Source organism: Melitaea cinxia, chromosome 18, assembly GCF_905220565.1.
Source record: "Melitaea cinxia chromosome 18, ilMelCinx1.1, whole genome shotgun sequence".
Taxonomy (NCBI): Eukaryota; Metazoa; Arthropoda; class Insecta; order Lepidoptera; family Nymphalidae; genus Melitaea; species Melitaea cinxia.
In genome coordinates this window covers 13,889,820-13,959,783 of record NC_059411.1, presented here as the reverse complement: position 1 = coordinate 13,959,783, position 69,964 = coordinate 13,889,820, and the positions used below count along the sequence as shown (strand labels likewise).

At 42.4% G+C, this 69,964-nt stretch overlaps 4 protein-coding genes across 4 annotated transcripts; 1 reads left to right on the top strand and 3 right to left on the bottom strand.

The window, feature by feature from the left end:
- Positions 1-4,922: 4,922 nt before the first annotated feature.
- LOC123662256 (uridine diphosphate glucose pyrophosphatase NUDT14-like) lies at positions 4,923-6,631 on the top strand. The gene is made up of 4 exons (XM_045597123.1): positions 4,923-5,270; positions 5,521-5,731; positions 6,041-6,117; positions 6,430-6,631. The coding sequence occupies exons 1-4, from the start codon at positions 5,081-5,083 to the stop codon at positions 6,585-6,587; spliced, it is 636 nt and encodes a 211-aa protein (XP_045453079.1). The 5' UTR covers positions 4,923-5,080; the 3' UTR covers positions 6,588-6,631.
- A 2,617-nt stretch (positions 6,632-9,248) lies between these two features.
- Positions 9,249-43,358, bottom strand: LOC123662284 (DNA damage-binding protein 1). Its single transcript, XM_045597145.1, has 23 exons — positions 43,188-43,358; positions 42,628-42,776; positions 41,983-42,248; positions 40,908-41,007; positions 40,647-40,752; positions 40,028-40,110; positions 39,574-39,727; positions 39,032-39,256; positions 38,450-38,612; positions 38,142-38,250; positions 37,401-37,594; positions 36,379-36,527; positions 34,948-35,119; positions 34,520-34,663; positions 33,873-33,996; positions 32,475-32,682; positions 23,447-23,580; positions 22,890-23,015; positions 21,211-21,360; positions 20,587-20,717; positions 17,239-17,405; positions 10,332-10,558; positions 9,249-9,377 (listed from the first exon to the last, which is right to left on the bottom strand). The coding sequence occupies exons 1-23, from the start codon at positions 43,246-43,248 to the stop codon at positions 9,294-9,296; spliced, it is 3,426 nt and encodes a 1,141-aa protein (XP_045453101.1). The 5' UTR covers positions 43,249-43,358; the 3' UTR covers positions 9,249-9,293.
- Positions 43,359-46,633: 3,275 nt separating this feature from the next.
- On the bottom strand, positions 46,634-53,852 carry LOC123662087 (b(0,+)-type amino acid transporter 1-like). The gene is made up of 8 exons (XM_045596976.1): positions 53,598-53,852; positions 53,211-53,480; positions 50,011-50,136; positions 49,171-49,315; positions 48,099-48,326; positions 47,925-48,021; positions 47,354-47,675; positions 46,634-46,771 (listed from the first exon to the last, which is right to left on the bottom strand). Exons 1-8 carry the CDS (start codon positions 53,842-53,844, stop codon positions 46,707-46,709), a joined length of 1,500 nt encoding a protein of 499 aa, XP_045452932.1. The 5' UTR covers positions 53,845-53,852; the 3' UTR covers positions 46,634-46,706.
- Positions 50,826-53,241, bottom strand: LOC123662088. The gene is made up of 3 exons (XM_045596977.1): positions 52,508-53,241; positions 52,024-52,207; positions 50,826-51,051 (listed from the first exon to the last, which is right to left on the bottom strand). The coding sequence occupies exons 1-3, from the start codon at positions 52,831-52,833 to the stop codon at positions 50,905-50,907; spliced, it is 657 nt and encodes a 218-aa protein (XP_045452933.1). The 5' UTR covers positions 52,834-53,241; the 3' UTR covers positions 50,826-50,904.
- Positions 53,853-69,964: the final 16,112 nt, after the last annotated feature.

Genomic DNA, 69,964 nt, shown 5'->3' with positions numbered 1-69,964 from the left:
GACATACAACATCACTAGAATAGGCTTGGTTAAAGGCGTACCAGTAGACTGGTCTATGCAGGAACTAGTTGAGTCCTTAGAGCTTCCCTCCGGTTGTGGACAGGTCATGAAGGCCCGACGTCTAAATAGAAAAACAATAAGCGAAGGTACTGTTACTTGGGTTCCTACTCAATCTGTTGTCCTGACTTTCAGGGGGCAAATGCTCCCAGAAAAAATATATTCCTACCATACATCCCTTCCCGTGGAAATTTATAAGTTCCCGACAATCCAATGTCTCAGCTGCTGTCGTTATGGTCACATAAAAACTCAGTGTAGGTCAAAGCCTAGATGCTATAAATGTGCGCAGCCTCATACTGGTGAGTCATGTGAGGTTTCTGAAGATAATGCGACATGTTTACACTGTTCAGGCAAACATTTTACTATCAATAAGTCCTGTCCAGAGTTTTCTCGTCAGCAATCCATCAAGGTCATCATGGCACAGGAGAGCATTTCATACTTGGAAGCATCCTCCCGTATCCCCCCTTCCACTAGATCCTATGCAGAAGTAGCCAAAGAAATGTTTTCTCAAATCAAATACTCCCCCTCTATCCCCCAAAGGACCAGTCCTACTCCACCTATTGTACCTACCTCTTCACCTTACCATTCATATAGAAAAACAGATTCCCGAACTCCTCGTCCCCGACCTGCTTTGGGAAAAGGGTTCAACAAACAGGCTCATGATTCTATTATTTCTAATTGCCCCACTTCCCAACCCAACGGCTGCGCCCTTATCTCAAATAAGGATCCCTCCTCTCCTACTCTTAATCTCAATCTTTTACAAAGTCTCACCCAAATTTTCATTTCTATTGCCACTAAGTATACTGACTCGACAATACCGACCAACGTTGCCTCTCATTTATCCTATATTTTAGATTGCCTTACCAATGGCTCAAATCAACTTTCTTCAATGGAATAGCCAAAGCCTACGTCCTAAACTACATGAACTCCTTTTATTAATTAATCTTCATAAACCCATCATTATTGCCATCGCTGAAACATGGTTGGTTCCAGGTTCCCGGTTCCGGGTTCCAGGTTTCACCTGTTTGAGGGATGACAGGAATGATGGGTATGCGGGTAGTGCCATTCTTGTCCGGCACTCCACTCCCTTCTTCCAAATTCCTCTTCCCTCCCTCAGCCCTAATTTAAATGCCGTTGCCATTAGAGCCTTCAACATTTCTTTCCTATCTCTGTATATCCCTCATCCTCGCTCTTCTCTTGGCCCGGAATTACGATCCATATTCTCTTCCCTCCCTAGTCCTATCATTATCATGGGAGATTTCAACACTCACCACACTTTGTGGGGTTGCCATTCTTGTGATGGGTTTGCCCAAGTGTTGCTGGACATTGTTGACGATGTAAACCTTTGCATACTCAATGATGGATCGCCGACGCGCAGGGTTTGCCCTAATCAGAATACCATGTCTGCTGTTGATCTGTCCCTATCCTCTACTGCTCTTTCTTCCCGAATTTCCTGGAAGACTCTATCATCTACCTACGGCAGCGATCATTATCCTATCCTTCTCTCTCTCATTCTAAGCTCCCCACCACTTTCCACTACAGTCCCTTCCCTTAAAAAGTATAAACTCCACAATCCAGACTGGCATTCTTATGCCGCATCTGTTGATAGCATGTTAGATTGTCTTCCGGATTTTGTAGATGATAAAAATATCTTTTTTTATTACAACCATTTCTATAATGCTCTCATTTCTTCAGCTGACAAATATTTTTACAAAATTAATTTTAATAAAAAAATTTACTACCCTTCCACTCCCTGGTGGGATGAGGAATGTAGCTTTTTGATAAGGGAAAGAACAGAAGCAGAACAAGCGTACACACTATCTATGACTGTTGAAAATTTCATCAAATATCGTCATATCGAGGCAAAGTGTAAAAAGCTTTTCCGTAAGAAGAAAAAAAGTAGCTGGATTAAGTTCTGTGAGTCCCTTTCCCCCAGATCTCCCGCACATATAGTTTGGTTGAATCTTAAGAAATTTCGTCGATCCATTAATTGCGCTAATCCCACATCCAATGATCCAGTGGCATGGCTTAACGATTTCACAGACAAACTCGCCCCTCCTTATGTTCCTTTCAAGGACAGCTTTCCAACTCCCATAATTCCGTCTGTTTCTAATACTATGGACGCACCATTTTCTTTCGCTGAATTAGAATGCGCATTGAACGGCCTTAAAGATTCTACTCCCGGGGAAGATGGTGTTCCCTATTCATTCGTATTAAATTTAAATGATAAAGCTAAACAAAATTTTCTGAATATCATTAATGCTTGTTTCATGACAGGAATCGTCCCGCAACCTTGGAAGTCACAAATAATTATTCCAATTCTGAAACCAGGCAAAGACCCGCTAAATTCTAATTCATATAGACCCATTGCTTTATCATCCACTTTGTGCAAAATTACTGAACATCTTATCAAAAATCGACTGGAATGGATAGTGGAAAGCAGAAAAATTCTCTCGCCCTTTCAATTTGGCTTTAGAAAGGGTTTGAGCACCATAGATAGTTTGAGTATTCTATCAACAGACATTCGAACTGCTTTTGCAAAAGGTGAGTTCCTGGTAGGTATTTTTCTTGACATCACTTCTGCATATGACAATGTACTGCTTCCGGTGCTCAGGCAGAAAATGCTACAACTGAGTATTCCTCCGAGGATAGTGCATTTCATTTACAACCTGTTGTCTTGCAGAACCATAGTGGTTAAACACCAAAACCACTCTTTTCTCCCCAGACTTGTCTGGAAAGGTCTACCCCAGGGCTCAGTCCTTAGTCCTCTGCTGTACAGCATTTACACTTACGATCTTGAACTGTCTGTTAATAGCTTTTGTAATATCCTTCAATACGCGGACGATATTGTCCTGTATCGTAGATCAAATTCCCAGGATGATACTACTTTTCGGCTAAATTCTGCTTTGCACTATCTTGACCAGTGGCTTTCAAACCATGGCTTATCCCTTTCCGTCCCTAAAAGCCACGGAGTTGTGTTCACAAAAAAGAGGAATATCCCGTCCTTTGATTTGTATATTAGGGGTCAAAGCATTCACTTCACGGATAAGGTCAAATTCTTAGGCATTGTTCTCGATTTCAGACTGAGCGGATTTTCTCATATAGACTACATTATTAAAAAATGCGAAAGAAACATTAATTCCCTTAGAGCAGTATCAGGTGTTTGGTGGGGTGCCCACCCTTACACTTTAAAATTAATTTACAATGCAATAGTACGAAGTCATCTAGATTATGGAACATTTATCTTAGACCCCTTTAACAAGAGTGACTCAGAAAAGTTAAATAGAATTCAATATAAATGTCTAAGAATTATTGTTGGTGCAATGAAATCTACACCAACAAATGCCTTACAAGTAGAGTGCGTTGACCCTCCTTTACATCTCAGAAGGAAATATCTGTGCGATCGTTATGTCATTAAAACTCTCCAAATTTCTTCCCATCCCTTATGGTCTCGACTAAACGAGCTTTCCCTTCTTTGCTCCAATAGTATGAGAACCCTCCCATCCTGCCTATTAGACAGCTTTCTTAAATTCACCAGATTACCCCATCCTCTAGCATCATATCCCTCTAACCCTATTTTTAATACTTCCTATCAAGCTTTAGTATATCCCCCTCCCGTCATCACAGATCTTGGTCTAGTTAAAGGTGCATCTGATACAAAAACAAAGTTTCAAGAAAAGACTTATCAAAATTGGTCAGACTATCTTCACATCTATACAGATGCATCAAAGCTCTCCCCAGATAGTTGTGTTGGTGCTGCCTGCTGGATTCCTAAATATAAAATTGTCCTACAATTCAAATGTCCTCCTCATTCGTCAGTATTCACAGGAGAAGCTGTGGCACTGTTGGAGGCAATTTTATTTACACTTTCTCATAATATTCCAAAATCTGTAATTTTTAGTGACTCACTAAGTTGCCTGTTAGCGATTAAAGCTAACCCGTTTCGTAGTAAATTAAGAATTTCTATCGTTTTAAAGATAAGGGAGGCTTTACTCTCATGCTATCATAAAGGCTTAGGAGTTTTACTGGTATGGATCCCTGGCCATTCTGGTATTCCAGGTAATGAGACTGCAGACTCTTGTGCCAAGTCAGCGGTTCAACTTGGCTCATTAGAACATTTTTTTAACTCAAGTCAAGACCTGCGATCGTTGGCGAAAACTCATCTGGACAAATCCTGGACTTCATCATGGGTTGAGTCAACATCGGTTAAGGGAAAACACTACTCTGTCATTCAGCCTAATATTAGCCAAGGCGCCCTTGGTTTTTTCTTCATAGACATGCCGACCGCTGGGTAACATCAACAATTTGTCGCTTGCGCCTTGGTCACTCATGTACTCCAGTGCATTTAGCAAAAATTAGGGTGCGTGATCACTCACTGTGCGAATGTGGCCTCGACGAAGGTTCAGCATCCCATATCCTTTTCAACTGTCCCAAACTCCTTTACCCTATTTATGATGTCCTTCCCCCTGAAATCCCCCGTCCTGTAAATATTGTTTGCTTATTGATGCTTGTATTTAGTCCTCATTGTACATTCTTGTGTAGATATATCAAACGTAATAGAATTAAATTGTAAATAAATTAGGTGATTGTTCTATTATTTAATTGTTTATAGTGTAGATGTAAATAAATTATTAATAATATTCTTGTTTATGTATATAGTATATTTAGTGCTTGTGTTGTTTTAGGTTCATAGTTTGATATATAATACCTACTATTTTGGCAGTCTTCAAAATTCTACTGAGGTTGCTACCTCTAATTCACCGACCAATCTCCGTCGTGTCTTCTCCATCTTACGTGACATTGGCGAAATCATCTGTGCTATTCGGCACTAGTGAAAGCCATTAATTCTAAATTCATTCAAGAACTTTGCTAGATTTCAGCTTTAGTACAATACAATTAGTCAATTACAATTACGTTGTTTTAATTGTGTGTGAAACGTAATAAGTATATCGTTATCAACTACTTATATAATAGTTTATTTCATTTACAACAGACGGAACTAATCGGCAAAGTTCCTTGAATTATGGAGGATCTAAAAAACGTTTTTATTTCGCCGCTTCCGGATTCGCCTTACGTGAAGCCTTTTAGATTCAATTATACGCAAAATGGTAAAGAGAAAACTTGGGATCTATTGGAGGTTCACGACAGCGTCGCCATCGTAGTCTTTAATGTGTCTAGAAAGGTTATGATTTTTGTGAAGCAATTTCGTCCAGGTTCGTAATTTAGTATATAATACAGCTTTTAAATTCTGTGGTAGCTTAAATTCATACATATTATTATTAAATTAAAAAAAAAGAACTAAATAGTACATAAATAATTTTTTAAAGCATTTTTTAACTAATTTAGTTGTTATTTTATTAATTCGCGTTAACATTCGCGTATTTTTATTGTATGTGAGCACATATGTTTTTATTGAATTTCATTTAATAAAAATATAGTGATTTAATACCATTTTTTTTCCAGCAATTTACTACAATTGCATTCACCCTGACGACAGGGAATCAAAGGTTATAGATACAGAGAAGTATCCAGCATCATTAGGTATTGCCTTAGAGATGTGTGCAGGTATCGTTGATAAAAACAAGCCGGTGGAACAGATCGCTCAAGAAGAGGTTTTAGAGGAGTGTGGCTACAACGTCTCTCTTGATCAATTGCACAAAATTACTTCTTACAGGTAATAAAATAAAGGTATTCCATAAATGAAGTCAAAACATGAGCAGTATAAAAATACTAAACGTACTTCAAGAAGAAAATATGTTATATAATTGTTATAAAGAATGTAAATAATACTCATGTATAAATAGTTATTTAAGTATTTAATGTTTATTTATGTATAAATATGCACATTTCTTATTATACACTGAAATTAACTTGTTCAAATTTTAATGTGCTATTGTTTGTAAGACTTTGGAACATTTGTTGGGTACATATTGTAATGTAACATTTTATGCAAAAAAAAAAAAAAAAAAAAAAAAATTTTTAGGTCCGGTGTGGGTGTTCAAGGATCCCTGCAAACATTCTTTTATTGTGAAGTAACTGATGATATGAAGACTGAACAAGGTAGAGCATCATTTTTATTAGAACATTATTGACAAAATTTATATTGAATACAAACAAATAAAAAAAAAAAATCAATAAAACGATGACATTTCTTTCTTTATTGGTTATTTGCGGGTATATAGAAACTCTTTCATGCGTTCTGAAAAACTTTCTGTGTGTATGTAAAACTCTTGAGTTTATATTTACATTTTTCGATATAAAACAGATATGTAAAATATTTTTGTGATTAATAAATAAATAAATAAATGAATACCATAATTGAGACGTAAGTATCTTATCACAAATATTTTGACATAATAATTTTGTTTTCAGGTGGCGGCGTGGACGATGAAATAATAGACGTTGTTGAAAAAACAATTCCAGAAATAGAGGAAATGGTAAATTCTCCAGGGCCTATACCCAGTCCGCCGAGTTGCCTCTTTGCCCTGATGTGGTTCTTACATTACAAAGCAGATAAATTCAGAAAGTAGGTGCAAGTAACTTGCTCATAGATAAAATTATTTATCACAATAAACCTTTTAATTTATTTCAATTTAATTAATTTATGTTTTGAAATAATTTTGATGTGGGGCAGAAAGGCTATTGCATATAATGGTTTTAACATGTTTGTCGCCTAGTGCAATTTATTTGTGTTTCTTACGTGACTTAAATTAGGCTCAATTCAAAGCAGTATATAGGAACATAAACAAAGTAACTCAAGTATTATGATATCCTCTAAAGATTGTTTTCTATTGTTTTTTTTTTTTTTTGTTAAAAAATGGTTATCCATGGAGAATGCACAGTTATTTAAATAAAAAGCAGAGGAACACCATATAGAGATTTGTAAGAAACAGGAGAGCAACCCCATAAGAAGAATGCTCGTCCTATGTTACAAAAAAGGAGAATAAATTAGTGCTAGTTATAGATAAAGGGACCCGTAGATCATACCCTCCCAAATATATGTGATGTGGTGACAAAAATGTTAAGTGTATATATTATATATTATAATTTGATATTTTTTTTATTATAAGGTGATAAGCCATTTAATATCCGTAGTGCCCCAATTACTCCAGTTTTTATAAAGCTTACAAATTGTAATTAAAAATTCTTAAAGATATTTGTATCTAGAGCTACAATTATTGAAATCCCTTTATGCCCCGGCCCATATCCAATTGTCATAAAATTTAAAATATGAAATTCTTTGAATAATTCAGTTTTTTATAAATTAAATTGAAGTAAATTATGTGTAGATCATTTTATTGCTCATTTTTGCTCATTAATGCACTTAATATGCAGTTATCTTCCATACACATTTTAAACGTTGATATAAAATTTTCCGGCTATTTTTATTTATAATTGGTTAATGGTATATATAATATGTAATCAATTTCATGTCTAGTTGTCTATAATTGTTGGATTTTGATAAGAAATATAGACTGAACAGTTTGTTTCATATTTTCCTCACTTTTTTCTACATTATTTTCCTTATTCCATGACTTTAGTCATAGTTTTTAAACATAAATTAGTTAACCTTGAATATTTTATGATACCTACATAGATAATATAAATTTATATTATTATTATTCGTTAGAACGTGTAAAAGGAGTCATAACAATAAAGCTTATTACTTTCCTTTTTTTGTATGTGATAAAAAGAATATTGTAATATTTTTATACTTTTTCATTTATTGTTTTTATATATTAAGTAGACAAAAGTTGTATAGCCAAGAAATATTTTGTTTAAAACTAACGATACATGCGCAGGTCGTACGGGCGTTACTGTGTGGAATGTAAAACGAAAAATAACAATATGTTCAATTGATACAAAGTATGTGAAACTTTTATTTACATTGACCTATTGAACTTATTATCAGTAATATTATTTTAATAATTAGAATTTAAATTAGCATTAGTATTCATTGTTGTGTCAGCTATTAACTTTATCATTGTTTTGGCAATGATGATATTTTTATAATTTCAAACAGGCAATATTAGGTAATTGTTTAACTTTATTATTATTTTTTAAACTTGTATCCATTTTAATCATTATACATTTGTGCATGTTTCCTCAGCAGTTCCAGATAGATCCAAATATAAAACGATGATTGGTGGGAAGTTATTGTAAACTATTGTGTTTCAAACAGGGAGTCCAAATACTTTATTCAAATTTGATACGTTAAAATACAATTTTTATCTGGGCATTTGTCGATCAAGATAAATAAATCTATCAGGATACCCAGTAGAACTTAACATTTTATATCTGAGTTTTTCCACAGGGTCAAAGGGAAAAATTATGAAATTTTCACGATAAAACGTGGGTGTAAATTATCTTAACTAATGAGGGTTAAGTAATATTCTTTATTCACCTTATTTTACGTATTTTATTGGTATTGACTTTTGATTGTTCAACTACGTACTTTTGAACTACGTATTATGGGTACATGCTTATATCGATTTAAGCTAAATTTGTATTATTTAATGAAAATGCAATATTTTTTTGTTATGGTTAATTTAAAGCGGATATTAAATTTTTTATTGTAAAACAAAACTGTGATTATGTGATTATATATGGCCTTGATTATTAAATCAACATTTAAATACGTCTTTAGTGTTTTATTTCTAAATTTGTGTTTTTATTTAAACATACACTTCACAATGTACAGTTCTGCTATTTACACATTTATATATATTTATGTAAATTTTGTTGACATAGGTTAATATTGGTGATATAGGTGCAATGCAAAATCCAAAACAATATAAAAATAAAAGGAAACCGAATTTGATTGATAAATTACAGCTTAAAAACTGGAAACGTGGTCACGTGTTTTCAATAAGAAAGAAAATATTAAAAAAAAAATTTATACAACTAGGTTGGCAAACAAGCATACGGCTCAATTGTTGGTAAGCGACTACCGTAGCTTATAGACTTGCAACACCAGAAGTATCGCAAGCACGTTGCTATCTTCAATAGGTATCCCCCAGGAGCTCTTTCGGTAATCATCATTTTTAAATTAAGAATAATAGTTTTTTTTACAAAGTACTTGAAAATTTGTTATAGCATAACTTATGTCATTAACTTAATAAAATATGGGCAAAATATGATCAACTTTAGTTTTTGTTACAATTCGAGGAGATTCAATAAAATAGCCGATGGACTGACGTAACGTATTTATTTATCTTAAATATAAACTCAAACTGCTAGTGTATCCTTGTGAGGTCCTCCACGATCTTTATAAGGTCGTCGACTGTCGCGTCCCGCATCATACCGCCACCGTCGTCAATCTGTACGAACAATTATTTATTTATTTTTATTTCCAATCACAGCACATTTACAACCAATCACAGATTAACACAGGAAATAAATAACGCCTCACACTCAACGGCTGCCACTACGATGTTTTCCTTTGTCGGGGGTCCGAAAACAGACAAAATACACTAGCGCAAACGCCCAAACCATGGCAAATATCTGTATGACCAATACAAACGTATGCTATGTGTTGGGATCGAACCCGCACCCGCTAGTGCAATAGCCACGAGTCAGGACTGTGACTTGCGCTAACGCGTTAACTTATTACTAGACAACGAATGCTCTGCAACTCTGCTGCAACTGTAGCTTATAGGTTAGGTGATATAAGACCTACATGTTCATTTTGGTGGGTTTCTGGCCTTTAGATTGTAAGGAGAGTGTTGAAATTAGAACTAATCGATTATTACTATCGAAAATCGATTATGAGTAACAATTTAACAAATATCAACCTCCTCTTACTCTTCCCGTTGACATTAATGGCTGCTTTAGGAGTTCTTGTGTAACGTTTTGTGACTTCTGGATGGTATACGTTTTTAAAGGTAAAAGAATTATTAAAATTAGTTACAGCACTTTTAGAGTTTATTGATTACAAACGAGGCATTTGAGGTCTGACGTATAAGTAGAAAATTAATTGACTCATAACTGGCAGATATAAATTTAAATCTAACTTCTTTAGGCACACTTGACTTGGGGAGTAAGCTGGTGAATGCGTGACGAGAGTTACGAAAATAGTGATCGGGCGAGGCGAACGGAGCAAGAGAAAGAGGTGGGAGCGCACATTTTGTGTCTCTCTTTCTCGCATAGCCAGTTACGTTTCGTATATCTAACAATAAGACACAGTGCAGGCCTATTGCTAAAGAAGTACTTCAGTCGTGTGGTCCAAAAGCCCACTCGTTTTTTTAAAGTTATAATAAATTAATGTAAATTACCTGTAAGCCCTGTACCGTTTCTTGCTGCATATCCCTCGAGAGATCGAGGAAGCTCTCTATTAAGTCACCGTCAATGAAACCCTCCGCCGGCTCGGTTTTAATGTCCGTATTAAACGACCGCCAGAACGAGTGCGGTATCTTGCCCACCGACTTAATCGTGTGAGTCAGCCTTTCTTCTAGTTGATGAAGGAATTCAAATAGTTCTTGAGGTAACTGGACGACTAGACCTGGAATTACAAATTATAGGTGTATAAAAAACTATTTAGCTGGTGTAACATACAACGCAGTATTAAGAAGCAAGTGACCAATTAGACCTAAGTCCGCCCTTTATGTAACTGTCTTTAAGCTTTGTTTGTAATGTATTTTTAGTGCACAATAAAAGATAAAATATGGAAGTGTTACAATTATTGTAGGTAAACAAAAAAGTGAATAAAAACTGCAATAAATGTGAGCGCATAGCTTCATACCGAATACGTATGCCGTGTAATGGTGTGATGAGTTTTAGAAGTGTTCGCGCTTGTGCGCGTATGTGTGTGAGAGAGAAATTAATTAATTTATTTATTTCATCTTAGATATAGTCTATGATTATATGTCAGTTGTCATTATATATGTACTAGCTGTAACCCGCGATTCCACCCGGGTTAATTTATGAAAAAAAAAGGTACTAAATATTACATAATAGCCTTTCTCGGGAAATGTACAATCTAACATGAAAATAATTTTTCAATTCGAACCAATAGTTCCAGAGATTAGCGCGTTTAAACAAACTATTCACCTTTATAATATTAGGATAGAATAAAATAAAAACAAATCCGTCAGAGTCGGACCACGTCCTAGCTTTACTAGGCAGTCACAAAACTGTCGATTTGTAGTTCGAATAATAAATAGCTCGTGGTATTATAATGTATGTTCAACGAAAGGCCATTAGAGACCCTGGACGTTAATTTTAAAAAGAAAGAAAGAAACACGTTTATTCAGAGCATCACTTAAAAACGTAGAGTTTTTACACAAAAAAGTCACAGTTAAATACACATAATAATTAATAAATAACTACATATAGAAAAAAGAAATTTACAAGACCAGTAATATAGACTACAAAAAACTATAACATCAAAAAAAGTAAAAAAAAAAAATGTAAATAAAAAATTCCAAAGAAGTTATGAAATATATATATATAGATATTTATATATATATTTTATATGTGTAAGTGTTATGTATGTTTATTATTATTATATATTTGTCTATTAGTACTTTGTTCGAGTATTCTAATTCGCACACCAATCGTTTGTTTACTTCCTAACTGCAGTTTCTATTTCGTGTCCAATACCCAAAGGTTGTCTGGAAGAGATCGCTCTTTCAGCGATAAGACCGCCTTTGGACATCTTTCATTTTATATTTTTTTTTCTCTGTTGTTTCTTTTAATGGTGTACAATAAAGAGTATTATTATTATTATTCATCATTACAGCTTATACAGTCCACAGCTGGACATAGGCCTCCACAAGTTTACGTCAAAAATAACGTGAACTTATGTGTTTTGCCCATAGTCACCACGCTGGGCAGGCGGGTTGGTGACCGCAGGGCTGGCTTTGTCGCACCGAAGACGCTGCTGCCCGTCTTCGGCCTGTGTATTTCAAAGCCAGCAGTTGAATAGTTATCCCGCCACCGGTCGGCTTTTTAAGTTCCGAGGTGGTAGCGGAACTGTGTTATCCCTCAGTCGCCCCTTACGACACCCACGACAAGAGAGGGGGTGGCTATATTCTTTAGTACCGTAGCCACACAGTACATTATTATTATATTTAAATAGTAAGAGGCCAGTAGGCGCGTGCGCACCGATGGCGCCGCTGACGGTGGCCAGCAGCACGGGCCGCGCCACGGGCGCCGCGCTGTCCGCCAGCTGCGCCACGAGCGCGCCGCGCCGCATGACGTTGACTGTGATAGGTTATTATAGGTTATAGGTAGGCGAGTACGCACCGATGGCGCCGCTGACGGTGGCCAGCAGCACGGGCCGCGCCACGGGCGCCGCGCTGTCCGCCAGCTGCGCCACGAGCGCGCCGCGCCGCATCACGTTGACTGTGATAGGTTATTATAGGTTATAGGTAGGCGAGTACGCACCGATGGCGCCGCTGACGGTGGCCAGCAGCACGGGCCGCGCCACGGGCGCCGCGCTGTCCGCCAGCTGCGCCACGAGCGCGCCGCGCCGCATCACGTTGACTGTGATAGGTTATTATAGGTTATAGGTAGGCGAGTACGCACCGATGGCGCCGCTGACGGTGGCCAGCAGCACGGGCCGCGCCACGGGCGCCGCGCTGTCCGCCAGCTGCGCCACGAGCGCGCCGCGCCGCATCACGTTGACTGTGATAGGTTATTATAGGTTATAGGTAGGCGAGTACGCACCGATGGCGCCGCTGACGGTGGCCAGCAGCACGGGCCGCGCCACGGGCGCCGCGCTGTCCGCCAGCTGCGCCACGAGCGCGCCGCGCCGCATGACGTTGACTGTGATAGGTTATTATAGGTTATAGGTAGGCGAGTACGCACCGATGGCGCCGCTGACGGTGGCCAGCAGCACGGGCCGCGCCACGGGCGCCGCGCTGTCCGCCAGCTGCGCCACGAGCGCGCCGCGCCGCATGACGTTGACTGTGATAGGTTATTATAGGTTATAGGTAGGCGAGTACGCACCGATGGCGCCGCTGACGGTGGCCAGCAGCACGGGCCGCGCCACGGGCGCCGCGCTGTCCGCCAGCTGCGCCACGAGCGCGCCGCGCCGCATGACGTTGACTGTGATAGGTTATTATAGGTTATAGGTAGGCGAGTACGCACCGATGGCGCCGCTGACGGTGGCCAGCAGCACGGGCCGCGCCACGGGCGCCGCGCTGTCCGCCAGCTGCGCCACGAGCGCGCCGCGCCGCATGACGTTGACTGTGATAGGTTATTATAGGTTATAGGTAGGCGAGTACGCACCGATGGCGCCGCTGACGGTGGCCAGCAGCACGGGCCGCGCCACGGGCGCCGCGCTGTCCGCCAGCTGCGCCACGAGCGCGCCGCGCCGCATGACGTTGACTGTGATAGGTTATTATAGGTTATAGGTAGGCGAGTACGCACCGATGGCGCCGCTGACGGTGGCCAGCAGCACGGGCCGCGCCACGGGCGCCGCGCTGTCCGCCAGCTGCGCCACGAGCGCGCCGCGCCGCATCACGTTGACTGTGATAGGTTATTATAGGTTATAGGTAGGCGAGTACGCACCGATGGCGCCGCTGACGGTGGCCAGCAGCACGGGCCGCGCCACGGGCGCCGCGCTGTCCGCCAGCTGCGCCACGAGCGCGCCGCGCCGCATGACGTTGACTGTGATAGGTTATTATAGGTTATAGGTAGGCGAGTACGCACCGATGGCGCCGCTGACGGTGGCCAGCAGCACGGGCCGCGCCACGGGCGCCGCGCTGTCCGCCAGCTGCGCCACGAGCGCGCCGCGCCGCATGACGTTGACTGTGATAGGTTATTATAGGTTATAGGTAGGCGAGTACGCACCGATGGCGCCGCTGACGGTGGCCAGCAGCACGGGCCGCGCCACGGGCGCCGCGCTGTCCGCCAGCTGCGCCACGAGCGCGCCGCGCCGCATGACGTTGACTGTGATAGGTTATTATAGGTTATAGGTAGGCGAGTACGCACCGATGGCGCCGCTGACGGTGGCCAGCAGCACGGGCCGCGCCACGGGCGCCGCGCTGTCCGCCAGCTGCGCCACGAGCGCGCCGCGCCGCATCACGTTGACTGTGATAGGTTATTATAGGTTATAGGTAGGCGAGTACGCACCGATGGCGCCGCTGACGGTGGCCAGCAGCACGGGCCGCGCCACGGGCGCCGCGCTGTCCGCCAGCTGCGCCACGAGCGCGCCGCGCCGCATCACGTTGACTGTGATAGGTTATTATAGGTTATAGGTAGGCGAGTACGCACCGATGGCGCCGCTGACGGTGGCCAGCAGCACGGGCCGCGCCACGGGCGCCGCGCTGTCCGCCAGCTGCGCCACGAGCGCGCCGCGCCGCATGACGTTGACTGTGATAGGTTATTATAGGTTATAGGTAGGCGAGTACGCACCGATGGCGCCGCTGACGGTGGCCAGCAGCACGGGCCGCGCCACGGGCGCCGCGCTGTCCGCCAGCTGCGCCACGAGCGCGCCGCGCCGCATGACGTTGACTGTGATAGGTTATTATAGGTTATAGGTAGGCGAGTACGCACCGATGGCGCCGCTGACGGTGGCCAGCAGCACGGGCCGCGCCACGGGCGCCGCGCTGTCCGCCAGCTGCGCCACGAGCGCGCCGCGCCGCATCACGTTGACTGTGATAGGTTATTATAGGTTATAGGTAGGCGAGTACGCACCGATGGCGCCGCTGACGGTGGCCAGCAGCACGGGCCGCGCCACGGGCGCCGCGCTGTCCGCCAGCTGCGCCACGAGCGCGCCGCGCCGCATGACGTTGACTGTGATAGGTTATTATAGGTTATAGGTAGGCGAGTACGCACCGATGGCGCCGCTGACGGTGGCCAGCAGCACGGGCCGCGCCACGGGCGCCGCGCTGTCCGCCAGCTGCGCCACGAGCGCGCCGCGCCGCATGACGTTGACTGTGATAGGTTATTATAGGTTATAGGTAGGCGAGTACGCACCGATGGCGCCGCTGACGGTGGCCAGCAGCACGGGCCGCGCCACGGGCGCCGCGCTGTCCGCCAGCTGCGCCACGAGCGCGCCGCGCCGCATCACGTTGACTGTGATAGGTTATTATAGGTTATAGGTAGGCGAGTACGCACCGATGGCGCCGCTGACGGTGGCCAGCAGCACGGGCCGCGCCACGGGCGCCGCGCTGTCCGCCAGCTGCGCCACGAGCGCGCCGCGCCGCATGACGTTGACTGTGATAGGTTATTATAGGTTATAGGTAGGCGAGTACGCACCGATGGCGCCGCTGACGGTGGCCAGCAGCACGGGCCGCGCCACGGGCGCCGCGCTGTCCGCCAGCTGCGCCACGAGCGCGCCGCGCCGCATCACGTTGACTGTGATAGGTTATTATAGGTTATAGGTAGGCGAGTACGCACCGATGGCGCCGCTGACGGTGGCCAGCAGCACGGGCCGCGCCACGGGCGCCGCGCTGTCCGCCAGCTGCGCCACGAGCGCGCCGCGCCGCATCACGTTGACTGTGATAGGTTATTATAGGTTATAGGTAGGCGAGTACGCACCGATGGCGCCGCTGACGGTGGCCAGCAGCACGGGCCGCGCCACGGGCGCCGCGCTGTCCGCCAGCTGCGCCACGAGCGCGCCGCGCCGCATCACGTTGACTGTGATAGGTTATTATAGGTTATAGGTAGGCGAGTACGCACCGATGGCGCCGCTGACGGTGGCCAGCAGCACGGGCCGCGCCACGGGCGCCGCGCTGTCCGCCAGCTGCGCCACGAGCGCGCCGCGCCGCATCACGTTGACTGTGATAGGTTATTATAGGTTATAGGTAGGCGAGTACGCACCGATGGCGCCGCTGACGGTGGCCAGCAGCACGGGCCGCGCCACGGGCGCCGCGCTGTCCGCCAGCTGCGCCACGAGCGCGCCGCGCCGCATGACGTTGACTGTGATAGGTTATTATAGGTTATAGGTAGGCGAGTACGCACCGATGGCGCCGCTGACGGTGGCCAGCAGCACGGGCCGCGCCACGGGCGCCGCGCTGTCCGCCAGCTGCGCCACGAGCGCGCCGCGCCGCATGACGTTGACTGTGATAGGTTATTATAGGTTATAGGTAGGCGAGTACGCACCGATGGCGCCGCTGACGGTGGCCAGCAGCACGGGCCGCGCCACGGGCGCCGCGCTGTCCGCCAGCTGCGCCACGAGCGCGCCGCGCCGCATGACGTTGACTGTGATAGGTTATTATAGGTTATAGGTAGGCGAGTACGCACCGATGGCGCCGCTGACGGTGGCCAGCAGCACGGGCCGCGCCACGGGCGCCGCGCTGTCCGCCAGCTGCGCCACGAGCGCGCCGCGCCGCATGACGTTGACTGTGATAGGTTATTATAGGTTATAGGTAGGCGAGTACGCACCGATGGCGCCGCTGACGGTGGCCAGCAGCACGGGCCGCGCCACGGGCGCCGCGCTGTCCGCCAGCTGCGCCACGAGCGCGCCGCGCCGCATCACGTTGACTGTGATAGGTTATTATAGGTTATAGGTAGGCGAGTACGCACCGATGGCGCCGCTGACGGTGGCCAGCAGCACGGGCCGCGCCACGGGCGCCGCGCTGTCCGCCAGCTGCGCCACGAGCGCGCCGCGCCGCATCACGTTGACTGTGATAGGTTATTATAGGTTATAGGTAGGCGAGTACGCACCGATGGCGCCGCTGACGGTGGCCAGCAGCACGGGCCGCGCCACGGGCGCCGCGCTGTCCGCCAGCTGCGCCACGAGCGCGCCGCGCCGCATCACGTTGACTGTGATAGGTTATTATAGGTTATAGGTAGGCGAGTACGCACCGATGGCGCCGCTGACGGTGGCCAGCAGCACGGGCCGCGCCACGGGCGCCGCGCTGTCCGCCAGCTGCGCCACGAGCGCGCCGCGCCGCATGACGTTGACTGTGATAGGTTATTATAGGTTATAGGTAGGCGAGTACGCACCGATGGCGCCGCTGACGGTGGCCAGCAGCACGGGCCGCGCCACGGGCGCCGCGCTGTCCGCCAGCTGCGCCACGAGCGCGCCGCGCCGCATCACGTTGACTGTGATAGGTTATTATAGGTTATAGGTAGGCGAGTACGCACCGATGGCGCCGCTGACGGTGGCCAGCAGCACGGGCCGCGCCACGGGCGCCGCGCTGTCCGCCAGCTGCGCCACGAGCGCGCCGCGCCGCATCACGTTGACTGTGATAGGTTATTATAGGTTATAGGTAGGCGAGTACGCACCGATGGCGCCGCTGACGGTGGCCAGCAGCACGGGCCGCGCCACGGGCGCCGCGCTGTCCGCCAGCTGCGCCACGAGCGCGCCGCGCCGCATGACGTTGACCATGTCCCCGAGGTGGAACTGCCCCGTGTAGCCCATCTGCTGGCGCTCCTCGTCCGTCGTCGCCGCGCTGCACGGTACAACTATTATTATTGTTACACGGAAATTATCGTTGGACGTATTCTACGAACTGCTCCAGTGGTTTATAGAGGTTGTAATGAGTGATGGAAATCAAACCATGTCGAATGCTTTAGTGTTCGTAATTCAGATTGCTTGTATTGTATGCGATTTCAAGATCAATCGGTATTAAAACTATTAACGTTTACTTTTGCTTTAAAATAAAAGACGACTCGTATGATAAGAATTTCGTGTATTGTCTGACCAAATAACGTTACAAATTTAAATATTTTGAATGAAGAAAAAAAAAAACGTATGAAGTTAGGCGAGGTCCCCCCGCCCGTCGCCCTCTCATTGGCTGATAAGCGGCAACTTCATATCATTAGAAGCGCCACTACCCACTAGATGTCGCTTGAACACTTTAGTAAGACTACTTTATTAATATGTTACTCACGTAATTTATACTTACATTTAGGATATATGTATATACGCTAATATAATATAATACGCTATAGTGAGCTAATACACTACAGGTTGAAATTCGACCATAAGTCATTTAAATTATAAGTTTCAACATTACTAAGGTTCTGTTGTCAAAGACTATACTTCTACAATAATAAACAAGAGTAGGTAGGGTAGGTATATATGTCTGTGTGTGTGTCAAATACATGATAGTATAATGTTTTTTTTTTTTATCGATTTAATGTATTTTTCATGCATTATTTTGAATAATATTAGCATTCTACACTCCTTCTCTATATAAACTATCTATCTATCTATCTTCTATCTATCTAACTATAAGTGTGGAAAATTTCATAGTCCTCCGTCCACCTAATTTTCGTAAAAAGGGGTACACAGTTTTTGTTTCACGTATATATACCGGGTGATTTTGAAAGCGTTTTGGAAACGAAAATTTTGAATTATTTATCAATAACAGAAGCTATATATAACGTTAATTTAAAAATATATGTAATTTTTTTTTCATCAAAGTCGATATTCATATCGTTTACAGACAAAAAGTGAGAACCAGTAGTAGCGCTACACGGTAATTAAATTCTAAAAATAGAAATACTATACGTTTTAATATTGCGTCACAAAATCGTATTAGCCAATAAAAACAAAGCTACCGAGTTGCGCCGGAGTCGACCAATGACGGCTCACCTGTAATCGTCGGCGTCCCGCGTCCCCCTGGCTTTCAGTCGGTCAGTAATACCATAGCGGTAGTCGGTACATGTGTAAACAAGGTCAAGGACGTTTAAATTATTATTCGCCGGAGTTTGAAGATGTTCTTGAGTACTTCGAGCGCGATCCCCGGCGGAGGACAAGGATGGCAGCAAGAGAATTCGATGTTAGCCAAAACTTCGTATGGAAGATATTACGTACACAAGGATTACACCCGTATCATTTTCGTAAGGCTCACGTAATAAACAACGCACCGGCAAGAATCGCCTTTTGCCAGTGGTTGTTAAATAATACAAACGACAACATACTCTGGACGGACGAATCACTGTTTACTCAAGTGGGACTATACAATGTGCACAATGAGCATTACTCGGCTCTAATTAACCCCTACTTGATACGAGAAAACCATCACCAGGTTCGTTTCAGTGTGAACGTGTAGGCCGGTATTATTAACGACCAATTAATAGGGCCTATTTTTATTGAAGGTCATCTAACCGGCAACTCGTACTTAGAGATGTTAAGGAGAATAATATCTGAGTTAGTAGACGATGTGCCGTTAGCTTACTCGAGAGGTATGTACTACCAAGACGACGGCTGTCCCGCTCATTACGCGAGTGTAGTGCGTGCGTACCTGGACAATGAGTTTAGTGATAGGTGGATAGGTCGAGGAGGGCCTGTGTCTTGGCCACCTGGAAGTCTGGACTTAACGCCCTTGGATTTTTTCTTGTGGTCGGAAATAAAAAATTATACACGTCAATATGAAAGCTGTGATGATTTACGCATTGCGATAGTGGACGCTTTTGATGAAGTGAAAAGTGATGATGAAAAGACACATTAAGAAAATTAAAAGAATTGTATTAAACGTGTACGATTGTGTATTGAACGCAGCGGACTCCATTTTGAGCAGTTGTTTCGATACAGAGAAGTGTAAATAGTGTAAATAAACTGTTAATACGTATGTAAGTTAATTATTCTGTAGATAGCTCCGATTTTTTAAATACGCCAGAAATTTATACCTACAGTCCGTTTATAAATTTATTTGTTCTGAAAAGAACAATCGTCGTTAATAATCGAAAAGAAGTTTAAATAAAATAGGTATTTCTGACGGTCCTAAGCCCGTGTAAAGTATGAAGGACAAACGAGTCTATCTACGTAAGTACTCGCTAGCTCGCGCCTATAGGTATACTTTTATCAACCGAAACGCGCACGGACGTGTTTCATTCATATAAAATAATGAATGAATGATCAGTGCCTTACTACTTTCCAAGTCGATCGAGTAAAAATGAATATTAAAATTGAAACTTTTTTTTAATCAACATTACAATTGATTTATCAATTTTTATAGGTACTATAGATGATTCCAAAGTAAAATATTTCGTTTCCAAAACGGTTATAAAATCACCGTGTATATATATATATATATATAATTTCAATTTAATATATTTCAGGTCGGTATACGAATCGATTAGACGCCGCGTTGGCGCAACGGTCACAGCCATGGATTGTGCCGGTTGCGCTCGCGGTTGCGGGTTCGATCCCCACACATGACAAACATTTGTATTGGCCAAACAGGTGTTTGCCGTGGTCTGGGTGTTTGTGCAGTCCTTGTGGATCTCCCTACCATGCCTCGGAGAGCACGTTAAGCCGTCGGTCCCGGTTGTTATCATGTACACCTGATAGCGATCGTTACGCATAGTATGGAATATATCCGCCAACCTGCATTGGAACAGCGTGGTGGATTAAGCTCTGATCCTTCTCCTACACGGGGAAAGAGGCCTATGCCCAGTAGTAGGATATTACAGGCTGAAGCGATACGAATCCATTATACGATCTATTGTACTGTTCAATTTTTAATCTATGTGCCCCAATTTGAATGGAGCATAATATTATTTTAGCCGCACCGAAAATTCAAATGACATTCATGTAAAAATAATGTTCCAATATTTTATTACATATGATCAAAATACTATAAATAAGTCTGGGGCAGATGAAACTAAAGAATCTTAACTTACCTATCCTTCTGACAAACAAATAAGTTAAAACTGTTTTCTGCTCCTAGGAATGTGTCGTCGTCGAGTATTTCCACCGCCGTCATCCAGTTGGGGCTATAGTCCCGAGCTATTTCTTCGAAACTACCCTCCATCTAGATGAAATATTAGATTTCATTGTTATACAATATTTAAAAAGAAATTGTTTAGAAAAATGAATTTTTTTTTCTCCAAATATATCTCTTAAAAGTAATGTGAAAATATTAAATATTACAATACAAAATAATCTATATGATATTACTTGAATTATTAATGTGGCCAAAAATCTTACATAACCTTTAAAATGTATATGGTTTATTAAGTAGTGTAGTTCATATTTATTCAACTGTATGTTTTTAAAATGTACATTGAACCATTACGTTTTTGTGTGTCAAATACAAAAAAATTACTACATATATGTTTTACTAGTTGTGTTGCGCGTTTCCACACGCAACTTATTTAGGGAAAAAATAGCCTATAGACTTCCTCGGTAATTAGGCAATCCAACACAAAAATAATCTTTAAATTTGAACCAGTAGTGGCTAATATTAGCGCGTTTAAACAAACAAACTTTTCAGCTTTATATATTAGTAGGTGATTGTAACAAACCTGTTTGTACTGCAATAGAGACATGGATCTCATGAGATCGCCAACGAGGATGAAATCTCCTTTTACTTTTAGATACAGAGCGACAATATTGTTGAAGTGACTGCATTCCAGACGCAGTTCTTTCTCTGACGTCCACTCAAATAGTCGTACCTGAAACATGCATATAACATGCATTTTTTTATACATTTAATTCAGCAAACTGTGTGGTTACGGTACTAAAGAATATAGCCACCCCCTCTCTTCCCGTGGGTGTCGTAAGAGGCGACTAAGGGATAACACAGTTCCGCTACCACCTTGGAACTTAAAAAGCCGACCGATGGCGGGATAACCATCCAACTGCTGGCTTTGAAATACACAGGCCGAAGATGGGCAGCAGCGTCTTCGGTGCGACAAAGCCAGCCCTGCGGTCACCAACCCGCCTGCCCAGCGTGCTGACTATGGGCAACACACATGAGTTCATGTTATTTTTGGCGTGAACTTGTGGAGGCCTATGTCCAGCAGTGGACTGTATAGGCTGTAATGATGATGAATTCAGCAAACAAGCGTACGACTCATCTGATGGTAAGCGATTAGCTTAAAGTAACACCAGAAGCATCGCAAACGAGTTACCGACCCTCTCATATGGTATTGTTAGGTAAAATTACTTTAAATCTTTTTCTTAAGCGTTTAAAAGAAATGTAAATACACAAGTCTGCAATAAAAAGTTATTTAGTACTGTTCGATTGCTAACTGCGGTCTTTCAAATAGGAGGTTCAACATGGAAAAAAGAACCTAGACTTTTTTAAACTTTTAATTTGTCTTTAAATACAAGCTACTCTGGAAAGGTAGTTCTGCATAAACCATCTTTTCATTGTAAATTATAGCAGTACTCATTGGGTCATTGGGTTTGCGTTGGACTCAACTTTCAAGAGTTGTAAAACTACTTTTGTCTTATCTATAAAAATTAAATTTAAAAATTTAAGACAATATCGAAAGCCAGACTATAATTAAAATAAAATTTACAGCAATATTAATGTACATAATTATTCTAACGGTCAAAAATTATAATCACTTTTTCTAAATTACAAAAATTATGCTGGATAAGGCTGGGTACATTACATAAGTTTGTAATGTACCACTTGTTAAGATATAGCAATTTTTAAATTGATAGCTATTTAAAGGTAACCCTTCAATTTTCGTTAACATTTTGAATCTTTTCACACGCTTGACTTGAAGAGTAAGCTAGGGAATGCGTGACGATATCGTTACGAAAAATATGATCGGCCGAACGGAACAAGAGAGAGAGAGATGCGAGCACATTTTGTTTCTCTCTTTCTCTCATAGCCAGTTACGTTTCGTATATCTAAGACACAGTGCAGGGCTATAACAAAAGAAGTTTTAAACATTTTTGAATATCATACCAAAAATTGACCGCTCCAGCGGGATTCGAACCCGTGTCTCCGACTGACCGTGTCAATTTTTGATATGATATTCAAAAATGTTTAGAATTCCTAATGTGTGGGTAACAAAAATAAAATCGTACATATTAAAAGAAGTTTTACTTCAGTCGTGTGGTCAAAATCACACTCGTCTAAAATAATAAAAAAATATTATTTTTGACATTCGTTCGGTACATATAATCGCACGCGATCGCACACGTTTTTGTTTCATTTCAGTTAGTATATAAAAATGTAACTCACAGTACTATTAATAGAAGCCAATAGTTTTCCATTGAACTCGACGAGTGTGTAGCAGCCGCCCTTTATTTCCTTCTCCGCGACCTGCGTGAGTTTCCCCTCGCACCAATGGAACAGCAGGATTCTACCCTGTCGACAGAACGTGTGGGAGGCAAACTTTAACTAATAATTTCATTTATAAAACATTCACAGGTAAGAAGCACCAACAATTACATATTTAACTTACAAAAAAAAAAAACAATATCGATGTAACAAAAATAAAAATTTCAATTAAATCGATTTCCCGTATTTTCATCTGATCTTTTACATTATTTAAAACACATCTTACAAACTTAGTTTGGGAGTAGAAAAAACAAAAAGTATAAAATAAAAATAAAAAACTTTTTTATTAAACAATATTAGGCATATCGAAGATTGTTCTATGTTACACCACTTAAATTACATTTCGATTCGAGACGATAAAACTGTTAAGATATATTATTTTTAAATTGACTTCGATTAAATCAAAATAAATCATATTTAACGCGATCAATCTTATATTATCTCTCTCTCTTTCTTACCTGCTTCGGCTCAGATTCCTCGGGGTTGAGAATAGCGGTACCAACAGCGTAGTAGTGGTTGGGGTCATCAGCGAGTCGGCACGACACTAGCGACATCGCGAACTCCGTTGATAGCAGTTGGTGCGCGTGAAGTACTGTGGGGGTAATCGCTGAATTATCTACCCCAGAATATACGTCCACATTGTTACCAATGCTGGGCTACATTTTTTAAATTATTTACTGTTTTATTAGTTTCAGTCTATAAATAGTGGTAAAACAGCGGGGTGGATACTGTTACTGTTAACCCTTAATCCTTCATCCTCGTTACAGAAGAGATGTTTGTCTATAATTAAAATACTTAATAACGGCGGGTGCGGTGCACGCACGCACGCGCACGTACACACACACACGCACACTTACACGTACACGCAGACGCAGAAGCGCGCGCGCGCGCACACACACGCGCGCACACACACACACACACAAACACACGCAGACACAGACACAGTGACACACACGCAGGCACAGACACAGCGGCCCACACGACAGACACGTACCCTCGAAGGTGTGCTGGTCGACGACGAGCAGGTTGTGCAGCTCGACGTCGAGCGCGACGGGCGCGTGCTTGCCGGCGGCGGGCGCGGCGGGCGCGGCGCCGCTGCTGCTGGCGGCGGCGGTGGAGGCGCTGGCGCGCGCGGCCACGGGCACACACACAGACACAGACACATGACACACACGACAGACACGTACCCTCGAAGGTGTGCTGGTCGACGACGAGCAGGTTGTGCAGCTCGACGTCGAGCGCGACGGGCGCGTGCTTGCCGGCGGCGGGCGCGGCGGGCGCGGCGCCGCTGCTGCTGGCGGCGGCGGTGGAGGCGCTGGCGCGCGCGGCCACGGGCACACACACAGACACAGACACATGACACACACGACAGACACGTACCCTCGAAGGTGTGCTGGTCGACGACGAGCAGGTTGTGCAGCTCGACGTCGAGCGCGACGGGCGCGTGCTTGCCGGCGGCGGGCGCGGCGGGCGCGGCGCCGCTGCTGCTGGCGGCGGCGGTGGAGGCGCTGGCGCGCGCGGCCACGGGCACACACACAGACACAGACACATGACACACACGACAGACACGTACCCTCGAAGGTGTGCTGGTCGACGACGAGCAGGTTGTGCAGCTCGACGTCGAGCGCGACGGGCGCGTGCTTGCCGGCGGCGGGCGCGGCGGGCGCGGCGCCGCTGCTGCTGGCGGCGGCGGTGGAGGCGCTGGCGCGCGCGGCCACGGGCACACACACAGACACAGACACATGACACACACGACAGACACGTACCCTCGAAGGTGTGCTGGTCGACGACGAGCAGGTTGTGCAGCTCGACGTCGAGCGCGACGGGCGCGTGCTTGCCGGCGGCGGGCGCGGCGGGCGCGGCGCCGCTGCTGCTGGCGGCGGCGGTGGAGGCGCTGGCGCGCGCGGCCACGGGCACACACACAGACACAGACACATGACACACACGACAGACACGTACCCTCGAAGGTGTGCTGGTCGACGACGAGCAGGTTGTGCAGCTCGACGTCGAGCGCGACGGGCGCGTGCTTGCCGGCGGCGGGCGCGGCGGGCGCGGCGCCGCTGCTGCTGGCGGCGGCGGTGGAGGCGCTGGCGCGCGCGGCCACGGGCACACACACAGACACAGACACATGACACACACGACAGACACGTACCCTCGAAGGTGTGCTGGTCGACGACGAGCAGGTTGTGCAGCTCGACGTCGAGCGCGACGGGCGCGTGCTTGCCGGCGGCGGGCGCGGCGGGCGCGGCGCCGCTGCTGCTGGCGGCGGCGGTGGAGGCGCTGGCGCGCGCGGCCACGGGCACACACACAGACACAGACACATGACACACACGACAGACACGTACCCTCGAAGGTGTGCTGGTCGACGACGAGCAGGTTGTGCAGCTCGACGTCGAGCGCGACGGGCGCGTGCTTGCCGGCGGCGGGCGCGGCGGGCGCGGCGCCGCTGCTGCTGGCGGCGGCGGTGGAGGCGCTGGCGCGCGCGGCCACGGGCACACACACAGACACAGACACATGACACACACGACAGACACGTACCCTCGAAGGTGTGCTGGTCGACGACGAGCAGGTTGTGCAGCTCGACGTCGAGCGCGACGGGCGCGTGCTTGCCGGCGGCGGGCGCGGCGGGCGCGGCGCCGCTGCTGCTGGCGGCGGCGGTGGAGGCGCTGGCGCGCGCGGCCACGGGCACACACACAGACACAGACACATGACACACACGACAGACACGTACCCTCGAAGGTGTGCTGGTCGACGACGAGCAGGTTGTGCAGCTCGACGTCGAGCGCGACGGGCGCGTGCTTGCCGGCGGCGGGCGCGGCGGGCGCGGCGCCGCTGCTGCTGGCGGCGGCGGTGGAGGCGCTGGCGCGCGCGGCCACGGGCACACACACAGACACAGACACATGACACACACGACAGACACGTACCCTCGAAGGTGTGCTGGTCGACGACGAGCAGGTTGTGCAGCTCGACGTCGAGCGCGACGGGCGCGTGCTTGCCGGCGGCGGGCGCGGCGGGCGCGGCGCCGCTGCTGCTGGCGGCGGCGGTGGAGGCGCTGGCGCGCGCGGCCACGGGCACACACACAGACACAGACACATGACACACACGACAGACACGTACCCTCGAAGGTGTGCTGGTCGACGACGAGCAGGTTGTGCAGCTCGACGTCGAGCGCGACGGGCGCGTGCTTGCCGGCGGCGGGCGCGGCGGGCGCGGCGCCGCTGCTGCTGGCGGCGGCGGTGGAGGCGCTGGCGCGCGCGGCCACGGGCACACACACAGACACAGACACATGACACACACGACAGACACGTACCCTCGAAGGTGTGCTGGTCGACGACGAGCAGGTTGTGCAGCTCGACGTCGAGCGCGACGGGCGCGTGCTTGCCGGCGGCGGGCGCGGCGGGCGCGGCGCCGCTGCTGCTGGCGGCGGCGGTGGAGGCGCTGGCGCGCGCGGCCACGGGCACACACACAGACACAGACACATGACACACACGACAGACACGTACCCTCGAAGGTGTGCTGGTCGACGACGAGCAGGTTGTGCAGCTCGACGTCGAGCGCGACGGGCGCGTGCTTGCCGGCGGCGGGCGCGGCGGGCGCGGCGCCGCTGCTGCTGGCGGCGGCGGTGGAGGCGCTGGCGCGCGCGGCCACGGGCACACACACAGACACAGACACATGACACACACGACAGACACGTACCCTCGAAGGTGTGCTGGTCGACGACGAGCAGGTTGTGCAGCTCGACGTCGAGCGCGACGGGCGCGTGCTTGCCGGCGGCGGGCGCGGCGGGCGCGGCGCCGCTGCTGCTGGCGGCGGCGGTGGAGGCGCTGGCGCGCGCGGCCACGGGCACACACACAGACACAGACACATGACACACACGACAGACACGTACCCTCGAAGGTGTGCTGGTCGACGACGAGCAGGTTGTGCAGCTCGACGTCGAGCGCGACGGGCGCGTGCTTGCCGGCGGCGGGCGCGGCGGGCGCGGCGCCGCTGCTGCTGGCGGCGGCGGTGGAGGCGCTGGCGCGCGCGGCCACGGGCACACACACAGACACAGACACATGACACACACGACAGACACGTACCCTCGAAGGTGTGCTGGTCGACGACGAGCAGGTTGTGCAGCTCGACGTCGAGCGCGACGGGCGCGTGCTTGCCGGCGGCGGGCGCGGCGGGCGCGGCGCCGCTGCTGCTGGCGGCGGCGGTGGAGGCGCTGGCGCGCGCGGCCACGGGCACACACACAGACACAGACACATGACACACACGACAGACACGTACCCTCGAAGGTGTGCTGGTCGACGACGAGCAGGTTGTGCAGCTCGACGTCGAGCGCGACGGGCGCGTGCTTGCCGGCGGCGGGCGCGGCGGGCGCGGCGCCGCTGCTGCTGGCGGCGGCGGTGGAGGCGCTGGCGCGCGCGGCCACGGGCACACACACAGACACAGACACATGACACACACGACAGACACGTACCCTCGAAGGTGTGCTGGTCGACGACGAGCAGGTTGTGCAGCTCGACGTCGAGCGCGACGGGCGCGTGCTTGCCGGCGGCGGGCGCGGCGGGCGCGGCGCCGCTGCTGCTGGCGGCGGCGGTGGAGGCGCTGGCGCGCGCGGCCACGGGCACACACACAGACACAGACACATGACACACACGACAGACACGTACCCTCGAAGGTGTGCTGGTCGACGACGAGCAGGTTGTGCAGCTCGACGTCGAGCGCGACGGGCGCGTGCTTGCCGGCGGCGGGCGCGGCGGGCGCGGCGCCGCTGCTGCTGGCGGCGGCGGTGGAGGCGCTGGCGCGCGCGGCCACGGGCACACACACAGACACAGACACATGACACACACGACAGACACGTACCCTCGAAGGTGTGCTGGTCGACGACGAGCAGGTTGTGCAGCTCGACGTCGAGCGCGACGGGCGCGTGCTTGCCGGCGGCGGGCGCGGCGGGCGCGGCGCCGCTGCTGCTGGCGGCGGCGGTGGAGGCGCTGGCGCGCGCGGCCACGGGCACACACACAGACACAGACACATGACACACACGACAGACACGTACCCTCGAAGGTGTGCTGGTCGACGACGAGCAGGTTGTGCAGCTCGACGTCGAGCGCGACGGGCGCGTGCTTGCCGGCGGCGGGCGCGGCGGGCGCGGCGCCGCTGCTGCTGGCGGCGGCGGTGGAGGCGCTGGCGCGCGCGGCCACGGGCACACACACAGACACAGACACATGACACACACGACAGACACGTACCCTCGAAGGTGTGCTGGTCGACGACGAGCAGGTTGTGCAGCTCGACGTCGAGCGCGACGGGCGCGTGCTTGCCGGCGGCGGGCGCGGCGGGCGCGGCGCCGCTGCTGCTGGCGGCGGCGGTGGAGGCGCTGGCGCGCGCGGCCACGGGCACACACACAGACACAGACACATGACACACACGACAGACACGTACCCTCGAAGGTGTGCTGGTCGACGACGAGCAGGTTGTGCAGCTCGACGTCGAGCGCGACGGGCGCGTGCTTGCCGGCGGCGGGCGCGGCGGGCGCGGCGCCGCTGCTGCTGGCGGCGGCGGTGGAGGCGCTGGCGCGCGCGGCCACGGGCACACACACAGACACAGACACATGACACACACGACAGACACGTACCCTCGAAGGTGTGCTGGTCGACGACGAGCAGGTTGTGCAGCTCGACGTCGAGCGCGACGGGCGCGTGCTTGCCGGCGGCGGGCGCGGCGGGCGCGGCGCCGCTGCTGCTGGCGGCGGCGGTGGAGGCGCTGGCGCGCGCGGCCACGGGCACACACACAGACACAGACACATGACACACACGACAGACACGTACCCTCGAAGGTGTGCTGGTCGACGACGAGCAGGTTGTGCAGCTCGACGTCGAGCGCGACGGGCGCGTGCTTGCCGGCGGCGGGCGCGGCGGGCGCGGCGCCGCTGCTGCTGGCGGCGGCGGTGGAGGCGCTGGCGCGCGCGGCCACGGGCACACACACAGACACAGACACATGACACACACGACAGACACGTACCCTCGAAGGTGTGCTGGTCGACGACGAGCAGGTTGTGCAGCTCGACGTCGAGCGCGACGGGCGCGTGCTTGCCGGCGGCGGGCGCGGCGGGCGCGGCGCCGCTGCTGCTGGCGGCGGCGGTGGAGGCGCTGGCGCGCGCGGCCACGGGCACACACACAGACACAGACACATGACACACACGACAGACACGTACCCTCGAAGGTGTGCTGGTCGACGACGAGCAGGTTGTGCAGCTCGACGTCGAGCGCGACGGGCGCGTGCTTGCCGGCGGCGGGCGCGGCGGGCGCGGCGCCGCTGCTGCTGGCGGCGGCGGTGGAGGCGCTGGCGCGCGCGGCCACGGGCACACACACAGACACAGACACATGACACACACGACAGACACGTACCCTCGAAGGTGTGCTGGTCGACGACGAGCAGGTTGTGCAGCTCGACGTCGAGCGCGACGGGCGCGTGCTTGCCGGCGGCGGGCGCGGCGGGCGCGGCGCCGCTGCTGCTGGCGGCGGCGGTGGAGGCGCTGGCGCGCGCGGCCACGGGCACACACACAGACACAGACACATGACACACACGACAGACACGTACCCTCGAAGGTGTGCTGGTCGACGACGAGCAGGTTGTGCAGCTCGACGTCGAGCGCGACGGGCGCGTGCTTGCCGGCGGCGGGCGCGGCGGGCGCGGCGCCGCTGCTGCTGGCGGCGGCGGTGGAGGCGCTGGCGCGCGCGGCCACGGGCACACACACAGACACAGACACATGACACACACGACAGACACGTACCCTCGAAGGTGTGCTGGTCGACGACGAGCAGGTTGTGCAGCTCGACGTCGAGCGCGACGGGCGCGTGCTTGCCGGCGGCGGGCGCGGCGGGCGCGGCGCCGCTGCTGCTGGCGGCGGCGGTGGAGGCGCTGGCGCGCGCGGCCACGGGCACACACACAGACACAGACACATGACACACACGACAGACACGTACCCTCGAAGGTGTGCTGGTCGACGACGAGCAGGTTGTGCAGCTCGACGTCGAGCGCGACGGGCGCGTGCTTGCCGGCGGCGGGCGCGGCGGGCGCGGCGCCGCTGCTGCTGGCGGCGGCGGTGGAGGCGCTGGCGCGCGCGGCCACGGGCACACACACAGACACAGACACATGACACACACGACAGACACGTACCCTCGAAGGTGTGCTGGTCGACGACGAGCAGGTTGTGCAGCTCGACGTCGAGCGCGACGGGCGCGTGCTTGCCGGCGGCGGGCGCGGCGGGCGCGGCGCCGCTGCTGCTGGCGGCGGCGGTGGAGGCGCTGGCGCGCGCGGCCACGGGCACACACACAGACACAGACACATGACACACACGACAGACACGTACCCTCGAAGGTGTGCTGGTCGACGACGAGCAGGTTGTGCAGCTCGACGTCGAGCGCGACGGGCGCGTGCTTGCCGGCGGCGGGCGCGGCGGGCGCGGCGCCGCTGCTGCTGGCGGCGGCGGTGGAGGCGCTGGCGCGCGCGGCCACGGGCACACACACAGACACAGACACATGACACACACGACAGACACGTACCCTCGAAGGTGTGCTGGTCGACGACGAGCAGGTTGTGCAGCTCGACGTCGAGCGCGACGGGCGCGTGCTTGCCGGCGGCGGGCGCGGCGGGCGCGGCGCCGCTGCTGCTGGCGGCGGCGGTGGAGGCGCTGGCGCGCGCGGCCACGGGCACACACACAGACACAGACACATGACACACACGACAGACACGTACCCTCGAAGGTGTGCTGGTCGACGACGAGCAGGTTGTGCAGCTCGACGTCGAGCGCGACGGGCGCGTGCTTGCCGGCGGCGGGCGCGGCGGGCGCGGCGCCGCTGCTGCTGGCGGCGGCGGTGGAGGCGCTGGCGCGCGCGGCCACGGGCACACACACAGACACAGACACATGACACACACGACAGACACGTACCCTCGAAGGTGTGCTGGTCGACGACGAGCAGGTTGTGCAGCTCGACGTCGAGCGCGACGGGCGCGTGCTTGCCGGCGGCGGGCGCGGCGGGCGCGGCGCCGCTGCTGCTGGCGGCGGCGGTGGAGGCGCTGGCGCGCGCGGCCACGGGCACACACACAGACACAGACACATGACACACACGACAGACACGTACCCTCGAAGGTGTGCTGGTCGACGACGAGCAGGTTGTGCAGCTCGACGTCGAGCGCGACGGGCGCGTGCTTGCCGGCGGCGGGCGCGGCGGGCGCGGCGCCGCTGCTGCTGGCGGCGGCGGTGGAGGCGCTGGCGCGCGCGGCCACGGGCACACACACAGACACAGACACATGACACACACGACAGACACGTACCCTCGAAGGTGTGCTGGTCGACGACGAGCAGGTTGTGCAGCTCGACGTCGAGCGCGACGGGCGCGTGCTTGCCGGCGGCGGGCGCGGCGGGCGCGGCGCCGCTGCTGCTGGCGGCGGCGGTGGAGGCGCTGGCGCGCGCGGCCACGGGCACACACACAGACACAGACACATGACACACACGACAGACACGTACCCTCGAAGGTGTGCTGGTCGACGACGAGCAGGTTGTGCAGCTCGACGTCGAGCGCGACGGGCGCGTGCTTGCCGGCGGCGGGCGCGGCGGGCGCGGCGCCGCTGCTGCTGGCGGCGGCGGTGGAGGCGCTGGCGCGCGCGGCCACGGGCACACACACAGACACAGACACATGACACACACGACAGACACGTACCCTCGAAGGTGTGCTGGTCGACGACGAGCAGGTTGTGCAGCTCGACGTCGAGCGCGACGGGCGCGTGCTTGCCGGCGGCGGGCGCGGCGGGCGCGGCGCCGCTGCTGCTGGCGGCGGCGGTGGAGGCGCTGGCGCGCGCGGCCACGGGCACACACACAGACACAGACACATGACACACACGACAGACACGTACCCTCGAAGGTGTGCTGGTCGACGACGAGCAGGTTGTGCAGCTCGACGTCGAGCGCGACGGGCGCGTGCTTGCCGGCGGCGGGCGCGGCGGGCGCGGCGCCGCTGCTGCTGGCGGCGGCGGTGGAGGCGCTGGCGCGCGCGGCCACGGGCACACACACAGACACAGACACATGACACACACGACAGACACGTACCCTCGAAGGTGTGCTGGTCGACGACGAGCAGGTTGTGCAGCTCGACGTCGAGCGCGACGGGCGCGTGCTTGCCGGCGGCGGGCGCGGCGGGCGCGGCGCCGCTGCTGCTGGCGGCGGCGGTGGAGGCGCTGGCGCGCGCGGCCACGGGCACACACACAGACACAGACACATGACACACACGACAGACACGTACCCTCGAAGGTGTGCTGGTCGACGACGAGCAGGTTGTGCAGCTCGACGTCGAGCGCGACGGGCGCGTGCTTGCCGGCGGCGGGCGCGGCGGGCGCGGCGCCGCTGCTGCTGGCGGCGGCGGTGGAGGCGCTGGCGCGCGCGGCCACGGGCACACACACAGACACAGACACATGACACACACGACAGACACGTACCCTCGAAGGTGTGCTGGTCGACGACGAGCAGGTTGTGCAGCTCGACGTCGAGCGCGACGGGCGCGTGCTTGCCGGCGGCGGGCGCGGCGGGCGCGGCGCCGCTGCTGCTGGCGGCGGCGGTGGAGGCGCTGGCGCGCGCGGCCACGGGCGCCGCGCCGCCCGCCAGCCACTCCAGCTTGTCCACGCGCATCGTGATCACGCCGAACGTCTGCGGACACCACGTTACACCGGTCACCTCAGACACCTCGGCACTAGCCGTCCAGTCTAGAGGTCGCCATACACAACAGCTTCGTCGCGAATTCAATTTATCTCGACTCTATTACGAAAGTGAATACAATAATGACGAATAATTTTTTTTTTATGTCACTAGGTCGGCAAACAAGCATACGGATCACCTGATGGTAAGCGATTACCGTAGCTTATAGACACCTGCAACACCAGAAGCATCGCAAGCGCGTTGCCGACCCAAACCCCCAATCCCCCAGAAGCTTGATCACCTCACTCACCAACAGGAACACAATACTGCTTGAAAACAATATTATTTAGCTGTGATCTTCTGTAAGGTCGAGGTACTACCCCAGTCGGGCTGCTCCATATTTTGAGCAGGAAATTCCTGCTGTGCCCTACCTCAGTTAAATGTGCTTTGGACGCACACTTAGAAAAATTTGTTTGTTAAATAAAGTTCATTGACCCCGATGTTAAGTTTTGTTAGACTAATAATATGTAAAGTAAATAAAATAGTTACATATCATGTATGTACATACTGAAATAAACGTTAAGAAAAACAACCACAGAAGAGAAAAAAATAATATATACCAAATAGTCTAGACAAGTTAAATGCGTATTACATAACATATCTATAATATAAAAATGAGTCGCGGAATGTGTTGCTAAGCGCAAAACTCGAGAACGGTTGGACCGATTTCGCTAATTCTTTTTTTAAAATATTCCTTGAAGTACGAGGATGGTTCTTACGGAGAGAAAAATTCTAAAAAAAAAAAATTAATAAAATTAAGGAATCGACTGTTAGGCGATACGAAGTTCACCGGGTCAGCTAGTCTAAAATAAAAATGAATGTTGCTAAGCGCATAACTCGAGAATGACTCGACCAATTCGGCTAGTTTATTTTTTCGTATATTCCTTGAGGCCCACGGAAGGTTATAAACACAAAAAAAAAAAAAAAAAAATCAAAAAGATGAAATTATAAACAAAGTAATCATTCGGAAAATGTTACATTTATTCAATTTCAACTTTTGACAGAACGAAGTCTGTCCAGGCAGCTAGTTTCCTAACAAAATTGTATTAATCATAATACAAAACTGTATAGCTAATGATCATAATATGTCGTCTATGAACGGTGTTATGCAAGAGACGCAAGCAAAACAACAAAATATTGACCTGTGAGGCTTCTTGATACGCGATTCTACGCGGTGTCTCCCCGAGTGGCACAGTCCGTATGTGTAACTTCTGTATTTCGTCTATTGTTCCTATTGTGACTGTGCTGTCGGTGGCCAGTGCTAAACTGTTGAAATAGCATACTGATTATTCAAATATGAATTAGTTGTGTTTAATGACGATAGTTTTGGAATAAGAACATCATCCTTTGGCAAGAAAGATTTTTTTTTAATTCCCCACCGTCGCTATTTATTTTGTGACAGCATTATTTCTGTGTCAGTACATTTTATTTTCTAGTGAACTATCGGCAAGTCATGCAATTCATGATATGGCATTGCATGACAAGCAAGATAATTTACACATAACATTATACTATTAAAATATAGACAAAAGTCTAGACAAAAAAAAAAACGACCAAAAAATTGCTGGTTCAATTTCAGGTTAAATTGATTTTTCAAGGAATTTCATTTCTTGAAGAAATTCATCAAAAATCATTCATGATTCATCCACAAATCTGCAATGAAGCAACGTAGCGAAATTATTATATATTGATATTCTATTCCTTCTCAGAAATTCTCCTTTCTAATAAGGATAAAAAATGGTCACATTATTACACTTAAATTATTTTGATTCAGATTACTTAATCTTACCTGTCAGGATAAGCCTGTGCATTGAGCGAGCACATGTGAGTGACCTCCTTCAAGTTGACATTGGAGAACACGAGTTTGTGGTTGGAAGAGAAAATAACTGTGGGTCGGTCTGAACAGGCAAATATGTTTGTTGTTGATAATGACCTGAAAGCATATACCTTTTAAATCAAAAGCTTCGTTTTTCTTTGCAAAGAGTAGGCTAAAATCGGACATTTTTTAAGGCGTGTTCTGCTTTTATACTGGATCTATGTTGAGCAAGCATTTATTTGAAAATTTTTATGGCTACATGATCGTCTGGGGCTAAAGTGATGAACTGGGGCAGTTAATTTTTTCTATTCTGGTATGAAGTGCCCCATTTTTTTTCTATTCCTTATTTATTACTTTTTATACATAAATAAGGTTATTGTTATTAATAAAAAACGCCATACCTAAAGCTTCGCAAAACCGTGGGCTGTGTCCCAAGAGTCACTTTTTTCTTGTTACTAAGGACACCAGTCTCCTGGTCCACGGTAAAGTAGAACATAGACCCATCGCCCAACGCGCACAGCAAGTAGCAGACACCCTCCAACACGCAGATGAGTAGCGAACGGGGGATGATTTCTGAAGGTGGTGATTAATTTTTTTTTTCTTTAATAAATCGTATTTTTCAGTTTTTTAATTCTTACTTAGGATACATCTTATTATAACAAAAGTTATTGAAGATTTAAATTTGATAAGTAGAAATACTAAGTTTAAGGAAGACTAAATGTGCAAAAGAAATGCTAAAAAACTTGACAAATCCATTGATATATTTTATCAATTATACAGAATTTTCGAAGGATTAGGAAATGCAGAAGACTAAGGTATGGGGTTATTTCTGTAAGAACTCGACCTCATTGCCACACGTCTCTGTTATGCTAGAACTATGTGATATTAGTACTCGTAATGTCTATTTCTACATAATGCCGTGCCGTAGCACTGTGATTTGAACCAGCCTGAGATATGTTTTGTAGCATCATCGTGTTTATCTTAGTGGGCTATAGTCTGTGGTGTGAGTGTGTTTGGTGCGGGTGTATTAATAGTCGGTGGTCTAAATGTGTTTGGTGCGGGTGTATTAATAGTCTGTGGTGTGAATGTGTTTGGTGCGGGTGTATTAATAATCTGTGGTGTGAATCTGTTTGGTGCGGGTGTATTAATAGTCTGTGGTGTGAATGTGTTTGGTGCGGGTGTATTAATAATCTGTGGTGTGAATCTGTTTGGTGCGGGTGTATTAATAGTCTGTGGTGTGAATGTGTTTGGTGCGGGTGTATTAATAGTCGGTGGTGTAAATGTGTTTGGTGCGGGTGTATTAATAGTCTGTGGTGTGAATGTGTTTGGTGCGGGTGTATTAATAGTCGGTGGTGTAAATGTGTTTGGTGCGGGTGTATTAATAGTCGGTGGTGTAAATGTGTTTGGTGCGGGTGTATTAATAGTCTATGGTGTGAATGTGTTTGGTGCGGGTGTATTAATAGTAGGTGGTGTAAATGTGTTTGGTGCGGGTGTATTAATAGTCTGTGGTGTGAATGTGTTTGGTGCGGGTGTATTAATAGTCGGTGGTGTAAATGTGTTTGGTGCGGGTATATTAATAGTCTGTGGTGTGAATGTGTTAGGTGCGGGTGTATTAATAGTCTGTGGTGTGAATGTGTTTGGTGCGGGTGTATTAATAATCTGTGGTGTGAATCTGTTTAGTGCGGGTGTATTAATAGTCTGTGGTGTGAATGTGTTTGGTGCGGGTGTATTAATAATCTGTGGTGTGAATCTGTTTAGTGCGGGTGTATTAATAGTCGATGGTGTAAGTGTGTTTGGTGCGGGTGTATTAATAGTCTGTGGTCTGAGCTCACCTCCCGAGAGTCGCTCAGTGTGTAGCGGTGTAAGTTCGGGCAAACGCAGCAGACGTACGGAGATGTCGGTCCACAGCCCCACCGCTAGCAGGGAGTCTCCACCCGGTCCTAGTTCTAGGCACGCCACCTCTTCCTCCATCGTCACCGATCTGTGGAGATATAGTACACGGTAAACACTTACTTTGGCCAAGAGCTTAAAAATAAAACGGCAATTTATCTTATAGTCGTATCTCTGTATCGATATTGAAGACACTAAAAAAAGACTAGATTAACTGGGAAACAATATGTTAAATTCAAAAAGAAGAAGAAAATACGTAGACTCATATCAAGTGGTAAATTCACCACTCGTGCCCAGAATACTTTCAATGAAAGGTGAAAAGAGGATATCCTGGGTCTCCAGCGGCGGGGTCAGTGACAGTTTAACCTAGTCAAAAGGCACTACGAGGTACTGATCTTCATGTTAACGCAGGTTCGACATGATAATGAATAGTCAAGGTTATTTTGTTGTAAGGTTTGTCACCAACTAAGACTGAGGATATGTGTATCCAGATCCTGGGCTGGCGGCGGCCACGACGCGCTCGCCCGCGCACGCCACCACGGACAGTGTGAAGTGTGTACAGGTGTAGGGCACTCACGCCAGTAGAGTGAGCTCGGCGTGCCCCACGGCCACGAGGTAGATGCGCGGGCCGGCGGCGGCCACGACGCGCTCGCCCGCGCACGCCACCACGGACAGTGTGAAGTGTGTACAGGTGTAGGGCACTCACGCCAGTAGAGTGAGCTCGGCGTGCCCCACGGCCACGAGGTAGATGCGCGGGCCGGCGGCGGCCACGACGCGCTCGCCCGCGCACGCCACCACGGACAGTGTGAAGTGTGTACAGGTGTAGGGCACTCACGCCAGTAGAGTGAGCTCGGCGTGCCCCACGGCCACGAGGTAGATGCGCGGGCCGGCGGCGGCCACGACGCGCTCGCCCGCGCACGCCACCACGGACAGTGTGAAGTGTGTACAGGTGTAGGGCACTCACGCCAGTAGAGTGAGCTCGGCGTGCCCCACGGCCACGAGGTAGATGCGCGGGCCGGCGGCGGCCACGACGCGCTCGCCCGCGCACGCCACCACGGACAGCGCGCGCTCGCCCGCCGCCCAGCGCGCGCCCAGCCGCCAGCCCGCGCCCGCGCCCGGCTCTTCGCGCGCGATCAGTCGGATGCCCTCGTCCGTCACCTGCGGGGCGGTTACAACAGTGACACTTTGTAACAATATAGAGTCATTGGTGCGCGATCACCTATAGCACAGAATCGTACACTAACACTTTATAAGAATACAAAGTCGCTGCCAAGACTGAACCTCTGAGAGGGTTCATACAGTCAGTCTGATGCCCTCGTCTGTCACCTCTGAGACGTTTCATACAGATAGTCATATGCCCTAGTCTGACACCTCTGAGATGGTCCATACAGTTAGTCAGATGCCCTAGTCTATCACCTCTGAGACGTTTCATAGTTAGTCGTATGCTCTAGACTGTCACCTCTGAGACGGTCCATACAGTTAGTCAGATGCCCTAGTCTGTCACCTCTAAGATGGTTCATTCAGTTAGTCGGATGCCCTAGACTGTCACCTCTGAGACGGTTCATACAGTTAGTCAGATGCCCTCGTCTATTATTATCTGCCTAGGTCTACCTAGTAAAAGTAAAAACGAAACTTATAATAAAACTAGTTGCGACCGTTATTATATGATTTTAAATTAGTTTGAAATATTAACATAAATACTAACTTGTATTAGCTGATCGTGACACACATTCCCAGTGAAGAATGTCTGTCGATCCGAGACGAAGCCTTTTATTTCTGTTTCTTCCACTTCTTCTCCGCTTAAAGCTAAAACCCTGTGAAAGATATAAAGATATTTATAGCCTTTATTAAAGTAAAACTTCTTTACACACACTTGACTTGAGGAGTAAGCTGGTGAATGCATGACGAGGGCGTTACAAAAAATGTGATCGGGCGAGGCGAACGGAAGATGAGAGGGTTAGAGGAGGAGGGTTAGAAAGTTTAACTTTAGTCGTGTAGTCTAAAGCACAGTACCTGGTCTGCCCCACAAAAGACAGTACTAGAGTGTCGTGAAATTGTCCGCCTTGAGCTAGTGTGAGGGCCCACATGCCCTTGATGCCCGGTAGGTCAATGGATGCCTGCTCTTGGATGCCGATACCGTTGCGGATTATACGCAGCGAACCCATTTTGAAGGCACCTGCAGAGGATTATGAAGGTAATTAATTAAAGTTGGCGTGTGACACAGATGAGATGTTTAATTGATGTGTCTGGCTGCCTATTCCCTGCCTATATAATTAATAATTAATGTTTCTTGGCACATAACACATAAAATTTGTGTTTGTGTAATATCTATGTGAGGCTGTAATGACATCACTACATATGCTTGAGAATAATTAATGGGGATGCGATAAGGTGGTTCTGCCCGTTTGTCACCCATCAGAGCACGAAATCAACAGATTCTGCCCCCCTACTCATTGGACCATATGATTAGTTGATTCTGCCCCTCCACCCAACGACACACGTGATGAGTGATGAGCTGTCTCTGAAGCATGTGATTATCTGGTTCCCCCTTTACTCACTGGAGCAACTAATAAGCTGGTTCTGCCTCTTACTCACCGGAGCAAGTAATGAGCTGGTTCTGCCCTTGCCGCTCAAGGTCCACAACACACATGTCTACGATGGGCGCAAGGCTCGTGAAGCTCTCCATAGGTTGAACGTAGTGCGCGTGGGAGTCGTCTCTTCCAGCAGCCAGCCGAACTAGAGCAGAGTCTCCCAGCCGAGAACCCACGAATACCACACCGTTGTCTAGGTATGTCATACATTCTGGAATGGGGATGTCGCCTGTGGATGTAAGGAAAGATGAATGTAACATTACTGTTGAAGGCTAACATCAAAATATTATATACGTATTGATATTTTATTACAAAGTACACTTACTGTAACTATCTTAATGACAAATGCTATTCTAATATAGTACATTATACGCTTCGGCAAACTCGAACACAGGCATGCACAAATACTGAACATGCTAAATTGATTCATTAATGTTTACCATGTCACCAAAAATGTATTTACTTAATTTTAAGGCTATATTTACAATTTTTCTCATATAAAGAGCGACAAACCAGAGAAAGAGAGGTCAACGATATGTTTCTTACCAAGTAATTCGACCTTCAAATCCTTAACAGACTGTGTTCCATCCATCTTCTCTTGAAGCTCCAATAATAACATGAACAGCCGGCCAGCTATGTCCCCCAGTAGGTATCTCATACCTTTTTCATCAACTCGACAATAACAGTTTATAGGAGTTAACTGAAAAATAAAATATAATATAATAATATAATACCTTTCTGCATTAATTTCCTACCTATTCGATTTTTCAAATTTATTAAATATTACTAAAATTAACCTCTAAATTTACCTCTTTTTTATTTTTATTTTTTTGGAGCTCAATATTTGGATATTATGTATGAACGTCTTGTTCACGAGACATAAAAAATAGACACAAAATAAAAATAAAAAAACAGTGGTAAATATTCCGTTTTATAAAATTTTTGTAATTAAAATAACCGTGTTAATTTTTAAAATTAATTAGTTGAATTTTATTCTCACTTTGATCTGTGGAGGAGCTACAGCTACATAACTCTGACCGTCGTGGTATACTATAGATTCTTGTCCAACTACTATTGCACCACCTGTAATTTAACAAATCGTTAATGTCATTCATCTTACCAGAAAATCACACCTGTTGTTATGACTACCCCATTTGCGCAGTTTGTAGTGGCAGTGCTGTCTGCTCAAAGGGGGTGTGGGTTCTATTAACGCCTGAGTCTGGGTGTTATATTTGTATTTATATATATGTATATATATTAAAATATTTAGCGACAATAGTCGGCTGTTACCTATTAACACAAGCATTGCTTACATTAGGAACAGATGAACGTGTGTAAGTTATAAGATATAAAAAAATATATTTTAAAAAATGTAAACAGTCTATATGACGGTAAGCGTATACCGAAACATACGGACACCTGCGACACTAGAAGAATTACAAATGCTTTGTCGACTTTATATCCGACCCTCTTCAGAAGCACTAGCTGCTTTACTCACTTAAATAATTTAACACTACGTAAGCACAGTATCATTTAGCTGTGATCTTCTGTTAGGTCGAGGTACTTCCCCATATATATATAGGATATTCCCTGCTGTTTGCCTCAATATTTATAATTACCTAGTGGACTTGGTACAGGAATAAGTATACAGGCTTCAGTCTCGACATTGTCTTGCTTCCATGGTATCTTCGTAAATTCTTTATCTCTTAAATTAATTTCATGCGTCTGTAAAAAATAAATGTATCTTTACTATAGATATTAGTAACTAATTTTATACAAAGTTTCCATCTTCAAAAAGCTGTAGAAGTACTACGTAGACGTTCTACTATGTAGATAGTACACAGTAATTACATACTATTAATATTTGATATATAATATACCTTTATATGTCTTCCATTGAGATCTTGGTGTATCAAAATTAAAGTTGGATTAGAACAGCCGTGTAAGAATTCTAAATCAAATACATTCAATTCTTCCAATCTGAAAAAAAAAATATCCATTAATGGATTTACATAATAATATATAATTGTCTTTATAACAATATGCTTATCGTAATTACCTGTCTATTATACAAGTAAGGATAAACAATAATACTGTTTTTAGATTTTTAGTTATAAGTGGAGGGTATTTTTTTTTTATATGACTAGGTCGGTGTTATGTGGTTACGGTAGTAAAGAGTATAGCCACCCCCTCTCTCCTCGTGGGTGTCGTAATACATGAGTAAGGGATAACACAGTTCCACTACCACCTTAGAACTTATATAGCCGACCGACGGCGGGATAACCATCCAACTACTGGCTTTGAAATACACAGACCGAAGATGTGCAGCAGTGTCTTCGGTGCGACAAAGCCAGCTCTACGGTCACAACCCACCTGCCCAGCATGGTGATTATGGGCAAAACACATGGTGGAGGCCTATATCCAGCAGTGGACTGTGATAGGCTGAAGTTAATGATGATGATGATGAATGACGAGGTCAGTAAACTCGGTTACTGCTTATCTGATGGTAAGCGGTTACTGTAGCCTAGCTGTTTATAGCCTATAGATGCTTGCAACAATAGAAGCATTGCAAGCGTGTTGCTGACACTCGCAAGGGGTTCTAGCCACCTCTCACCACAGAACACAACATTACTTGAAAACAGTATCATTTAGTTGTGTTCTCCTGTAAGGTTCAGGGTTCTTTCCCAAATATATTCCTCAAAGACAATTGTGTTGGTAGTAAAGAAATGTTTCAAAATATAAAAATCAAGACAACATCTCTAGTATCAGTGGAGCTCACATTAAAATTATCACCAAATAGAGAGTAAAATAATTAACAGTTTACACTTAACTGTCCTCTGCAGTACAGAATACTGTTTCAAGGATCTGGGCACAAAAAAAAAACATTCGATTGGTCTAATAGAAATATTTATCATTGGAGGTGATTGAGCCTACTACCACAAGAGAACAACATACCTTAAACTAGCAGCTTTTAGCTCAGTAGAGTCTTTATCAAGTGGTATTATTTTGAATAAACCGTCGTAAAGTCTCAATCCAATAACTCTTGCTTGGGGGTCAATGACTGCAAGGATACCGTTTTCTGATGGCTTTCCAATCCGATCAGCTACGTTACCATGGGCTCTGGTTACCACTTCTAATTCCCCATTGGCTCCAGTTCTCCATTCCAATATCATAGCATTGTATCTTGCTGTTAATATGAATACTAAATCTTTCTTCTCATACTGAAATTAGAAGGTCACATATGAAATACATTTTAAGGGTATTATGTAATTTTTAGGTTTTTTGTACTGTGTAATATTCTTATATATATATTTTAATGTACATTAATTTTAATGATGCCAAAGCTCAGACACACTGAAAAACACAACGCACTATACAAAATTAACTTAATGGAGGGTTGGTGAAAGATAAAGATTGTTAACATTATATTATATATTTATGTACTATATATGTTTTATGATATAAAACTGTGACAAATAAGAGGTGAATGATGACTAAATCTGAATATAGCACTTTCAAGATTGAAATTTTTTAAAACACAATATATAATGTTTAATAATAAGATACACACTATTTGAAAAGAATAAACTAATAACTCACCGGAGGTCTAAAAAGTTTCATTTTAGCCACTCTGCCATATAAACCCACTTCTTTCATAGGACGGAGACCTTCTGGAGTCACAAGGTACATCTCTAGACGAGACACTTTTGCTACCAGAAGGTTTAAATCCGTAGGTGATGTAAAATTTCCTACAATAAAGAAGCATGCTTTTTAGCAACAGTCCTATTCAAATAATATTTATAGTCTCCAAATAATATTTATAATCTCTTTAATACACGAAGGTACATTAAATAGTTTTCAGTGTGTTAATATTAAAAGTTATTCTCAGCTTTTAAATAGTAAAAACTTTATAAAATTACGGTAGGGAAAAAAAAAATTTCAATGGTCTTTAACAAAAAAGGCAAATATGTAATAAAAATACGAAATAATTAGCAACGAAAATAACATATCTACAAGTTTTCTATCAATTTTAAGAAATTCTAAACTTTTTTATCCATAGGCTCGAATGTTATCATTAATAATAATCTTATTAGACAAAAATAACTCAATGTTAAACACTGTTATAGTTAACCTCTATTAGAAATATTATAGTTATTTACCTGTTATACATGCTGTGACCGCTGTTGGTTTTTGTGCAGTAACAACGTAGTGGTAAGCCATGATCAAAAACTATATTATAGGTCCTAATTTCTAATTATTTTTCTTTTATTTATATCTTTCACCATTACAATATCGAAAACGGCTGTCGGCTATACGCCGCCTGTTCTGTTTACTAGGGATGTTATCACTTTATCAATATTGTCTTAGAATCGGTACTACAAAAAGTGATTTAAAAACAGTTCGATCTATTGTGATTTCGATTATATATTTTTAAGTAACTGGGCATAATTTTGTAAATATGAAATCCAACATTATGTTTCTGAAATATAATGTTTAACGAGCATATCGTTTTCACGGATTGTAGGAATTAAATAATCGAGTTAAGAATATCGATTTTTTCGATACTGTAAAATTATTTTTACATCTCTCATGTTCGGTAAGTAGGTTCTTATTACCTCCAAATGGGGCTTGTAAGTTGTAGGTGACTAATTAGCGCTCTAGGGAAATAATGTAGCTAGAAAAGCCCTAGTGCGGTAAGTAGTTAAAAAAAAACACTTTCTTTCAAAAAGTTCGCGTACATGTCTAACCATCATACTGGCAATAGACATCATGCATTCAGCCTAATGACTAAAGAGGTCGCTTTCTATTCAGCCTTGTCTTCGTGTGAGTATAATAGTCATCAATTTTCAAAAAACACCTGTCCTTAAAATTTGAAAATTGTTCTTATTTCTATAAATTTCAACAAATAAAATGTTATACTCTTGTAATGCCGGTTTTTTTCTACTTACCTCACAATCGAGATGTAAAGCGGAATAGTTAGCTCGGGTGTAAGCATCAATTGCATCCTCGAACTATAAAGGCGCACTAATAATTATCTCAGGCTACAATTGATGCCTTACAGCCCTTGGCTACTAATTTACTATTAATTTAATGATGCTTTTAAACATACAATTACAACACCTTCGTATTGCTTGAAGTCCTGGGGCGAACCAAATCACAGCTTCACACTGATACTTAGTTTGGGTAATGAAAAGAAAAATTACGATTAATTTTTTTTTTCCAACCTTTATATTTTTCGTAAAACCTATAGTAAATATAATAAGTAACGCTTTTCTAAGTCGATTAAGGATCATTAAAGTTAGCTGGGTCCTATTGTTAAATTACATATAAGTACAGAAGAACAGTATTTTTGTTTGTAGACAGCTAGATATTGAGATGAACAAATAAAAAGAATCAAAATAAGTAATCACTAACAAAAATTTAAATAAAATACCTACTATTTACAAAGTTAGAAATTGAATTTATAATAGGATCGGCCACATAATATACTGTTTGTCAATGTGAATGTCATTCAGACAAACTCTTCGCTGCTTACTAGAACTGATCAGTCAGATCAGTATTTTTTTTTAGTATTAGGATTGATTTTCAGTTTTCTAATAAGTAAGCCCGTTAAGATCGGCATGCTGACTCTCAAACGTATAATGGCTTACAGTAGGACCTTTTCTTCACATTTTATTCAAAAAGTTTTCAGAGCCATTTGATCGTTTGCTAAATCTTTCTGAACGGGGGAGACGCCGTGCTGTAATAATTATGCAGAACATCTCAAAATCAAAATCAAAAACAGCTTTATTCAAATCCCAAGAGCACTTTCGAATCGTCATTTTACAAATTAAAACTTTAAAAATAAATTGTTATTTTTGTAAAAGTAAAGCTACCATCGATTTCGAATGTAGATTCTGCAGAGAAGAATCAGCAAGATATTTCGCAGTTACTCTTTTGAAAAATAATATAGAAACTGTGTTTTAGTACAAAACTAATAACATGTTGCATAAAATACAGCGTCACTAAGTCCACACATCCTTATCAACTATGTAATCCTGCACCGAATAATAAGCTTTATCTGTTATTTTTTTTTAAATATTGATAATGATGGATGAATTGATATGATATTCAAAAATGTTTAGAATTCCTAATGTGTGGGTAACACAAAAATAAAATCGTACATATTAAAAATAGCATGGTGTCGTCTCCTGTCAAAGTATTTCATTTTAATATGAAACTTTGAATAGTTACGGGTCTCTGTAAAGAACTCACTATAGACGGCGCCACGGTTTGCTTAAAGCGAAAATAAAAATCATCATGTCAAAAATTTCGCTCTAGCGGGTACATCGTTCCATAGCTTAATTGGCTAGAGCGCCGACACGGTCAGTCGGAGACGCGGGTTCGAACCCCGTGGAGCGGTCAATTTTTGATATGATATTCAAAAATGCGATTATTACTATTTATTTCAAAACAATGAATATTCTGGTGAATATACATAATATTGTTATAAATATATTGCGACGCAACTGTTAATATGTCTACCTCTTGAAAAACATCTCGTAGAGTCCCGAGAGTCGGAGAGCTCCAAGATCGTAAATGCCGCGAATAGCCCTTTTTTGCAACATAAATACAATCTCAATATCTGTAGCATAACCCCACAGTAACAGGCCGTAAGACCTAACAATATGGAAATAGGTAAAATATATTAAACGTGCAGTAGCAACGTCGGTCAACTGTCGTACTTTTCTAACTGCGAATGCTAAGGAGTTGAGTCTACCATTCAAGGATGACAAATGGGAATTCCACTGAAATTTTGAGTATCCCTAAGATTTTCTGTTCCAATAACTCGTCGTAGTCAAGGATGACCTGATAAGACGGTAGGCGTAATAGATACCTACAGTACACATAGGCTCAGTACTTGGCTCTACCATCACTACACTCATCTTATTTTCGGAAGTCAGTAATAAATCCAGTTTACCCAGGTCACTTTGTTTGTCACGAAATTATAAGGGCATGAAAGTAAGGACAAGATGAAGAAATAGAAATAAGTTAGTTGAGGTACAAAGAAATACAACTCAGTTATACTAGCCCCATCCAGAAACGTTTCTCCCTGATGAGTGCGATAGTAACGGTGTAACATTTTGTTTAATAAAGCGGCATATGGAACGAAGTTCTTTAAAGGACTTTGGATTTCGCTTTTACAAGGCACATTTGCAATATGCCTTAAAGACGTTTCTAGCAGTTTTTTCAATGACACGCTCTGTTACTACCCGATTTTAAGCCCACCCTTCAGTATCGTAATTTCGCATCAGGTTAGGAGCAGCATATTTTGCGCGATGCAGACAGACAGACAAAAAATCTAAAAATTTTTTTGGAAGTTATACAATTGCTTCATATTAGACATCCCTGTTAATTTTTTTATAAATATTGCCTGGAACTATTTTATTATTTCTGTAGACAATATTGAGTTCTAAAAGGTACCCAGCAACACTATATATATAATAATATTGCACTAATGAAAAAACACAATTTTTTAATCAGATTTTTTGTATTCAGATTAATCAGAATAGACAATTCTATTTTAGGAAGAAGGGGGTTATTTAAAAGACTATAGAACAAGATATATAATGTAATTTGTTTCTGCTGTTATTCTATGTACTATATTTTATTTACAATATGTAATTAATCAATTAAAATCAGTCTTCGTGGTTGCTAGGCGGCACACTTTCGAAAAGCACTTGCGTTAGGAATGTAAATTTATCTGAAACAAGAAAAATTTACTATTGTTATATAATATATTATACGTAAATAAATATAAGAACTTGCGAGGGTAGTTAAAAAATATGTTAAAATTTGAATCAAATTTACCTTTTAGATACAATGATTGGTTAAGTTACTATTAATATTGATTAAATATTTAACTAAAATATTTTGAGTATTTTTGGTGAAGTTTTGCTTTGTACAATAATCACAAATGTTATGTTATATATCTGTTCCACTACCAACTTGGAACTTAAAAAGCCGACCGATGGCGGGATAACTATTCAACTGCTGGCTTTGAAATACACAGGCCGAAGGCGGGCCGCAGCGGCTTCGGTGCGACAAAGCCAGCCCTGCGGTCACCAACCCGCCTGCCCAGCGTGGTGACTATGGGCAAAACACATGAGATCACGCCATTTTTGGCGCGAACTTCTGGAGGCCTATGTCCAGCAGTGGACTGCGATTATATAAAAAAATATTGACGTGCATATAAAAATACATCTTTTACATGTAGATACACAGTGAAAAAAAAACGTTAGCTTGTGATTTAAAAACTAACATTCTTTATAACAAGTATACTCACTTAATAAGGCGGTGGGTGTCTTTTTGTAATAGACAAACGTCGTGTACACAATAATGCCCAGCACAATAAAACCGATAGCCATTAAATATTTGACGGACGGATCGTGGACGATTGGCAATATTGACAGGAATATCGCTACTAGCAATACAAAGCACGGCACTATCGTTGGCACTCTATACGGTCTGGGTTTGTCCGCTTGTGTTTTCCTTAACACTAGTAGCGCAACCATTGCTAGTCCATAGAAGAACCATAGGAACCAACTGGCGAACTCTATTAGAGTTTTAATGTTGCCAACAAGTATAAATATCGAGGTAAGAATTGCCTGAAATAAATGAAAATAAATTATTACTTTTTTTGGATAAAGGTAGCGTGAATATAATGGTATTTAATTTTTTTGACAAACAAGCAATGGTGAGCCATTACCGTAGCCTTAAATCTAAAGACCCCTACTTCACCAAAAGCAAGCGCGTTTCTCTGCTCCTCCCCAGGATCTGCGGCCACCTTCCTTACCAAAAGAACACAACAATCATTGAGCAGTATAATACTTTAATTACTGTACGATAAAATGTACCTGGAATGCGACCGCTGGTGCCGGCGTCAATCTCTTTACATTAACATATGAAAACACTTCCAGCATGTGACCACTTCTTGCTGCTGTGTAACATACTCTGAAACAATATTTACATGTAGCATATTAAATATCGAATAAATAGGTTATATAATTACTTCATATTTGTTTTCATACCTGGTAACACCAAACTGTACGCTCATTGCACAACCAAACGTAGCTATGGCAACACCAAGCGGTATTAAAAAGCTGGCTGGTCCCAATACTCTAGTTCCAAATGTTACCGCTACTGCTGGCACGGATACCATTTCTGCGTACGTTAGTACAGACATGTATGCTACGTTCATGAAGACATACAGAGCGGTTATCAGAGGCACAGCGATTGATATACTGAGCGGAACGTTACTGTGGATAAGAGATAAGAGTTATTTAATATACTTAAGGCTGTATTACATCATAAAACAAACTAAACAAAATAAAATTGTTACTTTTGGTACAAAGACGCAGGATATCATGCAAGATATTGTTTGATTAAAGCCACCTGTTGTTTATTTAATTAAAATAAAATATGTGATTAGAAAATAAATGTAAGCAACCTGTTGTGGTATTTTTATTAGTTAAATCATTATTATGAAAACAATTTTCTTTTTTGTGATCATATAGAGCTACCTATATTTAATTTGAGTAGATTTATTTAGATATTTATGTTACTGATTTATTTATTTATAAAAACTTTAATATACAACTTCAATAATATTAATTGTTTGCTGGCAAACGAAAAAAAAACCGACTTCAATTACATCGACAAGTAAAACGTAGGTAGACGAAAAAATAGTCAAGTAAATACGCATTATCAAAGATTACTCCAAAAGTTGTAATCAGATCTCGATAAAATTTAAATATGACCACATGATAAATATCGGCTTTCGATTAAATTAAAAATTATCAAAATCGGAACATCCAGTAAAAAGTTATGCGGATTTTCGAGGGTTTCCCTCGATTTCTCTGGGATCCCATCATCAGATCCTGGTTTTCTTATCATGGTACCACACTTAGGATATGTCCTTTCCAATAAAAAAAGAATTATCAAAATCGGTTCATAAACTACGAAATTATCCCCAAACATACATAATATATATATATATATATATATATCCTCCTTTTTTGAAGTCGGTTAAAAATGAAGACTAAATAAATACTAATCCTATAACTAGCACAACTCAAAAGTGAAAAAATAGTGTATATTTACACGCCAGGGTTGATAATTTCTTCTGTTACCACGGTCACACTGTTCCAGCCATCATATGCCCATAAACCAGAATATAACGCAAGAGCTATACCGCCCGGACTAAACGTACTACCCTCAAAACCTTTATTTAAATTATCAGTGTTACCTGTAATAATAAATGAATTTATTAATTAATACATTTTTGTGATATTGTATAATAATTAAGCTATTTTTTTTATGTCACTAACTAGGTCGGCAAACAAGCGTACGGCTCACCTGATGGTAAGCGATTACCGTAACTTATAGACACCTGCAACACCAGAAGCAAGCGCGTTGCCGACCCAATCCCCAATCCCCCCAGGAGCTCTGGTCACCTTACTCACCAACAGGAACACAATACTGCTTGAAAACAGTATTATTTTTATTTGTTACTAATAAATAATAATAGTTAATAGTAACTGGTTTGCGGCTATTGACTGTTGTACACAATATTATCGTTTTTGTTGTACATATTAATAAATATTAAGTAATCACAATAAAAGTGCATAGTACAAAGTAAGAGTAGTTCTCTAGATCAGTGAAATCAAACAACCCACCAAACGTTTATACTGTATAACATTAATTTAACAAAATAATAAAATAAGTTTGAATATCTGTTAACACTTGCAAATTCATTGTGAGTTGAACAAGATTGAAATATTCTAATATAAATGGGTCCTAGCAGCCCTAGCATAAGCCTCTTTCCCATATAAAAGGGAACAATATTAAATTAACAAAAATAAGAGAAGATTAACAAAAAGAGAAGAAAAAAACACATTTATGGACATACACAGGCTGAAATAAATTGTTATAACTGCATACCTCTTATAATTTCGTAAAGGCCTCCGCCGATTACAATGAGACAAGCGAATACTTTGCAAACTCCAAATATATTCTGTACCTTTACAAATAGCTTGACGCTCGTTATGTTAATGTATGTCATTATAACTGAAACAAACGACAAATAAGTCATAAAATACCATTAAAATTACAAAAGTTTATAGGGGTGGATGTTTGTTTTTATAATTTATGAACTTAACACAAAATGACTGAATAGATCTGTATGAAATTCGGCAAGTGTTAGTCTCGAATACTGCACAAACCTTTTTATTCTGAACAAATTTAGTTTCTGTGGAGCAACCTTTTTACAGACGCAGTCGCAAGCAACATCTCCAATATTATTGTTTTATATACATATTTGTATTTAATTTGTTTTATTATGTATTTATTTTGTGTGTGACAGCCATTGAAACAGACATCATTTTATCTAATCTACAACTTGTTTATGTTTATGTTATTTTTTTGCCTTTTTATTTATTGTTAGTACAATAAAAGTCTAAGGGTCTTTCAAGGGTAGATTATATTTTATATAAAATGAAATAAAGAAACTGAAACTTAAAAAGCCGACCGGTGGCAGGATAACCATCCAACAGCTGGCTTGGAAAAACACAGGCAGAAGACGCGCAGCAGCGTCTTCGGCGCGACAAAGCCAGTCCTGCGGTCATGAACCCACCTACCCAGAGTGGTGACTATGGACAACACACTTGAGCTCGTGCCATTTTTGGCGCGAACTTGTGGAGGCCTATGTCCAGCAGTGGACTACGATAGGCTGAAGTGGAAAAAAAAATACAATAAAATACTACTTATAACGTTTATTCATATAAAGTTAATTACAATCGCAATAAACACAAATATTTTACATATTATAAATAAAACTTAATAAGCTATTTTAACTTCCATATTGTTGTAAGGATTTGTTGTGACAATGTTCATATCCTTTAGAAGTTCTATTATCCTATAGTTTTCTTGAGTAATTTGTATGTAGCCGTTTGATTCCTCGTTGAGCTTTTCTTGCATTAAATGCTGGAATTATTAATGTGTAGTAAATAATTTGATATAATTTAAACAAGCATTGATTATATACACATAAGGACATCAGACTTAACAGCTGCCAGTAGAAAATTCTCATGTGTTGGAGTCTAGTAATAGATGAATGTTTGTATAGGCTATATGGAAGTTTAATGTGCACTGAGCTTTTGGTAATAGTATTGTGTATTTCTGAACCTTCGACACAGGATTTATATCCCACCCTTCGACACAGGATTTACATCCCACTAGGAACATTTGAGCTGTATAGAATTATTATTATTATTATATATTAAGATATTACTGTGGGGCTACGATAGTAAAGAATAAAGCCACCCCCTCTCTTCCCGTGGGTGTCGTAAGAGTTGACTAAGGGATAACACAGTTCCACTACTACCTTGGAACTTAAAAAGCCGACCGATGGTGGGATAACCATCCAACTGCTGGCTTTGAAATACACAGACCGATGATGGGCAGCAGCATCTTCGGTGCGACAAAGCCAGCCCTGCAGTCACCAACTCGCCTGCCCAGCGTGGTGACTTTGGGCAAAACACATGAGTTTACACCGCTTTTTGGCACAAACTTGTGGAGGCCTATGTGCAGCAGTGGACTAGGCTGAAATGATGATGATAATGATGAAAATATTGAAATTTTTACCAAATTAGCAGTTTAATAGATGATTTTTAAGTGTGTTTTCAAAAGATTGTTATGAACCTGTACTAGATTCTTTATAAGAGAATGTCTAAAATAAATGCCTCATATTCAGTGCCCCCACTAGATTTACTCCTGTGTCAGGGGTTAGGAGACTCACTCAACACCACTTCCAATACAACTGTATGCCATGTGCAGGGACCGAACCCGCAATAGCTATAAGCCAGAGCTGTGACCATTGCACTAACATGTCAAATATATAAATAATGATTCTAATTTGATTTAAAAAAAAAAGATAATAGTATTTCATACACCTACCCCCATAACATCGAAAATAGCATCACTATCATTTGGAAACAATGATTGTATGAGACCATGGAGTTCTGTCTTCAGTTCATGGAATGTTTCTTTAGCTTTCTGCAAGTGTTCTTGCGTTACTTCCTTCTGTACTATCCTCGGGCGAGACAATGCTTCTTTTGCTGTATTTGTTAAGTCAGTTAACCTGTTTAAGGTGATATATGTCATAAATTTATTATTAATTGACTTTAATACACATTCGTAATATATTATTGACTGTGTATAGAAAATTTAATACTAAGAATGCAATATTTATAGAGTTAATGACATAATAGTAACTTTGTTTTCTGATTTGTCGATTGTATTAAAATATTTAAATTCATACTAAAAATTTATTCGTAAAAAGATAATATATAGTAAGCAAGTCAATATTAATGTATTTAATATTCTTAATAATATTACGAAAATAATAAATTTTGGGTAGCAAAAGTACGACATGACATACCTTTGTATCTCGTTTTCAACATCAAGTATTGACCCTCTAGTGAACGCAATGAGTTCTTCTACTTGTTCAGTTTTCACTTTCATATCAGCAAGAAGCTGACTTACAATCAGATTTTCATCTGTAGGTATTTGTGTTTGAGAATTTTCTATTTCCACTCTTAATCCTTCTACATAATTAAGGGCTTTTTCTCCAACATTGTCCGGGGTGAGCGACGCATCAAATGGCGTATTTTCTATTATTTCACAAACATCGAGACACCTCTGTTGCAATCGTTTAATTTCACTTGATATATTTTCTTTTGTTTCTACATTTAATTTACTCGACATGTTTACACTATTACTTTTTCACTACCAACATTCATTAAAAACATTAGCACATTATAAACGGAAAAGGCTTCTTTTTTTATTTTGGATATGTAAATAAATTGTTGCTCAATTTTTCCCCACTTTTCACAGTAAAAAACACTTTTCTTTTCATTTGTCTAATTCAAATTGTAACGTAAAACGTCTCCAAGGTCCGTGGAGGTTAGAATTTTGAAGTTGTTTACGATATGCGAAACCGCGGTATTACGAATCTTTGGTATCGTTAAAGTCAAACGGTATGTGAGTCACAGATTATGCATTCATTTATTAGTGATGTGCGATACATCTAATACGATTGCTCGAATAATCGAAAAAATAATTCGATTTTATTGATAACTTACATAAAGCTGCCAGTGACCCCAGTTTAATTGCTGTGGCTTTGTAGTCAGGCTGTAAATTAGTAGTAAATGGTTGAATTGCATATTCAGCGAATGTCATTACTATAATAGCTACTTCAGCTGGCCTCAATATAACAACATATATCCAAGCACATATAAACGATGGCAAAGGACCCCAAAATTTATGGGTTTTTCCAAATGCTTCTTGAAAATACGAATATTCAGCACCAGACTTGTTTACAACAGTTCCTAATTCTGCAAACGCTAATGCTCCTAAAAAAAATGTTCAATTAATTAAAAATATTAAATAAAGAAACTGTAACTTGAAGTTATACAGTACTGTAGAATAAAAATGAAAATTAAAAGCATAGGTATCTTACCTACACCCACCTAATAATGATATAATTCCAGAAACAGTCCATATGATTAAACATAATGCCACGGAACCTGAGTTTTCTAATGCTGATGCTGGCGATACAAAAATACCAGAGCCGATCATGACACCGAGAATCAAATTAACGGCAGAGAACAACCCTAATTCTCGTCGCAATTCCACAGCGCTGCCGGATACTTCTGTTGCATCATTAGTATTAGGCTTTTCAGCCTTTTCTATGGTTTCTACTTCTTGACTAGCCATTTTTGTATCTGTAACAAAGATATGAATATAACTTAAGTAAAAAAATAAATAAATTAGGCAACATATTTTATACTAGCTGTATCCCGCGGTTTCACAAGCGTTAATTTGAGGAAAAAAGTAGCTATAGCTATAGTTTTTTTCGGTAAATGGACTCTCCAACACAAAAATAATTTTTCAATTCCAACTAATAGTTCCTGATATCAGCGTCTATAAATCAAACAAACAAACCTGTAACAACTCATTATTTTAGATAACTCACAGTTATTTAAAAAAAAACGACTGTGCTTTAGACCACACGAGTGAAGTAAAACTTACGAAACGTAACTCTCTCTCTCTCTCTTTCTATCTTTACTAACTTATATTTTCCTCTCAACTTGCGTTTGGCTCGCTCGATCGTACTTATCGTAACGCTCTCGTTACGTATTCACCTTACTCCCCAAGTCTAGCAAGAAAGTTTTATTTCAAAACTATATTAAGAAAAAAAAAAAAAACCATTGCTTGACGATTTATTTCAGACTCGTAAAAGCTACATTTTTTTAGTTACTTATCATAATTGCATGAATTGAATAAGTTTATAGTGAACGCAGTGTGATGGATTTATTAATGGATTAGATGTAGATATCACTTACTCAACGTGTAATCGAATTAATGCTAAATGAAATTGTCAACGCGATTCGAATTACAAATTATAAAATTTCTTACTGTAAACCTTATATTGATGTAAATAAGAGTGACAATAAATGGTACAAAACTGAATAAGTTCGTGGGAATTAACCTCAGTGTAAGAAAGAGGTCAGAAGGAACATTGCGTTAACATTGCCGAATCAAACAGGAAAGACTGGCCACTTATGCCAATCAAGAAAAATGCTAGCGGTGTTCTCTATAGAGAGGAAATGTGTCACCAAATTAGGTGAATGTACTAGTATTTTGACCTCTATTCATTTTCAATTACAGAAGGACTCTTAATGAAGAAATACAAACGAGAAGGAATCTTACGTTGATTTTCTTTATTACTGTTGTATTTTTATGCATGGCAATAAATTATACGTGAAGCGTAGCTTTTTTTTCCGACTTCCAAAAAGGAGGAGGTTCTCAATTCGACTGTATTTTTTTTTAATTTTTATTTTATGTATGTTACTTCAGAACTTTTGACTGGGTGGGCCGATTTAGACGATTTTTTTTTTAATCGTGGTCATTTGGTCCCACTTAAATTTATTTGAGATCTAACAGTTGTTAACTTTTCGAGTTATATCTAATAATGCGTTTCTACTTGACTATTTTTTCGTCGACCTACGTTGTATAATATATACCACTCACACTCTCTCACAACTCTTTACTGGGTGTACCGATTTTAATGATTTTTCATTTAATCGAAAGCTGACGTTTATCATGTGGTCATATTTAAATTTCATCAAGATCTGATTACAACTTTACAACAAAGTAATCTTTGATAAAGCGTATTTACTCGTACTTGACTATTTTTCTAGTCTACCTAGGTACGTTGTATTACTTGTCGGTGTTATTGATGTCGCTTTTTTTTTCGTTTGCGAGCAAATACAATTATTGAAATGTTTGAATAGGTCTTTAGAAAGAACTTTTTATTCAAAATCCCAATACGCTGTTATTTTATGTGGAACTATCCAATCGTATTAGTTTAACCTAAGACCTTAGTTGACCCTTTTTCACACGTTCAAGTCTTCTGCGAACAAGAACATATTTATTTGCATGTTTGTATTAATAACGATAATCAAACATTCTGTGTCTCTACTTAAAATGTTTTTGGTGTACGCATATATTCTAAAACTTTGAGAAGCTTTGGTATATGCGAGCTAAGACAATGAATAAATTTTGAAAAATCTTTTCTTGCATGTCGTTTCGAATATGTCATAAAACATTAATGTTCAAGTTTTCGGTTGTACAATGATGGATGTATCAAACGAGTGGATTTGTGGATATTAAGAATACATATTTCATGCCTACGACTTTGTTTTTTTTTATTTTTTAGAAAAATTTACATTTTCTATTTCATACTTTTCTGTCTTGTATATTTACATGATATCTTTATGTTTCTATCTTAAAAAATGGCACAACTGTTAAAACCTTTTCACACATAATTGAGGTTTCCAAAAAATACTTTTTAATTCAGTGATAAGCTTACGATAGAATCTTAGGTACCAAATTTTATATATCTAGCGTCAATGGCTGATTGGCGATCGCTAGCGATCCCGTCAGACAGGATAAATTATTTTAAATGAACATTATTCCTAAGCTATTAGTAAAATACTTTCCATCTTTGTTAGAGAATAAGGACAACATCTGTCGGGAATCACCTTGCCAGTTCCACGCAGCATAAGTACCTTGTTTGTACATAGACTCACTCTCCTGATGCAGTAAAGAAAACGTAAGGTTGCCCGAGGACTGTATCACCCTTTCAGTCTCCAGCAGAACTGAGAGACAAGCAGGCAGATGCGGTAATTTGCGGGGATTTTGTTTTAACAATTTGTAATCAATATATTTATTTACCGTTATTTTATTTCAAATCTACTGTGGCATATTTTCGTTTTTGTATGTGAGTGATGTGAAGGATTTTACAGATAAGTATCAAGTAATTCCAATCTAGTACATTCTAATTCTTATCAATTCGATAACACAAAACAGATTTTTAGAATTAATTATGCAGAGAAAATAAAATTTTAGTGTATTTATTGCTTAAAAGTTATGGCTTGATTTCATTCAACATATTTATTAAAAAGATATATTAATTTTGATATGAGGTTTTTTTGTACAAAAGTTACGTTGCAACACTCCTTGATGCAAATTTTTAGCCTTCCAGGGCTTATGCTACTCGTATATAGTTGCTTACGTTTATGTAATTGTTAACGAGCTTACACCTACACCAAAATTATACGCATAAATTTTTTTATCATAAATAAGACATCAATTTTTAATTTCGAATTGATCGCAATACTTCTGATTTTTTACAATACAATTAAATGAAAATTATAACATTATGTATGTATTTCCGCGTATTTTCTTGGAAATAGAACTAAACGTGACACTAAAAGGAAATTAAAATTATATTATATTTTTACTTTTACAGTCCTAGCTTTTAATCTACATTTTAATAGTTGTATCTGATATTGCATACAGAGATTTAAGTAGATAGATTTTCTTCCCTGTCAATGGTGTAAACTGTAAAATATCAAAGATTTGAAAATGAATCGTATGTACCAATACAGTCCAAGAGCCCGCGAGGGCTAGGCCTTCATTATTTCATAAAAGCTGACACTTTCTCAGAGCATGCTCCCAATAAAGGTGGCAGCAATGGTCAAATATAAAGTTAAATTTATAGTGACTTTGGCAGATATCGTGTCGTATTAAACGTGTACAATATTGCAAAGTATGCAGTGAAACAATAGTAGAAATAATTTATTTTATTCAATCCGACTGCAAATAATTTCGATGACTGATAACAGTATAAGTAATTATGATAACTGGGACTGGCATTAGTGTTGTGTCTACATCTATACATCTGACACTCACTGATAATCACCACGGGTAAAGTTGACTGCGCAGCATTAATTAGTTTAGTATTTACCAGCAGTAACTAGTGTAATTATTCCTCTGACGTTTTAAATACTACTGTAGACTAGATAGACTAGCTATTACGCGTGATTTCGTTTGCGGTTTCGTTCTTTACTTTTTTTATAAAAGAGGGGTGGCCGGGGGGGCGCAAACGTGCAGACAGTACTCTCTGATGTTAAATGTTTACATTCGCCTACGGACATCTGCAGCATTAGAGAAGTTGCGGGTGCGTTGACGGCTGTTAGGGATAAGACATCTGTAAACTCGACACTTGAAACCCCAAAATTATCCCCCCCAAACCCACAAGTTAATTTAAATATATGATTACTGTAGGATATAATTGTTCTGTTATTGTATATTGTTATTGTATCGGTTATTGTGTTTGTTTGTTGTTGTATTGAAACTGTGTATTTCTTCCAAGATGAAGAGGTAAATCCAAAATCCAAATCATTTCCTGGATGACTATTTTTCTAAATTACGTTTTGATTTTTAAGAAAATTTGAATACTAAGGTAAAGAAAGTTTAAAGAAAATAAAAAAAAAATGTTGGTAAGTTTCTTAAGGAATCTTAAGGAAAAATATAGATATGTAACGAATTAAATTTATTGTTGTTATAAGTACTACAATGAGTAACGTAAATATAGTTATAATAGTTACTGGAGTAAATCTGATTCCTACTTCATGTAAGATTACAGCACCTTTTTATCTAGGTAATATTTACGGAGGATATTTATTGAAGGAAATTTTGTAACTGTGTAAATACGGTACATAACAATAAATAAATATCTTTAACGTAATTATGTAAACGCACGGTCGTCTGCTCCTAAGATAAGTAACATTGTTAAACATTTTGATAACAAAATATTAAATAATTTATCATTCAATTACGTTTGGAAAGAAATAGATAGGTCACTGGTTCGATTCCGTTCATGACATTTGTATTGACCATACAGACGTGTTGTTCGGGCGTATGCAAACTTTGCGTTTGTGTGTAGCGTATTTTCGGATTTACGATACAGGGGAAATTCCTACTAAGGACCGTTGAGTGGGAGGCGTTTATTATTATTATTATTCTGTTACATACCTTTTTAGTTTATCAATGAATAATGGGATGAATGTTTGTTACGCAATCACTCCAGAACGGCTTAAGGGGTAAGTTTAAAATTTAGTTTGTAGATAGCTGAGAATAATTTAAATATAGAATAATTTAAGGGCTGCTGTTTATCCGAAAGTTGAAAGATTTTTGGGAAGTAATCCGGCTAAACTGATACACGATTCGTATATTTTTTCAGGTACAATGTATTGTTTTAAGATTATTAGGAAAAAAACATTAAAACTTGTATGGGTTATCGCAGACGTTATTAATTGTATACACATTATAATATGACTTTTATGTACAAAATTATGAAAGATTCTAATTTTAAATTCTAATTCTATTCGAATTTCCTTATGTACTCGTACTGATACCACTAACTAAATGTTTGTAATAAAAGTAGCGATAACATCACGACCACAATAATCCAAACTATAACGTGTGTTTAAATTATCAACAGTATTATCACTTAGGTACAAGATATTTAAATATATACTCATCTAATTAACATTTCATTGAGTTTTTTTAAATAATGATTCGCTTCGCTTCAGCCTGTAATATTCCACAACTGGACATAGGCCTCTTTCCCCATGTAGGGGAAGGATCAGAGCTTAATCCACCACGCTGCTCCAATGCGAGTTGGCGGATATATTACCCCCTACTATGAGTAACGATCGCTATCAGGCGTAGATGATAACAACCGGGACCGACGGCTTAACGTGCTCTCCGAGGCACGGTGGGGAGACCCACAAGGACTGCACAACACCCAGACCACGGCAAACCCCTGTATGGCCAATACAAATGTTTGTCATGTGCGGGGATCGAATCCGCAATTGCCCGCGCAACAAGCACGTACAATCCATAGCTATGACCGTTGCGCCAACGTGACGTCATAATAATTGTGTTTGCTCGCAAACGAAAAAAAAAACCGATTTCAATTACATCGACGAGTAATACAACGTAGATCGACGAAAATATAGTCAAGTAACTACGTGTTATTAAAGATTACTCAAAAAGTAGTTATCAGATCTCAATAAAATTTATATGTGACCATATTACAAATATCAGCTTTCGATTAAATTAAAAATTATTAAAATCGGTACACCCAGTAAAAAGTTATTGCGGATTTTCAAGAAGTTCCCTCGATTTCTCTGGGATCCCATCATCAGATCCTGGTTTTCTTATCATGGTACTAAACTAGGGATATCTCTTTTCCAACAAAAAAAGAATTATCAAAATCGGTACACCCAGTAAAAAGTTATTACGGATTTTTGAGAGTTTACCTCGATTTCTCTGGGATCCCATCATCAGATTCTGGTTTCCTTATCATGGTACCAAACTAGGGATATTCCCTTTCCAACAAAAAAAGAATTATCAAAATCGGTACATCCAGCAGAAAGTTATGCAGTATAATACAACGTAGGTCGACGGAAAAAACGTCAAGTAAAAACGCATTATTAGATATAACTCGAAAAGTAGTTGTTAGATCTCAAATAAATTTAAATGGGACTAATTGACACACACCACCTTTCGATTAAAACAAAATTTGTCGAAATCGGTCTACTTGGTCAAAAGTTCTGATGTAACATACATAAAAAAAAAAAATACAGTCGAATTAAGAACCTCCTCCTTTTTTGGAAGTCGGTTAAAAACAGAATAAATTGAAAAAAAACGCGCAACCATTAAGCCGACGTAACCCCACTACTGTTGTTTCACGACCTGTGTATAAGACCGTGGACAGGAGCATAAATAACATGATTGACATGAAATAAAAAAAAAATGTATTTATTGAAAACTAAATAAAATCGGAAAGTTATCCCTATGAAAAAAAAATCTCATAAAACTCATAAAAAAACATGGACAAATGCAGGCCAAATTCTCATAGATCTCACAATCTCTCATAACTAGAGATATGGGAATTTGCTCTGCATTTGTCTATGTTTTTATGAGGTTTATTAGATATTTTCCATACAGTATTGTACACATCATGTCTGCGTGGAATGGTGCCAAGAATGCTGGCAGCATTTTCCCGTTGTCACCAGTGTCTTATCACCAGTGGAGGCAATAAGGCGATGAGTTATCTCTTTTAATTTATTTTACACATAGATATAGTAAAAAAAGGTAGATCATGCGCGGCCTTTGTTGTTAGTGAAGCCACAAAACTCGGCTCCTTCAAGTAAATACACGCGCTCACGCACACATATGCATCCAAATACGCTCATTTTCGTTAGTATGTCACGAGGCTTCATACAGTAACTTTGCTTATAAAATGCCGTCTTGTGTGATTAAATGGTGCAAAAACAATACCAAAGTAAACAAAAAATCTGAAGGAATATCGTTTCACACGTAAGTACATATAAAACTTTAAATTTATTGTTATTCCAAAATAATATTGAGGTTATTCAGAACTTATAATTTCAATGTCACGAAATGACGTACCACGGGAGTGTTGCCACTAGTTCTTTTTTTTAATACCCCAAAATGTGGGTAAGTAAATTGTACGCAATCAGAAAAACAATTAAGTAAAAAGTAAACATAGTTATTGTTTTTTTCTCTCGTGTTATTTTATGTTACATAAATTGAAAATAAAAAAATCAAAATATATTTATGAATTATTAACTCGTTTGTTTTATGTTTTAACTTTTGACAATTTTTGAGTAAACTAGGTACCCATATTTTACTATCAAATTTCATGGTTTTAGGTTTCCAACGAATATTTTAATAAGAGGTGAATGGGTAGCGGCTGTAAGACTGAGAAAATGACCACGATTATGCTGTCCATGCGCATAAAGTCAATTTAATACGATTAGTGATTGAAAAATATTTGAACATAAGACTACATCATATTAGTAAAATGCAATCAATGACGATGACTCTGAGTTCTAAGCGACAAAAATTTAAAAATTTCTAAATTCTAGGTTTAAGAAAAATAGTTAAAAAAAAACCAACTGCCTACTGAAAAGAGATAAACATAGGGGATAGGAAGTTTCCATTCACGATTATCTTACGAATATATTTTTTTATTATTCTACTGATTTTCTGTTTTATTTTTAGTAAATTTATTTAAAACTATAAACAGGTTTTTATTTTCACATACCCATTTTACCTATATTAAATTAATTGTTTAATAAAAATTTTAGGGACTTTTTTTAAAAGGTGTCAACACTTCACTCACTCACACATCTTTAAAAAAGTGGCTTCAGTTTTCTGTTCTAGGTGCGTTATCTACCTTTTTTTACTTGATCTATGATTTTACATGAAATAATTATTTTTATGTCAATAAATGATAATAATGTTCACACAAGTATTCGTATCACGAGTAATAATTTTCATAATTAGTAATGACCTTTTAGAACCTTTTAGACCTTTAGTTTTATTATGCTGATGTGCAGAAATAATTTAAAATTGAGGAAAGAAGAAAAAAGTGCGTATAATGATCCTTTGCTAACGACTTTTCTTTTTAACGTGGGGAAAGTCCTTCATGGACAACCTCCGGCGAGGGGGCACCGGAGGGGAGTCAGACTCTTACTGAATAAAAACCATCCACGTGTGAGCAGACCTCCGCCTAAGTGGGGCGAGATGGGATCGCGTTAGCATGCACCACCTTGCTGCCCCGGCTTCTCACAGGCATAGTGATTTTAGCGACGCTTGCCCCGGTTCTTACAAGCATAGTGATTTTAGTGACAGCGAGGGATACGGGCGGGGTGACCGCATCAAACGTATCCCGTCATCGATTTGACCGCTGTTGATTTTATTTTTATGTCCATTTTTACATCGCGATAATCCTAACTTCTACGATATTCATTTACTCTATATGTATGTTTTTTATATGAGTAGTGTGGCAAATAAGTGTACATGGTAAGCCGTTAAGGTAGCCAATGGACGTCCCTCAGGACTATTCAGGAGTTCTGAAGAGCTTACTCACCGCAGGAACACAACACAAATTCTAGAGAGAGCAGTTCTTTGCCTTTGACCTTCTGCAAGGATGAGGTATTTCCCCAGTCAGGCTGCTCCAGATTTTGAGCAGTATATTTCCTGCTCTGATCTATCTCAAGGTGTAAAGGAGTGTGTAGCTGACATATTTAAATTGAGAAGGTTTAATGCTGTATAATCGAAAAACTTTTGTAACTTCTAATTATTGCCTTTAATTTTAAAATATCATTTTAATTAGAAACTATTTGAAAGTTATATGTCAATTTTCGTTGCGTTTTCCACTGCTGGACATAGGCCTCCTCAAGTTTGCACCAAAAATGTCGTGAACTCATGTGTTTTGCTCATAGTCACCACGCTAGGCAGGCAGGTTGGTTATCGCAGGGCTGGCTTTGTCGCACCGAAGACGGCCTTGCTCGTCTTCGGCCTGTGTATTTCAAAGCCATCAGTTGGATGGTAATCCCGCCATTGGTCGGCTTTTTAAGTTCCAAGGTGCCATTGGAACAGTGTTATCCCTTAGTCACCTCTTACGACACCCACGGGAAGAGAAAAATTCTTGATTGATTGATTGATATTTGAAAAGTAGATATATTTTTGGTACGTTAACTTTTATATGTGTAAAATATTTCTTACGATAATCTAATAGGGTATGACTGAAAAACAGTGTTGGTTTTTGAAATCCAACTCCAAGCTGAGTGATATTCTTTTTTGGGGCAAAACACGTAGTTGCAGACAGAATTGTCTTTTTGATTGTTGTACTAGCTTCTGCCCACGACTTCGTCCGCGTGGAAAAGTTTCTTTGGGCTAACTGGGGAAGCTCTCAAAAGGAAAAAAAAACCGATTTTGAAACATTCTTCATTGGTGCTCCGCTCCTATTGGTCTTAGCGTGATGATATATAACCTATAGCCTTTCTCGATAAATGGGCTCACTAATTGCTAAATAATAAAGGCTAAATATTTTTTCAAATCGGACCAGTAGTTCCTGAGATTAGCGCGGTCAAACAAACAAAATAACAAACAAACAAACTCTTCAGCTTTATAATATTAGTACAGATTTAATTTTTCATGTCTTTTATTTTGTTTTCAAAATTGTTGATTTTTTTATTCTTATTATCTATATTATGTATATTATGTTATTTTTTCTTACTTTATAATATTTTGGAATAAAACTTCTTTATGCACACTTCACGTGCTTTTACGTGACGAGAGCGTTACGAAAAGTGTGATCGGGCAAAGCGAACGGACTAAGAGCTTTCTCGCATAGCCAGTTACGTTTCGTATATCTAAAACACAGTGCAGGTCTATTGCTAAAGTAGTTTTACTTCAGTCGTGTGGTCTAAACCACACTCGTTTTTTTATTAGTCTTTTTATAATTTTTATTTAATTGTTTATTAAGTACCTAGTGTTTATTTCGGTGATCATTGTCCGTAATAAATGTCTGTGATTTGTGTTATGTCCCTAATAAATGTTTTTCTCTATATCTTTCTTTCTTTCAATACTATAAAATCACTACATAGTATAAAACAAAGTCGCTTTCTCTGTCCCTATGTCCCTATGTCCCCATGTCCCTATGTATGCTTAAATCTTTAAAACTACGCAACGGATTTTGTTGCGGTTTTTTTAAATAGATAGAGTGATTGAAGAGGAAGGGTTATATGTATAATAACATTCATTAAATAGTGGAGAAATACTGTTATTTTTGAGGTTTCTAATGTGATGTCGTAAATAATTTCACTTTTTCCGCTTACATTGCAAACGCAGCTTGAACCCTACGAGATTTATCAAAATAATGTACTAAGTATTGTACACATTGAAAAGGTCTACAGGAAACTCCGCTATGGTATATGTCTATCTCTTATGGATATTCCACAATAACATTTTTTTGTCATTTACTTTTTACGACAAATAATGGCTAATTTTCAAAGCGATTTTAACCAATACAGCATTACTCCTTAGCTAATGAAATACCTTAAACACATTGTTGATTTAATATAGATTTATATGGCCCTGTACAGCATATGATTTAAATATTTTCGAAGATATTACAGATTTAAAAATTGCGGTACGTAGCGTTTTCGGCGGTTCCGGCCGGCTTTTACTCTAAAGTTAACGCGTGCGGGCAGTAATGAATAAATCAAAACTACTGGATCGATTTTCATCTTTTTTTAGTGAATGATATAGGCTATAATTATATTTTATACGCGTGCGAAGCCGGAGCGGGTCGCTAGTCGTAAATAAAATAAAAACCGTAAGCAATGCATCCTACAAAGGGTATAATAAGTGTTCATTGAGTAAGCACAGATAGCTACACTTTTGCTGGGTATAGTTAACGAGAATCGCACGATTTACACGTAAAATCGTCATCGGAATTTATTAATTTGATAGCGTGCTAATTGTGGATATTTTTGTCATATATCTGGTACGATGTGAACACGCGTTGTTGACTATTTCAATTATACTGGCAACTAAAAGCCCGGAGATGTTATTTATTGAAAATAGTAAAACATTACATAATTTCAAGTCTGATATAAAGACATATTATGTCGAAAATATCTAATTATGATAAGTCATAAGTCATCGTTTGACTTAAAAACAATTGAAATGTTGTGCTTAGTGACCAGTACGCTGAATAATTTTTGATTGTTTCAATAGTTGACAACTAATTTAAATACTTTGAATAATTGCGAAGCATTAAAAATAAAATTGGAATAATTGTTTGCTTGTTAGCGAAAAAAAAAAATCGACTTTATTTACATCGACAAGTACCTAATACAGCGTAGGTAGTTGAAAATATAATAGCCTTGAATGCTTTTTATTAAGCAAATAGATTAATTACTTTAATGGTTTGTCAAATAGTTCTAGCAGACACTAATCTAAGAAAGTATTCCTAAGTTAGTTAGACCAATTTATTGTTATTTAAGTGTTTTACGAAAAGTATTATGTTTATAGATTTCTATTCTATATATACTTTCATCGTTCTTACGGAATGAAAAATTAGGTAAATTATACAGAAAATTTCATCATTTGAAAAACTGTTTTTAAACTTATTTTATGAAACATTTATAACAGCCACTTAACATGCCCGATCGAATAGTCTAATGTTGGCGAAACTTTTACGGTTAATGTAAATGTAGAACAATGAGTATTAATACTAAGGTATTATACGACAGTTTTTGACTATAAATATATGTGTGATTGTTTCTCTGTCATACAAAAACTGCTAAGGGCTGTCTATAAAATACGTTTCCATATATAGAGCTGTGATTGCTAAGCGTGATACTAGATATAATTTGATCGAGATCTGATGACTACTTTTGTAATTGAAATCGGTTTTTTTGTCGTTTACACAATTATATCTCTAGTAAATTATATCTTAACATGTATAAATCTCGTGTCACAATGTTTGTCCTCAATGGACTCCTAAACCACTTGACCGATTATAATAAAATTCGCACACCATGTGCAGTTCGATCCAACTTGAAAGATAGGCTATATTTTATTTTGATATATTAATTATTATATTTAAGAAAAAAATAAAGAAGGCGGTACAAAGTTCGCCAGGTCAGCTAGTATAGTATATAGATTGAAAAAGTCATAACGTTGTCAAGGGGATTTATCAGTTTGACAAATATCACTTGTAATATGTCCGATTACAAATCTGACAAAAAGAAATTGTGCCAATGATTGATCACTTATATCATATAAATACGAAGGTATAGTACGCCATTTTATTAGTTTTTCTCTTATATTCTTACAAATATTGCAATAAAATTAGTAGTAATAGGGTAGAGTATGAAATATCTCGTTCAAAATTGGAGCAGCACGACTGGGGAAGAACCTCAACCTCGCAAAAATTCACAGTAACATAGTCAGAGTTCCAGGATGGATTGTGTCGGCAACGCGCTTGCGATGTTCTTCTTGATGTAGATGTCCATAGGTTGGATTAGTACAGCCGAACCGTACGCTTGTTTCTCATCCTAGAGGTAAAACGACATCATTTCACTTAAACCGAATATAAAATCATCATATCAAAAATTTCGATCTAGAAGGTACATCGTTCCATAGCCTAATTGTCCAGAGTACCGACACGGTCAGTCGGTGACGCGGGTTCGAACTCCGCTGGAGCGGTCAATTTTTGATATGATATTCAAAAATGTATAGAGATATTAAAGTAGAGAACTTTTTGTTAGCTTAATTATAAATTAACTGTGCCTTAAAATTTGATGATGGGTTTTTTACTCCAATTTGGATGCACGCTAGAAAATCTGAAGGGATGTATATTAAATATTATGTAGAGAGAGCGTATTCTAAGTATAATATGGCTGAGCTATTGATAGCATAATATGGCTAAATAGTATAAAAAACTTAATTGAATAGGATAATTATGGCTAATTTTTATCCCAAAGAAACGTAGCTCTCTGTGTTAGATATCCATTCGAACAAAGATATCGGCAGCTATTATTTTTTCACGTAGGTATATGCATATGAAACTGATGTGACTCAAGTGCATGTGTGTTCGGAACTGTATGTATGGGTTAACTTGTCATAAACCTTAGTGAGTAACGGCCGAACCCAATATTCAATCTATCTCTGGTTATGTCCTACTAGAGACAGAAATATCTATCTATCATTCATTTTACTGACCCAATAAACTTATCGACGATAGGCAATCTTATCCTTCAAAGCTGTCTATCGACGAGAGGGAGAATAGCTTACTAGAGATAACAGTTCGTATGAAAATGACAGTATAAGCGTCCCAATAATAATAGAGTTCTATCTGTCAGTAACGTTGGTTATCTTTATTAACAACAATATCCGATCTATAGTTTTCGGGGGATAACTAAGATTTATTAATTGAAAAAGTATTTTCTTTGTTTAAAATAAAATTAATTTCGAGTGAAAAATAATGGCAGACTCAAGTTCAAGTAGCAGTTCAAGTGATATTGCACTTTTGCAACAATTAATTGAATAAAAATAATAAGTTTCTTGTGAAATAATACTTACTTTACTCATCTTGTGAATAAAACAAACAATTTGGTGAATGATTGTACCTATAATTTGCAATGATTTGTATAATTTGAATTTTGATTTGTAAAAAAATTATACAAATTCAAACGAAAAGACGATTCAATAAAGCGTAATGGCGTCGTAGCGTCTTTTCGTGTCGTGTTAAAACGTTCCGTTACTAGATTTACCATGGATTCCATATTAAAATAATATAATTTATTATAAATTAAAAAGTCTGTGTAAAAATTAATTTGTCCATATTTTTATAAAACAAGATTACTTTAATATGAATAAAATTTGTATGACAAATTTAAATACTACAAAACATCTGTGTAACATAACTGAGGCCGTCTGTGACGCTGTGTATACTGGAATGTAAGGAAGAGCTCGGGTAGCCGGTCTATCTACAGCTAACTGGAGATAGTAGTCCCCTATGCGAATTATTGGGACAACTACAAAGGATAGATAGTTAGTTATTAGCAGTCGATGATAACTACCTATCTCTATCTTTAGATTGAATATTGGGTTCGGCCGTATAAATCGACATCTGCGATTATTTTCAGACAAGAAACTTCGATAATCGGTCTCATATTAAGACCGGATTTCGATTTCTGAAAATGAAAAGGCAAGAGATTCTTATCTTCATGAGATTTTTCGATCATTTTTGAAATGTACTTAAGATTGTTGCTATGACTAAATATAGATATTGATAAACGGGTATGCCAAATAGGACAATCAATCTATATCAATTTCATGACGCTGTATTTCATGAAAGATATTACGATATTACTAATTTTGTACTCTAAATAGTTTATATATTATTTTCAATAGATTAACTGCAGAGTTTCTTGCCGATTTACCTCTGTAAAATTTACATTCCGAATCGGTGATAACTTCACTTTTAAGCTTATTTAAATGAAGTAATTTTTGACTTTGATTTTGATTGATTTTGACATAGCGTAGAAAAAGAGAAGCGGTAGGGAAGTGTACAAACAGTTGATAAACAATTGGCATATAGTTAACAAGGAATATGATATTAAAAGAAGTAAATGTACATACAAATACACACATACACATATACAAATAAATATATACATATATACTACATAATATTATATGAAGACACTAATGATATTTATGAGGTATTTAGTGAGAAAAATGCGCGTTTAGATATTTTTTTAAACAAGAAAGAGATTAGCTTTTCTAATAGAGAGAGGAAGAGAGTTCCAAAATTGTACAGCCTTAACAGAAAAGGAGTTTGAATAAAAGGAAGTAGTACGGATAGGAGTTTTTGTATTAAGGTTGAAGATGACCTAAGGGAACGATCATGAGTGTCACAGAGCAACTCAAAGCGATTTTTTAGATAAAGGACGAAGGAGGATGGAAAAGTACACAATAAAGTAAAGAAAGGATGTGTATATTGCGAAAGTAGATAGGGAGCCATTTGAAATGATTACGAAAATCGGAGACATGGTCATATTTGCGAAGACCAAATATGAACCGTATGCAAAGATTCTGGAGGCGCTCAAGCTTATTTAACTGCTCCTCTTTAAGATCTAGGTAACAAGTACAAGGTTAAGTAGTAAGTAACAAGATAGTAGATGAATTAAAATGCAACTATGCATAATTAAGTCTAAGCTATTGCCCGCGACTTCGTCCGCGTGAAATTTGATAAAATATATTGTTCAGTTCGCAAAGTTATAAAATACGTAAATAAATTTCTAAAATAAAAGTACCCCAAATTACTTCTTATTACATCAGCTATCTGCCAGTGAAAGTCCCGTCAAAATCTGTTCAGCCGTATCAAAGATTAGCCGGAACAAACAGACCGATAGACAGACAAAAATTGTAAAAAATGTTATTTTGGTATATGTACCGTGTCCATATCCATATGCATTTAGTAAAAAGCGGTTATATTAATAATACAAACAGATACTCCAATTTTATTTATTTGTATAGATTACGTAAACTCTTGTTAAATAATTCATACAGTTCATTTATCAAGCACGTGTGACATGTATAATGATAATGCAGCAATGTTGTAAGCTGCACACAAAATATAACGATATTGATTAAAACTCGATTAAAAGTTATTATTTATATCGTTTTACTTGAGATCTATGTACTATATCTATATAAAAAATAAAAATCAATGTTGCTAAGCGCATAACTCGAGAATGGCTCGACCGAAATCGGCTAATTTTATTTTTTTGTATGATCCTTAAGGATGGATTATTAAGCACCTACTTTTTCTTTGCATATACGATCGCTTTTTTACATTTGCAAATAGGATTTTTTTTCTGTTTGCCTGTTTACTATTAACTTTTTTTAGTTTGAATAATTATAAATCATATTTTTTTTTATGTCTCCCAACCGTACCACGGAGCATTTTAAACAGCCGGTACCGGTTATTATTATATGTAGACACCTGATAATGATCGTTGCTTATAGTAGGGAATATATCCGCTAATCCAGTGGAGCAGTGTGATGGATTAAACGACCCTTC

What these genes read in the sequence shown, in the direction of transcription:
- LOC123662256 (XM_045597123.1), top strand. Translation starts at nt 5,081, where the DNA reads ATGGAGGATCTAAAAAACGTTTTTATTTCGCCGCTTCCGGATTCGCCT. An exon ending in TGTGAAGCAATTTCGTCCAG is followed by an intron (nt 5,271 to 5,520) that starts GTTCGTAATTTA and finishes TTTTTTTTCCAG; the next exon opens with CAATTTACTACAATTGCATT. An exon ending in TGATATGAAGACTGAACAAG is followed by an intron (nt 6,118 to 6,429) that starts GTAGAGCATCAT and finishes TTTTGTTTTCAG; the next exon opens with GTGGCGGCGTGGACGATGAA.
- LOC123662087 (XM_045596976.1), bottom strand. Translation starts at nt 53,844, where the DNA reads ATGGCTAGTCAAGAAGTAGAAACCATAGAAAAGGCTGAAAAGCCTAAT. An exon ending in GGGGTCACTGGCAGCTTTAT is followed by an intron (nt 50,137 to 53,210) that starts GTAAGTTATCAA and finishes CGTTTGTTTCAG; the next exon opens with TTATAATGACATACATTAAC. An exon ending in CACCAGCGGTCGCATTCCAG is followed by an intron (nt 47,676 to 47,924) that starts GTACATTTTATC and finishes CATTTATTTCAG; the next exon opens with GCAATTCTTACCTCGATATT.
- LOC123662284 (XM_045597145.1), bottom strand. Translation starts at nt 43,248, where the DNA reads ATGGCTTACCACTACGTTGTTACTGCACAAAAACCAACAGCGGTCACA. An exon ending in TCTTTTGTGGGGCAGACCAG is followed by an intron (nt 38,251 to 38,449) that starts GTACTGTGCTTT and finishes TATCTTTCACAG; the next exon opens with GGTTTTAGCTTTAAGCGGAG. An exon ending in CGACCAGCACACCTTCGAGG is followed by an intron (nt 23,581 to 32,474) that starts GTACGTGTCTGT and finishes TTACCCCCACAG; the next exon opens with TACTTCACGCGCACCAACTG.
- LOC123662088 (XM_045596977.1), bottom strand. Translation starts at nt 52,833, where the DNA reads ATGTCGAGTAAATTAAATGTAGAAACAAAAGAAAATATATCAAGTGAA. An exon ending in GTTGAAAACGAGATACAAAG is followed by an intron (nt 52,208 to 52,507) that starts GTATGTCATGTC and finishes CACCTTAAACAG; the next exon opens with GTTAACTGACTTAACAAATA. An exon ending in CTATTTTCGATGTTATGGGG is followed by an intron (nt 51,052 to 52,023) that starts GTAGGTGTATGA and finishes TAATAATTCCAG; the next exon opens with CATTTAATGCAAGAAAAGCT.